This window comes from Loxodonta africana, chromosome 10 (assembly GCF_030014295.1).
Source record: "Loxodonta africana isolate mLoxAfr1 chromosome 10, mLoxAfr1.hap2, whole genome shotgun sequence".
Taxonomy (NCBI): Eukaryota; Metazoa; Chordata; class Mammalia; order Proboscidea; family Elephantidae; genus Loxodonta; species Loxodonta africana.
This window is the reverse complement of record NC_087351.1, coordinates 89,574,035-89,644,471: the sequence shown is the minus strand read 5'-3', so window position 1 is coordinate 89,644,471 and position 70,437 is coordinate 89,574,035. Positions and strand designations below refer to the sequence as shown.

Genomic DNA, 70,437 nt, shown 5'->3' with positions numbered 1-70,437 from the left:
CACCACATGCCTCCCAAACATGACTGAGATCTTCCGCTTCCATCTCTGCCGTCTCCAAACATGCACTCCCTGGAGCTCCACCACCCCCAAATGGTGTGACCTAGGGCACATTACTTAAAACCTCCTGTAAAATCAGAATAGCAGTTGTGCCCACTGCTTGGGATGGTGAGGAAGACATGAGCTTACCACAGGTGAAGTACTCAGTGCTCAGTCATTATGTGGATTTTGTTCTTGATACTATTGTTATCATCACCTACTGGAAACAGGAGGAGCCTGGGAAGCTCTGACCCAAGAGTAGGAGGCTGAAACAGAGAGGGAGAAAGAAGGACTTTTCTCTCCCCATAATGTAAGTCTAGATTTCCTATTATGAGGACCTCCTTCCTGTCCCAGTCCACACCCCTTAACTATTTATGAAGGGGCTACTGTATGCCAGAAGGAGCCCTGGTAGCACAATGGTTAAGCACTCGGCTGCTAACAGAAAGGTTGGTGGCTCAAAGCCACCTAGTGGCTCTGCAGGAAAAAGACCTGGCAATCTGCTTCTGTAAAGGTAACCAAAACCAAACCCATTGCCATCAAATTGGATCATAATGACTCTGTAGGACAGAGTAGAACTGTCCCATGTGGTTTCCAAGGCTGTAAATATTTATGGAAGCAGACTGCCACATCTTTCTCCTGAGGAGTGGCTGGTGGGTTCGAACCACTGACCTTTTGGTTAGCAGCTAAGCACTTTAACCACTGTGCCACCAGGGCTCCTTCCCGTAAAAATTACAGCTATTAAAAACCCTATAGGGTAGTTCTACCCTGTCACATTGGGTTGCTATGAATAGGAATCAACTTGATGGCGCCCAACGACCATATGCCAGATACTGAGAGACCTGGAGACGCATTGTTCCTCCCAGGTCGCCCCTCAGAGCTGGCCTAAGTGTTGGGGAGGAGGCAGCAGCAAAGCTGGCAAAGGGCCCATGTCAGGTTGGAGGGTGCACCAGAGTTTACCGCCAAAGCCCTGGCTCAGCCCCCACTCCCATTGCTGGACAACCAGGGCTCGCGGGGGGCTTTTGGGGGCTGACACCTGGACCTTCCCCACAGGCTGTTTGACCTGGAGCCAGACCTGCTGCCCCTCTTCCAATACAACTGCCGCCAGTTCTCCAGCGTGAATGACTGCCTCTCCTCCCCAGAGTTCCTGGACCACATCCGGAAGGTGAGGGGAAGGCAGGGCAGCTGGGGCCGTGATGGGTGTGACCTCTGGGACCTGGGAGAGTAGAAGGACTTGGAGGAGGAAAGCCCCCCCATCTCCAGAGTATCTACTCCTTCCCCTCTGGGCTGGGCTGGGCTGGGCTGGGCTGGGTTTCCCCCTCTACCCTGTGCTCAGCCAGCTGGTCCCAGCCTGTCATTGCCCTCAGCTTTGTTCCCTGGTTCCCATAGGTGGTGCTGGTGCTAATCCTGGCCATTCATCCACCTATGAAGACCAGGCTGGTGTTAGAGGCTCAGGACTCTCCCAGGGCCCCAGTGTCTCCTTGTCCTGGCGTATAACACTGTCTAGTGGGCTTGTTGAGGGCTTTGAGATCCTCAGAGGAGAGGGGCTTCCTTCATGAGTGTAACATTAGTAGTTTGGCCATCACATATTGAGTGCCTACTGTATACAGGCAGTTACCTTCCATCTCTGATCCTGGGAAACTGAGGGTCCAGGTGGCCTCTCTACCCTCTGGTTGGGACGCCAGGTCTGGGCTGTGGTTGTGAGTGGGTGGGGTTACCCTGGCTTCAGGCCTTGGGTCTCTCTGTTCACTGCTTCCTTGGCCTTGGCAGGTGATGGTCGTGATTGATGCTGCAGTGACCAATGTGGAGGATCTGTCCTCACTGGAGGAGTACCTTGCCGGCCTGGGCAAGAAGCACCGGTTGGTGGGTGTGAAGCTCAGCTCATTCTCGGTGGGTACAGAGGCTCTTCTCCTCTCCAGAGCTTCCAGCCTGAGGCCACTGCTCTCTTCCTGTCCATCGCTATTCAACTGTTCTCTCTCCCTATTCCCATGCCCTCAGATGACCAGGACTGGGGTCCTGCATCTGTTACTTACCTGCTGTGTGACCCTGGTACTGGTTGACCTTTCTGAGCCTCCCTTTTTTTCTTCTCTGAAATGGCTTCCTTTAGAATCACAGGAAGTTAAGGAACCTTTGAAATTAGCTGGTCTGACCTATGTAACAAACCATCCCAAAATATGCTGGCTTAAAACAGCTACTTCTGGTTTCTCATGGCTGGGCTCAGCTGGACAGTTCTTCTGTTCCACCTGGTGTAGCTGTAACCACTCATGTACTACATTCAGCAGGGAGCTCAGCTGGGGCTAGAATGTCCAAGACGGCCTCTTACCCTTCAATAGTCTAGCTGAGCTGCTTTACAGAATGGCAGCTGAGCTCCAAGAGTGAGTGCTCCAAGAGGACAAACCCCAGTGTGTAAGTAGTTATCCAGATTCTGTTTGCATAACACTTGCTAATGTCCCATTGGCCAAAGCAAGTCACAAGGATGAGACCAATGTCAGTGTGGAAGGACTATACTCAAGGGTGTGAATCGCAAGAGGTGTGGTTCACTGACCACAGATCAGTCACCTTGCCAGACAGTAAGCCCCTTGAGGAAGGGACCATGTTTGTCTTGTTCTCTCCATCCCCAACACTAGCACAGTGCCTGGCCCTTAATGGACATTCATTAAATATTTGGAGAGTAAATGAACTTTATTTGATTATGATCAATAATAGCAAATTAGAGCCCTTATTATTGTTGAAGCCTTCCTGTCTGCAGATGCTGTGCTAAGAGCTTTTTATGGATTATCCTGTTTAATCATCCCAACAATTTCATGAGTTGAAATTTTTACTTTTCCTGTTTTACTGAGGAAGCAACAGAGGATCAGAGAGGTTAAATAACTTGTTCAAGGTAACACAGCTCATGAATGGTAGAGTCAGAATTTGAGCTCAAGTCCACTTGGCTTCAGAGCCTGGGCTCTTAACCACCATGACTGCTGCCTTGCAGATGAGGAAACTGAGGCCTGGGGCCAATGACTTGGCTGTGTCTGAGCTGTGGTTCCCACTCATGGGGTGGTTGTGAGGGTGCTATGGAGGGTGGGCACAGTGGGGTATAGGCAGATTCTTACTCAGAAAGTATGGAACACGTGCAGGAGAAAAGAAGGGTTCAGAGCCCTTGCCAGCCCTGGGCCTCAGTTTTCTCACCTGTGGAATGGAGCGATGCTTTCCTGCCTTGGGAATGACAGGGTGCCCTTTGCCTCTGCAGACGGTGGGTGAGTCCCTGCTCTACATGCTGGAGAAGTGCCTGGGTCCCGCCTTCACGCCAGCCACGAAGGCCGCCTGGAGTCAGCTCTACGGGGCTGTGGTGCAGGCCATGAGTCGAGGCTGGGACGGCGAGTAAGAGGCAGCCCTGCCCGGAGGCCCCCATCTTGACAGATGTCAGTGTGCCTGTCTGTTAGTCTGTGTCCGTTGTAGCCTGGGTTCCCCCAGGCCTCCTTGCATTTCGGCCCTTGTCCCTTTAGCTCTCCTGGAGAGGTGATGGAACAGGGCTGGGATCTCAGGCCCCTCCTACCTGTCAACTGCTGACACTGGTGGGTTTTCCTTCAGGAAGGGGCTTCTGGATTACCCCTCGCTACCACTAGCCTCTTCCCTGCCTGCCTTCTCTTCCTCTGGGCACCCCTTCTCCCCACGCCGACAAGGAGGAGCAGAGCTTTGGTGGGAGAAGTGGCATGGGGCAAGGAAGGAATGGGACTTTGAGAGAATGGGACTCTTCTGTCTGTCCACCCCTTCTCAGGTGAGCCTGGGCCAAGTTGGGGGTGGATGGCTGAGCTTCTAGCACCTTCTTGTCTTGCTTCTCTGTGCTTGTTAGTGCTTTTCTATCCCAGGGTATTGATTTTTCATAAACAAAAAAGAACAGCTTTAACCTTAATGGTGGACTTACAGGCAGCGGGAGCAGGTAATCAGGAGAATTGCTGAGAGAGGGGAGGTGACCTGAATCTGTGATGGGGCTGATCTAGGTCTTAGGGGGCCTCTCAGATGACATCTGCCTGAGGTTTTTTTTTCTTTCGCAGTGTTTTTCTGTCCCTCAATCAGCACTTCTGGTAGAAACTCTCTTATTATTGCTCTGTAGGACCCTAGCCAGAGCCCCTGGGTGATGGGAACAGTTAATGCGCTCGGCTGCTAACCGAAAGGTTAGAGATTCATGTTCACCCAGGGGTGCCTCGGAAGAAAGGCCTGGTGATCTACTTCTGAAACATCAGCCATTGAAAACCCTATGGAGCACAGTTCTGCTCTGACACACACTGGGTCATTATGAGTCAGAATCACCTTGATGGCAACTAGTTTTACTGGTTAGGGCCCCAACTAACCAGCAAGGGGAAAGGTGGGGAAGGGGAAGGGAGGGGGAGGAGTGACTTCATTCTGGTGGTTTTTCTCACCCACCCCCACTCCTGCTTGGGCAGAGTCTTGTCTCCCCTGACCCTCTACCCACATGACTGTCAGCCCACAGCTCCCCATATTTATATCTGGTGTGTGCCTGTACTTGGGCGGGTGGTAGAACAGAAAGCTACAGGAGATGCCCTCTGCCTTCCCCCGCACCATCTGCACTTTTACCTTTGCTCTGTGCTGTGGTTATGTAAACTTATGAGGAATAAACTTGGTGTGTGTGCCTCTCTGACCCTCTGGGACCGATCATTTGTTGGGTGCTGGCTTCTGCTATGTGAAGCTACAGGACAGTGGATCTCAGGGTGGGGTGGGAAGATGGGGTCAGGAAGAGCCAAGGCAAGAGTCAGAGGACTAGGGAATGCCAGAAGCCAGTGACAGGGATGGAGCTAGGGGTCCGTAGCAGAAACTGGCTGGCAGGTCACCAAACCCAGCTCCACTTCCTCTTGGACACACAGCTGGACTACATTTCCCAGCTTCACTTGCAATTAAGAGGCCTGGTGCTTGAGTTCTGGCCAATAGGGTATGTGGAAGTGTTTGCTCCTTCTAGGCCTGGCCCACCAAAACTCCTGCCCGCTCCTCCACGCTCTGTCACCCTTCCGCCAATTTGATGCAGACCTTAAGTGGCCTTGAGGGCCACGTGTTACATGTGGCAGTGCCACAGGTAAAGGAGCCTGGGTCCCTGAATCACTGCTTGGAGGAGAGTACCCACTTAGCGGATCACACATTTTGAATTTTACAAGAGACATACTTCTATTGTGTTTGTGCCATTATACATTTGAGGGCTTGTTTGTTACAACCTCTAGCTTCACCCGCACTAATCCAGAGACTAAAGCTGTTCATTGGTCATGGGTCTGGGAGCCCATGGGCTAGCCGACAAAATAAGCTGAGGAATTAGGAATGAGCCAGGGGCGGAGACAGCAGTATTGGTCACTAACGACTTGTGTCTCAAGGAAACATTCTAGATCTTCCTTGGAGGGGGAGGAAAATGGGTTAATCTGGGGTGCACATTGGAACTGAAGAGCAGTCATGAGTGTCTGTGTGTCTGTGGAGTCAGGAGGAGACAGGGTAGAGAAACAGCTAGTGGAACGGGGAGGGGGAGAAACATTAAAAGGTGGAATCATTTGAGCAGGCTTGTTGGGGTCAAGCCAGGTCCCTGGGTGGTGCAACCACTTTGCGCTCATCTACTACCCTAAAGGTTGGTGGTTTGAACCCACCAGTGGCACAGGAGAAAGGCCTGGCAATCTGCTTCCATAAAGATTAAGAGAAAAAAAACCCATTGCCATTAAGTCGATTTTGACTCATGGTGACCCTGTAGGATGGAGTAGAATTGCCCCATAGGGTTTCCAAGGAGTGGCTTGTGGATTTGAACTGCCAAACTGTTGGTTAGCAGACGTAGATCTTAACCTCTGTCCCACTGGGGCAGTGGATTACAGACAAGAAAATCCCATGAACAGTTCTACTGTGTAACACGTGAGGTCCCCATGAGCTGGAATGGACTTGACAGCAATGGGTTGGGTTTGGTTTGGTTTTGGGGTGAGCCCCTCCACACGCTCCTGGCTTCTGAGGTGTGGAGCCCAGGAGCTGGGCTGTGAATGGTGGAGGGGCTGCACCTGGGCCAGCTGTCCTTGCCCCAGCCTTACTTTTCTCAGCCAAGACCAGATATAGCCGGCGCCAGCAGGGCCTCCCTTAGCTCCGGTTGGGGGCTCATTTTTGTTAAGCGGGGTGGCCAGGCCTGCCAGGTGTGCAGCAGTCAACACTGGGCCTGGAACACATTAGGGTTGCTTTTCCACTGTGGCAGCAAAAGCATTTTCTCAAGAGCCACAGGCTCCAGTGAGACAGGACCTCATCTCAGTGTGATCTAATGAGGGCTCTGGCTCAGTGACCATGCCCTGCCTATGGGTCCCAGTGTTTGAAGCCCACTCAGTCAAACACCCTCCTCGGTCCACATCTTGGGTCATCCCAAGCATGGATCGTATCACCTCTCTGGAAGGCTACACCTTTCTCTTGTGATTGTGTGTGTGCACGCATGCGTGTGGGCATATGCGTGTGTATGCATATGCATGAGTGTGTGCGAGGTATTCTCTCCCCCTCCTCTATTCAAGGACTTGACCTTGTAATCCTTCCTCCCTCCCCTGCATCCCTCCCACAACACCCCCATCACCCATCAACCCGAGCCCTTCCCTGAACGCCCCTTCCTTCTCCAGCCACCGCCCTTTCTGTACTTACCTTGATAACAAAACCCTTCAAGAGTGGTCTTTGTCGCCATTTTTATTTACTCACTTCCCATGAGAGACTGGGAAAGTTATTCCGAACAGACTGTCATCCCCAGCCCTAATCTGTTAAAGTCAAGGTCACCAACGAGCTCCATCTTGCCAAATTTAGAAGCCTGGCTTAGTTCTCATTCTGCTCTTCTGCTCAGCAGCATTTGAAAGGGTTGACCATTCCTTCCTTTATTTTTGAACTTTTTATGATGGAAAAACTTTAACATACACACAAATCAAGAGACTAGTATACTGAACCTCCACGTACCCCCTCACCCAGCATCAACCGGTAGCAACTCAAGATTCCCCTGCCTGGCCCGCCTTTGGCTGGAAAATCTTAAAGGAAATTGAAGACTTCATGTCCTTTCACCTGTAAATGCTTCCACATGCATTTCTAGCTGATAGACTTTTATTCATATATAAACTCATGTCATCGTCACACCTAACAGATTAACAGTATCCCCTCAACAACACTGAATCCCCAGTCATATCCAAATGTCTCAAAAATGTCCTTCTATAGCTCGTTTGTTAAATGAGGATGCAAACAAGAGCCACGTGTTGCATTTTTTACTCTATACCAGCCCCTCTCTTTTCCTCCATGCATTGAATCGGGGAAGGAACTAGATCCTCTGTCTGATGGCGTGCACAGCATTTTGGACTTAGCTGCTGCTTCTCTGTGGTATCTTTTAACTTTCTCCTCTATGCTTGGTATTCACTGTAAAGAGGTGACTCAGGAGAAAGGCCTGGCCATCTACTTCTGAAAACTCAACCACTGAAAACCCTATGAGGCATAGTTCTACTCTGATACACATGGGGGCACTGCGTGTCTGATTCGACTCCATGGCAACTGGCGGTGGTGGTGGTTGGGGCTGGGGGCTCACGCCTTCCTTTTTGAGTCTCTTTCTTCCGTTGACTTCAAGACACCAGGCTCTCCTGGTCTTCCTCTTACCTCTCTGCAGCTACTTCTCAGTATCCCTTGTGGATCCTCTTTCTAATCTCTACATGTTGGGACAGTCCTCGGGATTTCTTGCATACTTAGGCACCGCCTCCTTGCCTAGGCACCTCCTCCTCACCTAAAACAAAACCAAGCCCACTGCCGTCTAGTCATTCCAACTCATAGTAAATACCCTGTAGGTTGGAGTAGAATGGCCACATATGGTTTCCAAGGATGTAAATCTTTAGGGAAGCAGATCGCCACATCCTTCCTCCTACAGAGCGGCTGGTGGCTTGGAACCTCCCACCCTTCTGTTAGCTGCCAACCTAGGCACCTCCTTCTCACCTAGCCACCTCCTGCTTACCTGTGCTCACTCTGCTCTCTCCAGTAGAGGTCTCAGCCAGTCCTACACTTTAAACACCATCCATATGCTGATGTCTCTAAAATTTACATCTGCAGTCTAACTCCCCTGCATCCAGCCACCTACTTGGACATCTATTCGGCGTCTCAAATTCAACACGCCCAAGATGGAACTCCTGCAGTTTCCTCTGGCCCTGCTTCTTCCCAGCGTTCTCCACTTTGGGGACGGCTTTGCTGTTTACTGAGTTGTTCAGGCTTTTTCATAGACCCTACATCTAACGCATAAGTATAAATAAGTCCTAGGACCCTATTTGGAATCCAACTTCTCTCACCTCATTCATTGCCCTGTTCTGGCCCTAACTACCGTATTCTCTCTCCCGGACACCTGCAAGAGTCCCTACTGTGTCCTCTGCTTCTGCCTTGTCCCACCCAGTGGCTACAGTGATTGCTTAAATACAAAGTGGGTCATGTCACGCTGCTGCTCAGAATCTCCGTAGCTTACATCTCACTAGAGTGAAACCCACATCTTACCCACCAAAGTGCCTGTCACGCTCTCAGACCTGCTTCTTTCCACCCTCCCCAGCCACTCTGCTCCAGCCACCCTGGCCTCTGAGCTGTTCCTCAGGCCTGCATTTGTCCAGCGCCCCTCATGCAGCCTCCACTTGCTCACATGCCTCATCCCCACAGGGGTCGTCTTCTGGATCCTCCAGGGAGAGGTGGTCCAGGATCCTCTGGTGCAAAACAGCACCTCCCCGCTTCCAGCCTCTCCCCTTCCCCTTCCTCTTTTTTTTTTTTTTCCCAAAGCACTATCCCTACTAACAGCCCAGTCTACACATTTGTTTACTGTACTTATAATCTTCTATTGCAATAGAGGGGGCATTGGTGGTTCAGTGGTAGGCCTCTCACCTTCCGTGCAGGGGACCTGGGTTTGATTCCTGGCCAATGCATCTAAAGTACAGCCACCACCCATCTGTCAGTGGAGACTTGTACGTTGCTATGATGCTGAAGGTTTCAGTGAAGCTTCCAGAGTAAGACAGACTATGAAGAAAGGACTGGCGATCTACTTCTGAAAATCAGCCAGTGAAGGCCCTATGGATCACAATAGTCTGGTCCCCAACCAATTATGGAGAATCTGCAGGACCAGGCAGCATTGTGTTCTGTTGTGTGTGTGGTAGCCAGGAGTCAGGACCAACTCCAGGGTAACTAGCAATAACACTTGAGGGTGGAGGGAGATTCAGCAAACCCTTGCAGAGGCTGACAAGGTAGCCAGAAGTGACCCCGAGCCCTAGTGTGTGTCTCTACAGCCCAAACAGTAGTTGTTCTCATTGCAAAGTAAGGTGATTACAATAGAAGTTGTACTTGTGCTGGGTAATAATCACTTAGAAGCCTGAAGGCAAATGTTGGTTTGGGCCTGTCTTGGTTATCTAGGGCTGCTGTAACAGAAGTACCACAAGCGGATGGCTTTAACAAAGAGAAATTTATTCTGTCATAGTCTAGGAGGCTAGAAGTCTGAATTCAGGGTGCTAGCTCTCTCTATTGGTTCTGGGGGAAGGTCCTTGTCATCAATCTTCCCCCGGTCTAGGAGCTTCTCAGTGCAGGGACCTCGGGTCCAAAGGACGCCCTCCCTTCCTGGTTCTTCATCCTTGGTGGCATGAGGTCCCCCTGTCTCTCTGCTCGCTTTTCTCTTTCATATCCAAAAAGATTAACTCAAAAAACAACCTAACCTTGTAGATTGAGTCCTGCCTCATTAACATAACTTCCTCTAATCCTGCCTCATTAACGTAGAGGTAGGATTTACAACACGTGAGAAAATCACATCAGAGGACAAAATGATGGACAGTCACACAATTCTGGGAATCATGGCCTAGCCAAGTTGACACATATTTTGGGAGACACAATTCAATCCGTAACAAGGCCTAACTACAGATTACATAACACGCGCCTGACATTCAAGCTCCCCTGAGGCCCAGGGGCAGAGAGGTTTCCCAGCCTGTGGATTTGGAATCTCCCTGAGGCGGGAGACAGGTGAGATGCTGAGGCGAGCTTTCTCCCTATCCCAAGGACAAGGTTGTACCTGAGGGTGTGACTGTTTTCCTTACTAGAGCCATGGTTCTTAACTCTCTGCACACTCGAGTCACCTGGGGGACTTACAGAGATGGCTGGGCCTCACCCCAGAAATTTGGGTTTAATTGTTCAGGGATGGGGCCTGGACTTTGGGTTTAAAAGCTCCTTCTAGGAGATTCTTGGAAGAAGTACAGCCAGAATGCTCCTTAGAAGCAAGGATGGCAAGACTTTGTCTCACATACTTTGGACGTGTTATCAGGAGGGATCAGTTCTTGGAGGAGGCCATCATGCTTGGTAAAGTAGAGGGTGAGTGGAAAAGAGGAAGACCCTCAACCAGATGGATTGACACAGTGGCTGCAACAGTGGGCTCAAGCGTAACAATGCTGGTGAGGATGTTGCAGGATCAGGTGGTGTTTCATTCTGTTGTACGTAGGATTGCTATGAGTCGGCACCTAACAACAACAACAGCAGGAGATTCCCATTTGCAGCCAGGATGGAGAGCCCAGCATTGGAGGCTTCAGAGATGCTGGGTTGCTTGTTGTCAAGGCTGAGGGACCCTCAGTTTTCACCAGTCTGTTGAGAAAACCTGCGAAGTGTCTTCCCATAAACTAGGCTCCCCCACCCCTCCCTGGAGCCCTCCTCAGAGGGGACTTAGAAACCCAGCGTCTGGCCAGCTTGCAAGTTCTTTCAGGACAGACCTGAGCTGCCCCTAGCATGACAGCTCCACAGGTGGCTGGAGCCTGCCCTGGAGGGCAAAGCTTTCCTGCTTCCTCCTCAGCCCTGCAGGGCCCACACAGCATTTGGGTCAGATGTTCCCTGGCCCTCTTGGGCAGAGCCCAGTGGAGCTGACAACCTGAGCCACCCTGGCACCAAGGCCTCTCTCTTGGTTTGTCCCCAGCCCCACTCCTAGCCCAGGTGTATCCATCTTCTAGACCTCCAGTGGTCCCTGAAATTCCCCGGCCTGCTGAGTACAGAGGGGATTGACTAGCCCCATCCTCCTTAGGTCGTACGAGCGGTTAAGTACTCAACTACTAGCCTAAAGGTTTGGTGGTTCAAACCCACCCAGAGACACCTCAGAAGACAGGCTTGGTGATCTGCTTTGAAAGCCCTGTGGAGTGCGGTTCTACTCTGCACATGTGGGATCGCCATGAGTCAGAATAGACTTGAGGGCACCTAACAATAGCTCCTCCCTTGAGGACTTCTTTCTCTGTCTTTGTGTCTTTCTCAACAAAGCACTCTCCATGGTCTGATGAACCAAGGAATTGCCTAGGGCTGTGCTCGGGGGACACCAGAGGCTGCGGGCCTCCAGGAGAAGACCCTGAGAGGAGCTGCTGTGGCAGGAGCTCATAGGTCAGAGGAAAAGGCCTGCTGTTCTTACAGCAGCCACCAGCCCACCAGATCCTGGGCCTCGGGGTACAGGTCCCTCCCGCCCACTCAGGGTGGCTTTCAAAACTTCCCTACCATCCCCAAGTAGCCCTGTGGATTTCATGACTTTACTTGGAAATAAAGGCACCCTGGTGGTTAAGCACTCAGCTGCCAGCCAGAAGGTTGGCAATTCGAACTCACCCAGTGGCTTATGTAGGAGAAAGAACTGGCGACTTGCTCTGATAAAGATTACAGCCTAGGAAATCCCACGGGACAGTTCTGCTCTGTCACATGGGGCTGCTGTGAGTTGAAATTGACTTGATGGCACTCAACAATACAGTAATTATTCTGGTGGAAGAGGAGTCAAGAGGGTATGCCCCAGCCCCACGGCCAGGCTCATGCTATCTAGGCAACCTCTCCTTGGGATGCTTACTGTTGAGACCCCTGGTTCACCTTAACTCCATGCCCCACTTTGTGGGAGGCAGCAACTGGCTTAGGGAGACCATTTGGAGCCTCAGTTTCCCCATCTGAGAAAGGGGTCATAAACCGAGACTCCCCCTCGGAGTTAAAGTGAGCTAGCTGGAACGACAAGGGAAAACCCTGTAACCTGGAGTGTGTGCTGAGGGTGGGGAGAAGGGGCAGGAGGTTCCTGAGCTGGGATGGCTTCAGGCCTGGAAGTCAGACTTCTTGAGTTGAACCCAGCCAAGAAAGTCTGGAGGAGGGGAGGGAAAAGAGGAGGGTGAGGCTCTGCTGTGGCCTGGTGTTGGGACTCATTTTCTCTCCCGCTCTTGGTTCTAACAACTGGTGGAAGCTATGGAGCCCCGTTTTCAGGGCTGCCCTGGCGTGACAGCTGAGAGCACAGGCTAGGAGGGCCCAGCTCCTACCCTCCAGGGGTGAGAGGTAGAGGGTGGTAGCGGGTGGTGAAGAAGGGAGGGAGGGAACAGCATCTGCTGACTGTCTGCAGTTGGACCCTGCATCTCCCCAGGGAGGATCTGCGACGCCTGTCCTTTTTCTCTCTCCTGCTGTTCAGCCAGGAACCTGTGGCTTCAGGGCACCAGGCAACCCTCCCAAGGTTTGCTGCATCAAATCAGAAAAGTCCTGGAAAGACCAACACTGCTGGTTCTGCTGTCACGCCTCTCGAATCTGACCTTGTCTCTCTGTCCTCCCATCCCTTCCTGAGCTCAGGCCTCTTAGCCCCTACCTACCATCCTTGCCTGCATGCCTGACCCACAATGCAGGCCGCGTGGCCCAGCACATACATCCGACCATGCTAACTCTGGCCTCCCACCTTAGACCTCCCAGTGGCTTTCCATTCTTAGGATGAAGTCCGACCTCCCACACATGGCCTCGAAGGCCCTGTAGGTCTGCCTGTTCCCCGTCCAGCACGGCCTTGGGCCAGGCCCCCTGGGAACTGACAGACGCCACACCTAACTGCATCCTGGGGCACTGGAAACAGATGGAGTTTGCAGATGGCCCCTCTCTCCCCACAGCCCTGGGAGCCCGGCTGGTGGGCAGATTCCGGCGTCTGCTATGTCCTTCCTAAAATACCCTGTCTGCCCAGCCTCCAATCCTGGTGTGGCACTGCCCTGTTGCCTGGGCTTCTGGTGGTGGCTTCCTTAGACCAGCGCTCAGCAGTGGCGCTTGTTATAGTTGACAGAGTTTCCAAAGCCTGTTCACATCTGGGATCTGCTGTAACACCCCTACCTGCACCAAGACACAGCAGGAAGCTTTGAACTTGTGCCCACCGAGGGATTTTAGAAGCTCAAGAAGGTCCAGTAAGGGGAGAGGTGGTGAGCAGCCCCAAGATTGTCCTCCCCTGGCCTCATAGGGGGTGGCAGAGGAGGAAGGCCCCCACCCCCCCCACCCCCACCCCAGCTTGATAAGGCAGAGCCATTGACCTCAGGTCCTCCTACCCCTATTTCTGCATGAAAGACCTAAGGGGACCTGCCCAGGGTCATGCAGCTGGCATGAGGAATGGCTGGAACCCAGAACTGTCAACCCAGAGACACACTTCCCAGGGCAGGGAATTTTTGTCTCCCATTTGCCACAACTACCTGCAGGATAGCAGAGACATGACTACCCACCACCACCAGCTGCTGTGAGTCAGTTTTGACTCACGGTGACCCCCATATGTGTCACAGTAGAACTGTGCTCTGTAGGGTTTTCAGTGACTGATTTTTCAGAAGTAGATCACCAGGCCTTTCTTTCAAGGCACCTCTGCGTGGACTCGAACCTCCGCCCTTTTGGTTAGCAGCTGAACATGTTAATGGTTTGTACCAGAGACTCTGAGACATAACTAAAACCAAAGAACCCATTGCTGTCAAGTTGATTCCAACTTATAGTGACCCTATAGGACAGAGTAGCACCACCCCATAGGGTTTCCAAGAAGCACCTGGTGGATTCGAACTGCCAACCTTTTCATTAGCGGCCGTAGCTCTTAACCACTATGGCCACCCTTTGCTAAAAGGTGTTTCTCATCTCCTCCCAGCTGCCCACCATTCCTCCGATGTACAACCTCTTCTCAATTGCCCACCCCCCACCCATGTAGGCCTGAGCTGTGCCTTTTGATTTCTGGGGGCCTTCCACCTGAAATCTGTGTCTGTTCAAGTGTAGCTGCTTTTCTAGGCCAACTGCCTGCTCACAGAGCCCACTCTCACCCAGAGAGTCTGCCCTGACGGCTTCTTGGGCAGCACAAGGACCAGAAAGTTCTACTGCTCAGAACAACAGAAAGAATGAGCCAGATCCCCCCAGCAGAACAGGCAGCACCTGTCAGGCCTTCCTCTGTGGGGATGGGTGCCAGAGAAGGCCTCACAGTTGAGGGGATCCCAGAGGGGGCAGCTCTGGCCCAAAGGCCAAAAGCTGGGAAGCAAGGCGGGGTGCTCTAGCTTGGAGGGTCCAGGGAGGCTCAGCCCTTAGGAGCTCAACAGGCTCTGGCTCCTTCCATGTGGTCCGGTGTGGAAAGAGGCCAGCAGAGGCTGGGACGACTTATTTATTCAAGGCACGGTCATAGTATTAATAACAAGAAGGTTCGGCATTCTGGCACATTCTTTTAGTGGTGATGGCCAAGGGAAGTCCACACCCCCATGGGAACCCAGAGGACACAATGCTGCTGATAGGCACTTTGCTTCCACAGGCAGCTGAGGAACGGGCAGGCAGGCGAGTGGCTGCTCTATCCTGGGGAAGGGGCTCCAGGCAGGCCCCTGGGGGAGCAGGGCCCCTCAGTGGCTCTAGGCAATCCCAGGTCCCCAGAGGCAGCTCCCTCCAGAGAGAGCCTGGAGGTTTCTGGTGGGCTGACTGGGGTGCAGGGAACTGGGAAGTGGGGCCAGTCGGGTAGGGGTTCAGGAGGTGCCCTGGGAGGGTGATAGGTGGTGGCAGGTCAGAGGGAAAGTGTCTGGGGATGACCGGATGTAGTGTGCAGGGGAGGAGCTAAAGAGTGGGCCAGCAATGACCACGGGATGCAGGAGGGTGCCTTGCTGGTTGCCCCGGATCTCCAGGAGAGAAGTGAGTGGGCTCAGGAGCTTTCTCAACATTCACACCACCTTCTCTCACGACGATGCCACTTGCCCCAAATTCAGAGGGGGACGGCTCCTGCCATCCTGCCATGTTGTCTGTTGGGACCCTTTCTGAATCCAGCTTCCACAGGCGTCAGGGGGAAGGGGCAGCAGCTGAAGCAGCAGCAACAGTCCAGTAGGGGCTGCAGAGACTGGGGGCAAGCACCAGCAAGCAGTGCCCAGGGAGGAGAGCCCCCTCCCCCAAGCTCCTGGCAGGACCCCCTCCCCTGAAACAAATACACACTGTGGGGGTTGTCCAGGGCCTGGAGCTGGCCATCTGCCCCCAGTTCTCTGCTTCAGAAAGGATCCTTGCTTCTTGGTGGTTGGTGAAATTCTAGGGGGAAGGGGCTCTGTGGGGTCTGGGTTTGTAATAATCCTACTCCTAGATAGACATGGGGTGGGAAAGACTGCCTCCTTGCCAGCCGACACAAGCCCTCTGGAATGATCCCCCATGCCAGGCTGGGCCAAGCCTGGAGTACGGCAATGTCTGTCCCTTGAGCACTATTTCTAGCCTGGGGTGAAGCTCTGGGCTGCAATGTGGGCAAAGGTGGTACAGGGATGAGGCCCAGGTGATCAGAATTTGGGGCATCCATGTGCCTGGGATGTGGTGGGAACCTCCTGAGTGAGGTGAGCCTGGGGTACCGCCTTCAACAAGGTGGCTGTGGGGACATCGACCTTGAAGAAGGAAGCCCAAGAAGGCTCTGGAGCATGCAGATGCTGTCCCAGCTTGGCTTGTGCTGGTTTACTGCGGCCCAGCTGGCCCTTCTCCATGTCCGCCCCAGCCGGGCTGCGGGGTGGTCTTGGTGGGTGCTTGTCCCAAAAGACGGAGGCCTGTAGCCCCTCGGCTGCGGCAAAGGTGCTGGGTGTCACGGGGATTGTTCCTGCTCAGGATTCAGCTCCTCCAGGCCCTGGGGTGGTGACCCAGAAACGGCTTCTCCAAGGAGATGCTTCCAACAGTGATGCTTCCCTCAAGGCAGGGCTGGCTGTGGTGGCGCCACTGCTGGAAGCACCTGCACAGTGCCTGAGCCAGGGCCATCCTGCAGGCCACTCGAGTCATCTTCAGTCCGGGGCACAGGCAGCCCGGAGAGGGGAGGAAGGGGCCTACTTGGGGGGGGGGGGATGGGAATGGCCAGTGCCTTCAGCTGGACTTGGAAGCATGGAATTCTCACCCTAAGCTGCCACCCACCTTGGTCACGCTGGGGGAGCCAAGGCACTCAGATGGGTATGAGGCAGAAGCTCTTAGTGGCCACGGACTTGACCTTGGGGATCCTCTTATTAAGCCCTGGGGCCTAGTGGAGGTATATGTAGTTTCCCACCACCCAGAGCTTTGGGAGGAGACCACCCCAGTCTGTGAATTTTGCCTCTGCCCCTCCCCATCAGGTATTAACCAGGCAGAGCTGGCAAAGGTTTCCTTCATTCAAAAGCACACCAGACTCGTTAGCAAGCCCCTGGGCGACCATGCCCCGGCTACTCTTACAAGAATGGAAAGGAGAAAGCTCTTCCTCCTCCTGGAGAAATTGACAAGGGGCAGAGGAATAGGAAGGGGCTCAGGTCTACGGTCTCAGCTGCCCCTTGTACCGGTGGTGTGGGCCTTCCCTTACAGATCCCCATGCAGGGAAGCCTGTCCCAAGGTGGTGATCTAAGGTCTTGTGACTCTCTGAAGATGAGGCCAGTGCACATACCTTGGCCTCCACAGACTGCAGAAGAAGGAGGGGGCCGGGGGAGGGGGCACAGAGGAGCAGCAGCAGAAGCTCCTTGGAAGGGCAGCTGGTAGAGGGGTGACGAAGACCTCGGAGAACCTTCGGCAGACTTTTTTCTGGCTCCTCCCTTACACACACTTTCTCCATCTTGACCCTACCCCTGGGGCAGGGAACCCCAACATTCAGTCTCTGTGTCCAAAGCTTCAGCTGCCTCTCCCAGGACATGGTGGTTGCCAGTGTCCTACATCCCACCCCAGGGTCTATCTGCACTGCCCAGGTCCTCCCGTTATAGCAGGTCAGCAGTTCAGGGCCTCCACATCATGGGGCCCACGGCCAGGATGGTAGACATCTCCACTGAGGGCTTCCCAAAGTCTGCAGGAGGTAGTGGGGGGATCCAGGCCGCCCTCTTGCCTCCCCCTGCCAGGCCCTCCCCTGGCCGCCACTCCCTCTTGGAGTTGCCAGGTGGAAGCCTCGGGTCCTGGTCAGTGGTACTGGCTCTGGCCCTCCAGTTCCAGCCCATCCTGGAACTGAGCCGAGTCCAGCTCCCTTGCAAAACCCCTCAGACCACTCTCCTCTTCTCCCTCTGGCTGGCTGTTCATGGTGCCGTAGGTATGCCGGGCTGGAGAGGTGGCTGGAGTCAGATTCATCTCTGGCTCTTGTAGCACAGTGGCCACATACATCTGTTTGGGGCCGAGAGGGGAGATGGGGGCACAGTTACATTGGGAGGGATGCCCTGGGCATGCCCTTTCCCCTCAGATCCTACCCCCAACCCTCTGCCCCCTCCAAGTTATGGATCCTCCCTTCTTCTCCAGCAGCACAAGTCCTGTCCATCCCCCCTACCCGCCCAGCAGCTCTTGATCCTTTAGAGAATATCTACAAGCTCCCAGCGCTACTTAGTGGCAGGTCTCCTGACTTCTAGTCCACTGTTCCTTCAGAACGTGTTCTACTTATTCTTCATCCACAGTCAGGTTGAACGCAGGGGGAGTGATGGGCAGCTCCCCTAGGCTGGGTCCTGGAGATGCCCCATCCCTGAGCTAGTGCACTTTCTAATACAGCTTCAGAGACACGTTCAGACTTGCGGTACACCACTGGTGTGCTGTGAGTTAAGATTTGAAATTCAAGACTGTTCCATGAAGTCTTGGACATGTGGTCTGTCAAACAGGAATGCCTGTCAAACAGTAGGGCAGCACAGTAGAAAAACCACAGGAATTACTAGGGAGTAAAGCTGTTTGTCACCTTTTGAAGCAGGCTTTAAACCAACTCCTTACTTTGAAAATAACTAATTAAGGGTCAGAATTGAACCTTTCCTGTAGGAATTTTATCTCAGTGAAACCAAACAGCCCCAGTTGATGAGGGACCAATTTTCCTACAGAAAAACACTGGAGAACTGGACATTTGCACGGCACCAAAGTAAAACCCATAGATGACCTTCTGGTCAAAAGGGGGGAATGTTAACTGAACAATGAAGGATCCAGCTGTCATCACCCTAATCAGGGGTCACTTTAGCATCATTAATGGGAAAAGAAATGGGAACAGACTGGATATTATGTATCTCCTGGTACGATGCACAGCACTATCTGTAACATGCTTTAGCCCCCAGTGTTGAATCTATCAAGCTTTGAATCTAATTTCTGGTTTTCAGGAAATACAGGAGATAGTAGAACCTGCTATAAGACATCATAAGAAAACAGCCAGAAAAATCTAGATGGTGTTACATTTGGAAGGACTACTGGCTTGGTCTCTAACAAGTCACAAAAAAGGGCCTGTGCTAGTATAAAAGGGATATAAGAACCAGATGCACTGGGTTAATCTACACAGGTATCAGACTGGCTATTTCTGGAACAACTGGGGATATCTGAATATAGACTGGATATTAGAAGAGATGAAAATGTATTTATATGGAAAGATGAAGATAGCTAAAAAAGTGGGTTATAAAACAGTATGTACAGTATCATTTTGTTTTAGTAAACCATTGTGTGTGTATATACCTATCTACCTATCTATATGGAAGAACATACACTGAACTATCAGTGGGTGACGGGATGGTGGGAATATGGATTTATTTATTTTTGCTTATCTGTTTTCCCCCATAATTTTCTATAATGTACATATATCATTTTTGTATTACTGAAAGATTTAAAAATCAGTTTCTATATGTGTGTTTGTATGTGTGCACATACATATATAAACCAAAAACAAAACCAAACCTGTTACCATAGAGTCGATTTCAACTCATAGCAACCCTATATATATATGTATATATTGGTGTAATGGTTAAGAGCTGTGGCTAATAACCACAAGGTCAGCAGTTCGAATCCACCAACCACTCCTTGGAAACCCTATGGGGCAGTTCTAGTCTGTCCTATAGGGTTGCTATGAGTCGTAACAGATGCGATGGCAACACGTTTGGTTATATATATATATATATATATATATATATATATATATACACATATATATATATGAAGCCCTGGTGGCAACAGGTTTATGGGTTTATATACATATATACTTTTTTTTTTTTTAAGCATAGCCTTTAGAGTCTGACAGACCTGCCTGGATCAAACTTTGTTCTGCCACTTGCCCTGCGATTTAGTGCTCTGAGGTCTAAAGTAATTAATTTTTATTCACTTTTTTAGCCTTTCTCACCTGTCAGATGGGGATAAAAGCCCCTACTGTGTGTATTTATCGTAAAGAGTAAGAGAGAATTATGATATCAAGCTCAGAAGAAGATTTCAACAGAGGACTGCTAACAACATTTGAGAAGGTCCTGTTAGAAAGGCCCCAGGGAAGGTGTTATGTGCCGAGCGACCTTCCTGCTTGGAGACCTCTGTAATCTCTTGGTCACCGATGCTCCTTTTCCCCTGACACCTCTCAGGGACCACTGGTCTCTAGATACAGGGTTTTTTCCAAGTGAAGCAAACCTATAGTTCTGATTATCCTTGTGTCTGTGTACCGTGGGCAGGCAGCTCCACAACTCTCGTTGAATATTTACTTCTGACACTTCTACCCAACTCTGGCCGTGACTAGAGCCTTGTCTGCCACTGGCCTGGATGCCCACTCCGCATGTGCACCACTCTGAAAACCGTCTTCAGCTCCTGAAACGCTCCAGAGTCTCTTCTGAGCCTTTGCACAGGCTGATCCTCTTCCTGGAGTGCTCTTCCCCATACCCTCCTTCACCTGGGCAAGCCCTCCTCCCGTTCCTGGAGTCAGATTAGATGTTCCCTCCTCTGGGAAGCCTTCCCTGAGCGCCCGGGGCTGGTTGGCACCCTTCTTCAGTGCATGGGGCACAGATTGACCCAGCACCCAGCTCAGTGCGTGGTGTCCATTCCCCAGCCTGCTCAGCCCCCTCCACTCCGAGGCGGCCTCTTCATGCACTGCTGGCTCCCTCACGCTGTGCCCCAGGCCTTACCCTGCAATGCAGACCTCCAATAGCGCCCTGCAGCTCTGTCTGCGCACGGCCTGGCACTCGTGCCCTTGGCAGCCTTCAGTCCTGAGGCCGAGCCCCAGCACGACCCTGTGTCTGTCTACACGACTGAGCTCGATAAGCCCTTGGTCATCGTCTCTGAGTATGTCTCGAAAGGGATGGTTCTTCTGTTTGCCCGGCTCTTCAGCCAGGGCCACGGCAGCATTTTGACCTGGGCCAAGTCCTGCTGTGTCAGAGGGGGGAGCCTGGAGGGGTCCCCCATCTCCACCCCAATATCCAGGATGGGCACACACAACTGCTGAAGTAGCCCACTCTCACAGGCGCCCCCCTCCTGACCTGTCCCCAGGGCGAAGGCAGTGACTCACAAGGGAGGTGGGTGTAGAGGAGGTGCTGCTTGGCTCCATGTCAAACACGGTCTCAATCTCTTCCTCAGGCTGCAGTGAGGAGAGAGGTGGTGGGTCACAGAAGGGGGATGCCTGCCCTCTGCCCCCTCCCCATATCCAGAGGAGCCTGGACCCTGCACCTGGGCCTCTCACCAGGCAGGAAATGACTACCCTTCCTTCCCCTCCTTTGCTCCATCCTCTCTCTCCCAACCCTCCACCCCTGGAAGTGGGGATTACAGCACAGTGATTGGACAGGGCTAACACTGCATGGGAGACAGGCCTGCAGCCTGTTATTTGGAGGAGATGTCAGAGAGGGGGACAGCTGTCTTCTGGACTTCTCCAGCCCATGAGGTGTGGTTCTGGGGGCCAGTGCCTGGGCTGGTGCAAGGCCACACTCCTGCATGCACGCTCACCCAGTAATCAGAAGGGCGGGAATCTTTACTCTCTGTATTGCTACAGGTCCCAGGTCAGGAGGGCATCCTAGAGCCGTGTCCCCAGGGCCAGGGAGAACCAGTGGAGGAAAGGCTGGCCGGCCACTCACCTCACTGTCAGATACCCTCCGAAGCCTCCCCAGAAGAGTGCCAAGGAAGGCAATGATCATGGAAAGGATAAGGGTCGAGAGGGAGAAGAAGGTGATGCTGTGCAATGAACCTGCCAAGGAGAAGGAGAGGCTGTGGGCCTGGTGCTTGAGGGGCCAGGCTGTGGGCAGGGCTCTGCCAGCTGAGGTGCCCCCTGGCTGCCAGAGGCCTGGGGACCAGCTCAGCCTGGGGCAGAGAGACACTTGCCCCATTCTCCTTCCAGTTCTTAGAACACCAGCCCTCTGTTCTATTGGATCAGTTCAAGAATTTCGCATTTTGTGGATTCCATGAAAAAATTTGTTTTTGTTCATTGACTTGTTGGTGCTGTTAGTTGCTATCGGTTCCAACTCATGGCGACCTGTGTGTGCAGAGAACGGCTCCATGGGTTTTCAAGGCTGGGACCTTTCGGAAGCAGATCACCAAGCCTTTCTTCCGAGGCACCTCTGAGTGGGTTGAAACCACCAACCTTTCAGCTAGCAGTTGAGTATTTTTGCACAACCCAGGGGCTCCTTTAATTGACTTAAGTACCCACTTAAGTGCCCGTTAAACATATTCTTCTTGACCTGCCAGTTACCTCCAACACCATGGTCCCTGGGAAGTACCTCTGAGGTCCCTCCCCTATTTATGTCACTGTCCCCAAACCCAATCTTTCCCTGCAAGCCCTTTCAAAGTGAGAGCACTCAGTTACCTGCGCTCCTGACACCGAAGAGCAACCGAGGACTACAGAGTTAGATTTCTTTTGGGAATATTTGGTAACTTTTTTATGCTTTACAGTCAAAGATGACTGCATAATGACGCTTACTGCAATGCTTTTAAAATAGTAAAAAAAAAAAAAAATGCTAAACAACCTCAATATCCAGCAATGGAGAGCGGACCAAAACTGACAGAACTAATGCAGCCATTTAGAGGTATGCGCTCCAGCGATATTTGAACAACACAGGAAATTGTTCAGAACATAATGTTCAGGGGAAAAACTTAGCATACAAGATTGAATGTCATAAAATTTACAATTTTGTAAAGTAACAATAAACCAAAAATCTTCTTCCCGGAAATACATGCATAGATTAAGGGCTGGGAGCAACATCCATCAAGCTTTGGATGAGATGATGGACAATTTAGAGTTTAGTCTTTATATATATATTTTATTTTTGCTAAGAAACATGTAGCCCTTTATACTTAGGAAAGGGCATTATGGAAAAAATGAGCCTGCTAGGTGGCAGGGGAAAGGTGAGAGGGTTAAGAAATTGGGGGTAACAACAAAGGCAAAATCAACAGAAATAACAGAGGGGATGGTTTACAGACACCATGGTGACAAAGGGAACGCTGGCAAGAAAAACACAATACAGACTTTCCTGTGTCCACTCCACTAAGAGGTTCAGGTTAAGTGGCCCTGAGGGAAAGACAGTGTCAGTGGGGCATGGGGGGCGGGGGCAGGAAGCAGCCTGGAGGAGAGGCTCAGAGAGGGGCAGGGTGAGCTTCTTCTGCAACTAGCAGGGGCTGGCAGAGACCACTGCCCTAGCAGCACGGGTGCCCCATTGGGGAGATTGCTGAGGCATGCCCAGTCTGTAAGGCTGTCTCCGAGCTGGCCTGGGCAGCAGTGTCTGAGACACAAATGGCAGGGTCAGCAGCCTTTCCACCACCTGTAAGACCCTTGTAGGATGCCAGAAGGAGTGTCATGGGAATTGAGCCCCCAAATAACTAGTAGTGTTATTTCCTGCCAGCCTAGCATTAGAATGAAGGAGTATGATGGTTCTTGCTCTGAGTGTTGTAAACCAAACTCTGTACAATTTGGACTGTGAGGTCCAACCTCCCCTTAGCCTCAAAGCTCTGCTGAGACTCTAACTTGTGTCCTTTAGGCCTAGAGAAGGTCCTGGGCCTGGCAAAGCTCCTCCCCTGGGCTCTTTCTGCTCTAACTGAGTTGGCGTAGAGGTATTCACAGAGCAGTGGGGGACAGACAGAGGGGAGATTGCAGGACAGACTTGGCACCCACCTAGTCGTAGAATGGAGAAGAAAAGCATCCAGAATAGACCCAAGAGTGGTGCAAAGATGGCCTGGTAGACAGCAGCCATGTGGATCTGCTCGTTGAGCTTGGTGGGTGCGTAGGAGTAGTACATGTTGTAGCGGTCTGTTAAGTGCTTCATGCACAGGTAGAGCAGCCCTGGGGGCCAGAGGACAAGGGCACACTCAGCGGCTACTTCAACAGTCAGGACCTGTGTGACTCAAGGCCCCCACAGGTCTGAGAAGCCAGATTCAGGACTCTGAGAGTAGCAAGGCCAGGCTGTGGGAGCCCTGTGGGGCTGACCTCTGGGACCAGCAGTTTCCCTTGAGCCTCCATATTCTGCCAGCTTGATGAAGAGTGCTTCATTCATTCATTCAACAGACATTTTATGCAAACAGCCATCCAACCTCATAACCCTTTCCTGGCCCTGGATTGGACATCTCCGCACCCTGCTGGTTGTCCCAGGTCTCCTCATGCTCCAGGAGTTCGCCCTATGTTGTGGGGCTTAATCCCTCCTCCCAGTCTGAGGTGGTGTAGCCTAATGGGTGTGCCTCAGGGGTGACTCACCAAAAGGGACAATGATAGGGCAGGTGATACTGTATGCCATCACCACACTGAAGACGTTCAACATCCATGCGTACTCTCGCCCAAACTGGAAGTCTAAGGCCTGGTTCTGGGGTGGAAGGCAAGGGATTACCCTGAGGTTTCCTGGGCTCCTTGGCTGCTTCTGTAGCTCCTTATCAGCCCCTGGGAGCTGGTCAGCAGCTCAGGCCTCCAGGCAGCCTCCCTCTCAAACCGGGAGTCCAAGAAACACCCATCCAACCACACCATGCCTCCAACCTTGGGTTTCTTGGTGCTTCCAGCAGACTACCACAAACCCCATTCCTGACATCCTCCCAAGAGAAACTGTAAGAGCTGTGCTCAGGGGAGTCCTCACCTTCCTGATGTGGACTCTCTCTGGCTCCGACCTGGAGAAGAAGAGGCGGGTGCTGTACAGGAAGAGTGAACCCAGGCGCAAAAGCTCCATGCCTGTGCCAATCAAAGCTGCCGTGATTACGTAGTTGACAAAGAAGGCACCATTGTCTGGCAAGAACACACACCTGGGCAGTGTGGGAAGGCGGATGGGGAAGGGGGAGATGTTGGAAGGGAGGAAGAGAGAAAAAGGGAAAAGTAATGGAAGGAGTAGGGATTGGGGGTGAGGGAGACAGAGATGAGAGGAATAAAATTTTATATTTATACCTATCCCCAGCCCCTATTTAAGATAATAAGCAGCTCTTTTGAGCAGGGATGGGATGGTCTACATAAGGTGTGGGCATTTGAAATACATGCACTGGCGTGATCAGAAGTAGGGGTGTTTGACCCTGGGTCCAAAGATCTGGAGTGTCCAAGGGTAGAATTCTGGGGGTCCATAACCTTGGATGGGAAAAAAATTTACATTTTTGTTTTCACTACGGTCTAACTCAATTTTACCACTTCCTTCAATTAAGAATGCAGGCAACACTGAGACCAGAAGAACTAGATGGTGCCTGGCTACCGCCAATGACCGCCTAGAGAGTCCCTGACAGAGCAGGAGAAAAGTGGGGTGCAGAATTCAAATTCTAGTAAAAAGATCAGACTTAGTGGTCTGACTGAGACTGCAGGAACCCCAGAAGACATAGCCCCTGGACTCTCTGTTAACCCCGAATTAAAACCATTCACGAAGCCAACTCTTCAAAGATTAAACTGGACTATAAGACATAAAACGATACTCATGAAGAGTGTGTTTCTCAGTTCAAGTAGATACATGAGACTAAATGGGCAGCTCCTGTTCTGAGGTGAGATGGGAAGTCAGAAGGGATAGGAACTGGTTGAATGGACACAGGAAATCTGCGGTGGAAAGGAGCAATGCGCTGTCACATTATAGGGAGCGCAGCCAGGGTCACATAACAATGTGTGTATAAATTTTTGTATGAGAAACAAACTGTACTGTTAGGTAAACTTTTACCTAAAGCACAATAAAAAAAAAAAGGATGGGGGCAATAAACCTCAATAATGCTAGTCGTAGTTGTGACTTTGTCACCAATAGGAATCAGATATTTTCATATCACATTACAGTTATTGCTCATATTTTACAATATTGTTTATATTCATTATGACTTCAAAATTATGGCAGTTATTAGATCTGCTGCTGGCTTATACATGATTGGAATTTTCCATTTCAACTGAAACTGACATTTCCTGATGTGGCTGGCCAACTTCAACCAGGAGTCATACAGCCATCTACTGGGCAATGGGCCTGTTCGTACACTGGCAGCCCAGGCACCTCTGTCGCCTTCCAGTGTCCTATCTCGGTACAATTCTCTGTCAGCTTCCTTGAACAGAGAAATCCGTGAGCATCTGGATATATTTCAGAACTCTATCAAAAGCTATTCCTTCCTGATGACATCAAAGTTGAGTCATGGATTTACAATTCTTTCCTTTTTGATATAATCTGTATTGAAGCTACTGACCTAGCCAAAGATGAACTCATTGATATTAGAGAAGGAAAAAAAAAAAGTACTGCAATTATAGTTTAACTGCAGAAACCTTGGAGAATCCTGCTCCTCGCCTTATACAACAAGCTATGAAGGCTTACAAGGAGCCATGCTGGTGCAATGGTTAAGTACTCGGTTGCTAACTGAAAGGCTGGTGGTTCAAACCCACTCAGCAGCTCCATGGGAGAAAGGCCTGGCGATCTGCTCCCGTAAAGACTATAGCCCATGGTGAAGGGTAGGACAGTACACAATACTGGGAAAGCCAGTATAGCTTGTACAAGGCAAGGTCATGGAAGCTTCACAGACACATCCGGACTCCCCAAGGGACCAAATTACTGGGCTGTGGGGACCATGGTCTCGGGGAAAATCTAGCTCAATTGACATAACATAGTTTATAAAGAAAATGTTCTACATTCTACTTTGGTGAGTAGCATCTGGGGTCTTAAAAGCCTGTGAGCGGCCATCTAAGATACTCCACTGGTCTCACCCCTTTGCGAGCAAGGGAGAATGAAGAAAACTAAAGACACAAGGGAAAGATTAGTCCAAAGGACTAATAGACAACAACTACCATGGCCTCCACCAGACTGAGTCCAGTACAACTAGGTGGTGCCTGGCTACCACCACTGACTACTCTGACAGGGATCACAATACAGGGTCCAGACAGAGCTGCAGAAAAATGTAGAACAAAATTCTAACTCACAAAAAAAAAAGACCAGACTTACTAGCCTGACAAAGACTGGAGAAACCCCGAGAGTACAGCTGCAGATACGCTTTTAGCTCAGTAATGAAGACACTCCTGAGGTTCACCATTTAGCCAAAGATTAGACATGCCCATAGAACAAAATGAGACTAAAGGAGCACACTAGCCCAGGGGCAAGGACTAGAAGGCAGGAAGGACAGGAAAGCTGGTAATAGGGAACAAAAGGTAGAGAAGGGAGAGTGTGGACATGTCTTGGGGTTGTTAACCAATGTCATAAATCAATATGTGTGCTGTTTAATGAGAAGCTAGTTTGTTCTGTAAACCTTCATCTAAAGTACAATAAAAAAAAAAAATGACATCTAGAAAAAAGATCACGGCCTAGAAAACCCTATGCTGCATGGGGTCGCTATGAGCTGAAAGTGACTCAGCAGCACCTAGTAACATTATGGAGGCTTGCATGTCATTTGCAACGTTATATGTTAGAAAACTGGGATTTTCAACACTTTTAACCATAAAAACAAAAAATAAAAATTGGCTGGATATCCACCATGACCTTTGTGTTACCTTGTCAAAGACGACCATTCCCTGTGACTTAATGCTCTCATTCACGCAAAGTAACATCAGCCTTCACACTGATGTCTTTAAAGCAATACAACTTAGCCTTAGTTTGCTTATGTCTAAAATGAACTGTCTTGTTATTAAATGTGTTAATAATGATTATGTCACAAATTTGATTTTTAAAATATTTTGATAGCTATATTTCAGTATAATTGGTTTCCTTTGAAATTCATGGATTTTGTATATTTAAAGACATCACTCAAAGGACATATAAAACTGATGAAATCTGAAAAAGGCCTGTGGATTGTCCCAATGTTGCTTTCCTGGTTTTGATATTGAATCATAATTATGCAAGATGTGACTACCGGAGGAAACTGGATGAAGGGTACACAGAACCTCCCTAGACTTTTTTTTCCAACTTCCTGTGAATCTATAATTACTTCAAAAACAACAGTCAGAGAAAGGGTCCATAGGTTTTACCATATGGCTAAAGAGGTCACCAGCAGAACAAATAAAGGTGCTAGACTCAGGGGAGGTGCGGCCCTAGTGTCACACACAGAAGTCTGGGTGTACATTTGGGATAACCCTAGAATGTGTATGCTAGTACTCACTGGAACCGGATAGATGCCTGGTCCAGGTAATAGATGTCAAAGAGCCAGTGGAAAAATACATCCAAGCTAGAAGCAAAAACAAGAGTAGGCCCTTTAGTTAGCAAACTTATATGAGTTAAAGAACTAGGATTCTATTCCTCTTTGCCTGGTTTCTCTCCCTCCCTGCTCAATGCCCAAAGGCTCTTACATCCTAATATTCTAGCTGGCCAGTCCACACTGCCCCTCTTCCTTAATGCTGGGCCACCCCTGCCCCTAACCCTTTGACCCTTCAGCTCAAGGCCACCTCCTCCAGCAAACCTTCACCAGCCATTTCTCCCATAGTGCTTTCTCCCTCTTCTGAAATTCTACTGCGTGTTGGCTGTGTTCTTCCCACCTTGGGCTATCAGGCATGCCTTGTCTCCCCAGCAGGATGATAAGCTCTTTGAGGGCAGCGTTCACATGATACCTGGCTCACACTAGGCCCATGACAGGCACTGGACTGTTATTTGAGGAATGGATTTGCAGCAACCACTGGTAGGTCTATAGTGTCTGAAAGAGGAGGTTCCAACTCTAGGGTGAGCCTGCCTGAGAGAGGAGGGATAATTGGAGATGAGGTACCTGGTCAGTCCCATAGAGGGCAGAATGACCACCATGAACACCAGAAAGATATAACACTTGTACACTATGATCAGATTCTGACTCGATCTAGAAGGAAGCAAAGAGAGATATTGATCAGTGAGGGAGACGTGGTAAGAATCAAAAGCCTAACTACATAACAAGGAGAGAGACAGCTATCTAGTCTAGAAAGTCATGCATACCAATTTGATCTCCAGGGAGCACTGTGAGCTGTGCTGTGTCTGGGAACAGCAGGTGAGAATACGATCCACTAGTGACTTCTGCTCTGGACACAGGGATGGAGGGCACACGTATACCATATATTAGACATCCCTGAGTTAAAGGGACATTACTAATGATACTCAGAATCCCTGCAGAGTTTCAATAATCAACATAAGTCTTGTTCTTAGCCAGAAGAAAGACTAGTTATGATTTCTGTTAGGACAAACATTCGGCCTTATTGCTTGGTAGGATGGTAGGAATTTATGGTGTCCTGATAGTTTCGAATGTTGGTTCCGTGTGGCCCAAATGCATCTGCAGTCAGATTGAACTTGCGGGTCCCTTTACTATGGCCATGCCAGCCTACTTGACGTTCCAAAACAAGTCCTGCTCTCTCCTTCTCATCCTGTGTGCTCAGCTGGAATGCCCTTCCTGGCACTGCCTAGCTCGTGCTCGCAGTGCCATCCCCTCAGTGCCAGTGATGTAGCCTAAGGAAGGCGTGGTTTTGGCCCCACACCCTTTATGTGGTGGTCCTATCTCAGCATCTGTGAGGCCAGAATCCCAGAGACAACCCAGCCCCTTGATCCAAAGAGAAAATGCCCTGTTGGTCCATTTCTGAGGCCAAATTCAAGGCCAAGTGCTAGGCTAGTGTGGGTGGTGCAGGGGAAGGGCTGGGAAAAAGGGCAGGGCTGGGAGAGAAGGTCCTAGCTCACCTGGTCCAGTGTGCCTCAAGGAAGGCAGAGAAGTAGACCATCAGAGGCATTATCACTGTGAAGCTCCACAACAACAGGGAGGGGAAGAACTGGGTCACTATCGGGCTCTGTAGGGACAGAGGGGAGGGGGCAGGAGAGACATCAACGCAAGAAGAGCCCCTTCCCCTTCCAGGCTACCCCTGGCTCTTCCTACACCCCAAGCCTCTTCTCCCTGGCTTCCCATTGCCTGAGGCTGCTTAGTGGACTTAGCCTTCCTCTTGTGCCTTCCTGGCCAGGGGTCTGGCTGGCTGGGTGCAGGCTGAGCTGACACACAAGGCCAGGCAGGGTCCCAAGAAGCTCAGAGCCAGCTGCTGTCAGGTCTCACACCTCATGGAGGTAACACTGCCCTTTTCTCATGTAGTACGAATAGTGGAGGAGGGGCAGATGGTGAAGGAAGAGCACTCAGGGAGCGCCATGATGCTCCCAGCAGGCATGCTGCCTGGGGCCTATCATGAAGGTGACAAAGGGGAGCAAGAGCAAGCAGCAGAAGTGGTGTGCCTCCAGGTGTGCTTGTGTGTGCATGAATGTATGCATGTATGAGCATGTGTGAGTGTATGTGTGTGTGACAGCATGTACGTGAACATATGTACATGTGTGTCCATGTATGTGTATACTTATGAGTGAATGTGCGAGTGTGTGGATGTTGCAGGGAATAAGGATGTGAATACTACGGAAGGAGGAGACTTTTAGGCTCCTTATAGCGGCCTTGAAGCTATGTCATTCTTGTTAGTTGTGGAAGAGCCAGTTTTTACTCATGGCAACCCCATGCGTGCAGAGTAGAACTGTTCCATAGTGTTTTGAAGGCTGTCAACTTTTGGAAGGCTATCTTCTGAGGTGCCTCTGGGTGGATTCGAACTGCCAACTTTTCAGCGAGTAGTCCAGCACTTAACCATTTGCGCCACCCAGGGATTATAGATTTTGGAAATGGGCCAGGGCTTCCTCTGAACTCCCCTGAAAGTAAAAGGTACCCTCTCAATTCCTGGGATGGGTCCTACAGGGCTGAGAGCTGCCGGCCTGGAGTGGAGATGTCTGGAGGGAAGTGAAGACAGGTGAGGGGCTCCTGCTTTTCTTGGAGGGTGGGATTGGGGCTTCCTCACCCTTCCCCATCCTTTATTTTACCACTCAAACCAGAGACCCCAAGCCCCAGAGAACTTGGGGGGAACAGAGGTCACATTTACCACGCCCTGTCCAGCTTGGTTCTCATACCTCTTGGTGGCCTAGGGTGACCCTATCTCCAAAAACCTCTAAGCCCACTTGAGTGGACCACCCCATCCTCCCAAAATTCCCCCTACAACATCCTGCAGCTCCCACTCTTCCCTTCCTCTCCAGCCCCAGTGCCTAAGATGGGGATGACCCAGATTCATCCACTTCAGGACAGAGGAAACTCTACCCCACCATTTACACCACTGCCACTTCTACTACGTTGGCAGTGTGCGAGCAGGGCTCTGTGGCCCCATCCCAGTGGACCCCACATCCCATCCTCGCCTGAGTTCTTCCTTGATCTCCCTGGGGCCCCCAGGCCTGGCCTGAGCAGAGGAGGCACCTTCAGGTTCTCGATGGGGCGGGTGACATTGTACATGTCGATGGTGTTGATGATGATAGCAGGTGTGGTGAGGAAGAAGAAGAGGAAGAAGAGGAAGGTGTTGATTGCAATAAAGCGGGCCCACCAAAAGAAGCGCCGGACGGACAGATGTTTCCTGGGAAGGGAGAGAGGAGGAAGGTGCACTTAGGACCCTGGGTCTCAGCCCTTAGAGCCAGCCCATGTGCATGCAGCTGTCTCCCAGGTTGCCCAGGTCTAATTCAGCCCCCTGGGCCCAGACCTGCATGTAAAGGACCCCTGCATCATACCGCCAGTCACATTATTTGGAAGGGCTCTGAATATATTACATAGGTGAGGAAAAAACGGATCTGAGTTCTCGCTGAAGGAGAAACCTTTTCCCCAAGGCTGGGGGCCTTCCACACTTGTGGTGAGGGTGAATTTGGGGTGGGCAGAGGCTGTGGGCAGAGGACATACGGCCTGGGGGGACCTGTATTTGGATGACACTGGGCTCAGTCCCCGTGGAGTCTCTGCTGGTCAATGACATGGGGAGAGAGGGTCCCTCTTCCTGTCCCCTGTCTTGTTGCCTTCTTCCAGTTCAGAGGACTCAAAGGAGAGGGAAAGGGCCGAAGGGGCTTACCAAATAATGTCTTTGGGGTGTGGGGCAAGGGTGACCCTCCAGTGATAGGACTTGACGATGGTGGTCACTGAGGACTGGTGAGGGCGCACGCCACACTGGACATACTTGTAATCCTCCAAAATGCTGCAGAGAAGGGAGAGGATGGGAAGACAGAGGTCTGGGAGTGAGGAAGGCAGGATAAGGAAGGTCTCGTGCCGGGGTCCCAGGGCACCATGACCATCCCACAGGCAGGAGTGTGTCAGCTTCCTGAGGATTCTTGAGGCCCTGGGTATATCTCTCAGGACCTTAGAGGTGGGCAGTTCCTAAGGCCTAGCAGCTGCAGGAAAGGGGGCATTTGAGGGTGTCTTGATTGCCCAGGAAGGGGAGAGGTACCACAGGCTTCTCAGCTGTTTCAGTAACCCTTTGAGACTAATAGGGGAAGCAGGGGAGGCACTAATTTTAGCCTCACCTTAACATCAATAGCTACCAGTTACTGAGATCTTCCTGTGTGCCTGGCACTGTGCTAATTGGTGATTAATACCAATTGCACAGATAAATAATTGAGATGCCTAAGGGTTTTAACGGGTAAAGACACAACCAATGAGGGACAGGTGTGGCACTGCAGTCCTGTCTTTGGCCTCCTAACTCATACCTCTGCTATAGTTAAACCTCAGCTTCTATCTATCAAATGACAGTGTCTCATTGTCTCAGTAAATGAACAATATGGTCTTACGTAGGTGTATTGCTTTATATATAACACACACTAAATAGAACACGTATCACTTCTCAGCCCTCTGGGGTATGGATAAGGGAAGATATGAGTAATCAAATTTGACAGACAAGAAATTTGAGAGTATAAGTGACTTGCAGAATTGCACACAATTGTTTGTACTAAAATCTAGGCTGTTCCATTTTCCCTTTGAAGAGTTGGAGCAGGCAAGGACAAAGTGTTGTGTCTAACCAGGCTCCCCTAGGGAGGGGAGGCCCCACAATTCTCAAGAGACTGATGTTGCTGTGCCATGTATTTGACCCAGTCCTAAGGATCTTTCTAGAATATTCCAGAGTGAATTTGACTTGACACTCTCCCTGATAAGGTGGGGCTGCTAGAGGCTGGGGCAGAGAAGAGAAGAGGCTATAAGACCGAATTAAGAGGCAGGAGAGGAGAAAGGTCAAGCAGGGCTTCTCTACCTGACTCCATCACTTGTGGTAGGGAGAGGGAAGTGAGGTGTCTGCATTGAGGGAGGAAATGGATAATGTTCTTGTCCAGGTCCTGGAAAGGAGCCAAGAGTTCAAAGGTCACTCTGACCACTCTGTGCTAACAAAGCAAAGACATATAGCAGTGAGGATCCCTGGCCCTGGGCCTCCCTGGGGATAAGCTGAGCCCTTGCAGCCAGGTGAAACGAATGTGGCAATGCTCTGGAAAGCAAGATGGCAGCTGCCTGTGAGGAGCATGGAGGGGGCCAAGGGGAGGTTGGGATGTGGCAAACTGGAGGGAGGTTCCCCTCCCTCCTCCCATTGGCTAGAATGGAATGAAAGAGGATAGAGTCAGAGAAGCAGAGTCCTGCTCTCAGGGTTGGGGCTGTGCATAGCCAGCCACTGGCCCTAGCACTCACTGTTTTGTCATCCTGGCGTCCTGGAAGGTGACAAAGATCAGGTCCAGACGCTTCAGCCGAACGCGGTTGAGCTCGGCGTTGAACTCATCAGTCAGCTGCTCCTCCAGCTCACTATAATACTGCTCTGCGTCTACCTGGGGCGAGACGCAGCCCTCAGAGCTGGGGAGGCCAGGCCCCCAGAAGGCCTCACCTGCACACGAGGTCCCTCTGTACTCAGCAGCCCAGGAAAGGGTAGGCCTGAGGTCACTGGCCCATCCTCAGCCCCTCTTAAAGCCTGGCAAAGAGCTCAGGGCCCCAGGTGTGCTCCCTAAAGCAGGAAGAAGCTATGAATCTGCAGTGAGCTACTTGCTCTTCTCTCTAGGGAAACTAAGGCATGGCTGGGGAGGAGGATGCTTTCAGACCTGGGGTGGGCCCTAGGAAGTGATAGAATATATTTCCAGCATTTTCAGGAAAGGGAGATGATTCTTTTTCTGGACTGGCTGGAGCAGTCCTGCCTAAGGCAGAGGTTCAAGTCTTGAGGCTCCTTCCAGCCACAGTGGTTGGGTGATATGATGGAGCCCACTGACTTCAAATGTCCCTGTCCTAGCTTTGAAAGCCTGAGGTCTGGCAGCCTGCTGTGTTCTCTCTGGTCCTCCCATCCAACAATGAAAGAGAGCACTCGTAAGCCTCTCTTGCTGTGCTGGAGGTGACCCCAAGAAAGGCTTTAGCTCCTCTACATGCTCAACAGGGAGGCAGGGCATGGTGGAGAGGAAGGGAAGGGTCTGGCATCACAGCAGAACTGAATAGAGAGAGCCTGGGGCCTACAGGTGCAGGACAAAGCCTGGAGACCCAGTGCCCCAGCCCCTCCTTGGCCATCTCTCCCCACGTTCATGCCAGCTACCTCCTCAAAGCAGGTCCAGCACTTGCAGAAGCACAGGCGGGAGCAGGGGTGAATCTTGATCATCACCTTCCCGCTCTTCTTGGCCTTGGCCGTGTAGTAGAGTCGGCCACGCATGGCATGGCGCCTGTCAGCCAGCAGGTAATGAAAGGAAGGGTCTTCTGGTCAGGGGCCAGCAGAGCTATATCCTCCCCTTCTCCCCTGACCTCAGGCCCCGCTGCAACCTCACCTCTGGTCGTCCAAGTCAATCAGGTCCCTGACGTCATAGCAGAAGTGGACTCTGGTCACTACGCATCCTGGATAGGCCTCACTGCAGCCGCAAACATGGATGCTGAGCCAGCTTCCAGGGCTGGGACGTGCTGCTTTTGCCGTCTGCCCCTTGCCAAGCTCTACAGCCCACAGGGCTGGGCAGCTTAGCTGCCTGTGGTTGCCTATTCTTGGGATGGGAGAATCCATCCCTTGCTCCTCAGGCTGAACTTCAGGGTTTGATTCCTGGTCATCAGAGAGTGGCTGCATCCTTGCCAGATGACCCAGAACAGCCCCAGGGGCAGGGCTCAAACCACCAGAGACCCAGGAAAGAGCTGCTCACCGAGGCATAATCTGCTCAGTGGTGGTTGTCCGTGGGGCTAAGAACTTGGGGTCATAAAAGGTGTCTCAAGATGACTTCCTCTAACTATGGTTCAGGGGCTCCTTGGGGTCAGTAGTTGGAGCAGAGGGCAAGGAAAATTAGCATCACCCACATCACACCCATGCCATGCAGGAACTTCCTGACTTCCAAAACCCTGCCCGACCCCAGTCATCTTCCTCATTCTGAAGGGCCGCACCTGAGCTGGTCCAGGGACAGCCACCACCTGGGGTCTCTCTAGCCTTTCCATCCTGTGTCAGCTCACTACCCACAAGAGGATCCAGGCAGGGCTGCCAGGAGGAGACAATCCATGCCTCAGTCCAGTCCCCACTTACTGGAAATGTCTGATGATGAGTTCGGGATCTTGGATATCCGTGGGGACGTAGGTGATCATTAGTGTCCTTGTGACCTAGGTGGGGAGGGCAAATAGAGAACAAAAACTGAGCACAAGAATCCTGGATAGTTGGGTCTATTGAGCAGGATGGCAGGGCTCAGGTGGCTGCAGTCCAGTGCCCCTGTGCAATCAGCCTTCTACTCACAGCAGGCTGCTGGACACTTGGTGCCTCCTTATTGAGCAGGCCAGGTACCACCTTCCCTGCCCTGTGGTGCTCCAGGTGAATTGGGCAGCCTGAGGTCAGCAGGCCATGGGAAGCTTCAGCAGGCACACTGTGCATGTGCTATTTCCTGGGCCCCAGCTGTGGGCCCACTGCCATAGATAGCTGAGGGCCCACTGCCATGGATAGCTGTGGGCCCACTGCCATGGATAGCTGTGGGCCCACTGCCATGGATAGCTGTGGGCCCACTGCCATGGATAGCTGTGGGCCCACTGCCATGGATAGCTGTGGTCAAGGGAAGGAGGGCTGCAGACAGGGCTGGGGTGGAGGTCAAAGCTCCAAGACTGGGAAGAGCTGCTCACTCGCTGCCCATACGGCCCCACCAAGAATTTCTGGTCTCCCTGCAACTTTTAAGAGTTGTTCCCACTATTCTACGGTAAAACCCCACATCGCCAGGGAAATCCCTAAGATTAGACTGGGGTGGGGAAAGAAAGTGGGAGGCGAGCAGGACTCTGGGGAGGGACTAGGGAAGCTCTCCTGAACTTAGCGTTTCCTTCTGGGAGTGGGAGCTGTCTCCTGAGCCATCACCCTCAAGGGGACAGTGTGGCAACCTGCTGCAAGAAGCTGGAGTCCTGGCTGAAGCTTCTGGTGACAATAAGGAGAGCTGAAGCAGCCAAGCCCAGACTGGCCAGAGGTGCCCAAGCCTCCATGCCTGGCAGCCTGAAGCACTCGGGGTGACTTTTCAGGGTATGTAGACTTATATCCTGTAGTGAGTTAAGGTGAATCAGTCCTTTAGGATGGACGGCCAGGGAGGGAGCTGATCTCAGTCCATTGCACCTTTGAAAAGTTGAGGATGGGAGCCAAGGATAAGTACTTCACTCTTCCCTGGCTCCCACTGGAGCACAGACAGCCTCCACTGTCCCTTACGCATGCCCTGTCCCCTTGGTGTTCACCTCTACACACCAAAGGCTGTGGCTTACTTCAAACACCTGAGACTGCCTAAGCACTTTTTCTTGCCCTGGAGAGTATGTTCAGTGCATGTGCAGAACAAACCAGAAATGGCAAAGCATAATGCCCCTGAAAGCAGACCTGAATCAATGACAGACAGAGTTCATGGGCATATACCTCCAATTTCTCACCCCTGATTGGGAAAACTCTTAAGATGTGTGTTCGAAGCCCTGGTTCTACACTGATCCCCAGAGTTCCCTGGTGGGATGCAGTGCCATTGCCCACAGGGGTAAATGGCTCACAATGCTCCCTTTTGCTGGTTGCCTTCTCTTTCCTGTCTCACTTCCCCATTCCCCTACTGGTCTTTTCTGAGATTACCTCCCAGATAAACTGTGTGGTTTTTGAAGGCTGCGGAGTCGATTCCGACTCATTGTGACACAGTAGAACTGTCCCAGGCTTTTCTTGGCTATAATCTTTACGGAAACAGATCACCAGGTCCTTCTCCTGCGGAGCTGCCAGGTGGGTTCATACTTCTGACCTTTCAGCTAGCAGCCGAGCTCTTAACCACTGAACCACCAGACCTCCTTCCAGATAAACTAGTTCTATTCAGATCCTTGTCTCAGAGATTGCTTTGGGGGGAACCCAAACCAAGACAGTGGAGACACGTAAAGAGCAAGACATGGAGTCTCTGACCTCAGAGAGATTGCAAAAGGGGCTAGTCAAAATATTTAGCCAGCAGTTCAGCAGAGGGTACTGAGCAGTCAGGAAGGATGCCTGCAGGCCCCCCACTGGGCCAGGTTTTTGCTAACACTTAGAGTTTCTGAGAAGGTCCAGGGGCTTCGGGAGAGGGGCTGGGGCATTAGGGGTGCCAGGGGCACTTGGGCTAGAGCTGTTTATCAACCGATTTGGAAGCACCAGGTGTGCTCAATGATAGCCCACCAGGGCTATAGGGAGAGGGCTTGCCCCTGCTCAGGTGAGATCTTCCCCACCTGAGGTACACAGGTGTGCAGGATGCGCCAAGCTGGGCCATCTCTGAAGGATGAAAGCGGGGTGGCCCAGCTGGGGTGGCGGCTCCAGCTCAGGGGGAGTAGCACTGGTGGCTCTTTCACTTACTCACCTTTTGGTTCTTCTTGGGCACGAACCCCAAGCAGTGGCGAGCCATGAAGAGGAGGTTGGTGATGAAGTAGATGAAGGAGAGGAGGCTGTGCAGCCACAGGAGCTTGCTCCTGGAGGAACGAGAAGCAGAGGGGGGCTCAGCCTCTGCAGGGGGTTGCAGGGTCCACAGAGCCCACTGGGCACAAAATCTCCGTGTGGCCACCCATTGGGAGTCCAGACCCTCAGGCACTTTGGAAGGGGATGGCAGTGGTGAGAAGAAGGGGGTGTCTCACTCCAGCTAATAACGGCTAACATGTATCGTGTACTTCCTATGTGCCAACAGCCAGGACGGGGCCAAGTGCTTCACATACCTTTTCCATTAGACTCATAGCCACGTGAGGGTGGGACTGGGATTATCTTCATTTCCCCATAAGGAAATAACAGCCAGAGTCAGTGGCATCACTTGCGGGGGGCGGGGGGGTGAGGGAATGTAGGTCACATCAGGGTGACATTGTCAGAAGTGGCGACACCAAAATGGGTGTCTAAAATTTCTCTGCAGTGTGAGCTACTGGCACGTGAGATGCTGGCACAGCTGGGCCAGGTGCTAGGGCAGGAGGACGTGGCCGATGGGTGTCGGGGACCTGGGGCAGCTCACAGGCTGTGTGCTGCTGGGCTGAGGCTGGGGATCCCTGGGGGCCTGGCCGGATTCTGTACGGTCTGGTACAGGAGGCAGTACATGCGGCAGGGGGTGGGGAGGCTGACATCATGAGTTACCGCACTGGGTGATACCAACCCTAGTGACACCACTGGCCAGAGCGAGTAGGCAATGTGCCTGAGGGAACTCATAGGAGTGGCAGAGCTGGGAGGGAAGCCCAGGATCTGCTGAAGCACTTAGATTCCTCACTGCTATGTCATACTCAGGCCAGGCAGAAGGGCCCCCGGGAGCCCCTTACTGAGGAGGAGCCTGAGGTCATATGCAGGCCTGGCAGGAAAGAAGGTCTGAGCAGTGCCTTCCAGGGGACAGGAACAGTGGTCACACTAGTGCCATGTGTGCCATCCTGCTTCCAGCTCACTTGACATGGGCCCCAGGCCTCTGGCCAGGATTCTGCTCAGAAATGGGGCCTGCCTTATTCGGTGTGGTTTCAGGAGAGAAAAGCCACCTTGCTTTAAAATAGCTCCTCCACCCCGGTCACAGTGCCTGACTTTTCACATACACTCCCTGTCTAGCTAGCTAGATGCCTTGATCCTCGGAGGGGGCAAGATTACATAATTGCTAAGGGATTTTCTAGCTCACTGCTGGTATGGATTTATGGGTCTTGAAAGTTTTGCTGCTCTATTAAAGTTTGTTTCTTGCTGGGGAGGTGTAGACAGTTTAAACCTGGGAGGAAGCTGGTAGCTCTGCTCTGGTGTTGGCAGCACTAGGCGTTGGGATGGGGAGTGGCAGGACTGGGAGCTGGCTGAAAGGGGATTAAGAAGATGCTATGGCCCCATTCTGCTGATTTTGGAATTTTGCCTGAGGCCAGCCCACCTTGAGGATGGGTTGTAAAAGTGCAGGAGACAGAGGGCATGGAGAGAGGAGAGGTAGGGCAGTCATGTGAGCCCCCGCCCGCTGAACTGCTTCTTTAGCTTTGTCAGGAAGTCAACCAAGCCTGGCCAGACACCGAGTGAGCCCATTTTCTCAGCGCATGGCACAATAGGGCCACATTTTTCTCAGTACAGATTGAATTGCCCACCAGTCGGGCTGGCTGACGTTCAAATCTATAGGCTCGTGGACTGTGAGGGCTGAAGGGGTTTAGTGATCACATCCAACAGTTCCTCCCCCACCACAGACAGGGATGGAAGCTCTGAGAGGGGAGGTGCATTGTCCCAGATCCAGGCCAGTTAATGGCAGAGATGGGCATGAACCCAAGTCCTAGGACTCCTCCGTCCTTCTGCTGTGGGAATCAGACAGGGGAATGTCAGGTCCAGGCTTCACTCATGGACATATAAGGTTGGCTTGAACCTACTGGTGTGTGAGGAAATCGTACCTTAAGCCTCTACTCGGTATAAGATCTTTGCCTTTTAGGAGCTGGACATACTAAGCAAATAGGACCACCTTCCCCAGTCTTCAAGGGAGGTTGGTTTGGGTAAGTCCACCCATTACAGAGATGGGGACACTGAGGCACCAAGGGTCCTTCCCCATCAAAAGAATGTGGCTTTTGACATCCCACTCAGGACCTGGAATCCTCGGGAAACCAGGCCTCTCTCATCAGGAAAGCGGTGCTCACATGATGGACGGACTTGCTGGTCCTTCTTTCCCCACCAACACCCCCAGGCAGTAGAGTGGGAGGTAAGAAGATCAGGTACCTACTCTGTGGAGATATTGACAATGGTGGTCCGACCAAAGTGACTATTCCACTCTGAAAGAGAAGAAAGTGGATGGCCTTGAGCTTGGCTCCTTGGGAGCTGTGGAGCACCAGGATTCAAGGTTCCAGAAGGAACGCCTGGGGTCTAGAGATGCTTGCCTACATCCTGCTCTTCCTTCCAGTTCCCCAGAGCTTACCCCACCTTCAACAGAAACAGCAGTGACCCCCTCTGCTCCCTGGTACTGCTGACTGGGGCTCCATGGCCGTAAAGGGGGCTGAGTCTCATGCAGCACCTCCAGTGCCTGATGGCACATAGCAGACACCCAGCAAATGCTTGTTGAAGGAACCGGGATGTCCCACTAGCGCAGAAAGACAAACTGGCAACAGTGTTACCATTGACAACAATCACAAGAGCCCAAACCTCTGGAAAAGGTGAATGCCTCCATGGAGCAAAGTCTTCCTGGCTAAGTACATTGGTTTGCTGGTTTCGACACCTCTGGGTTTTACGGAATGTGTCTGAAAAGCCTACGTTATATTATCATTTTCAACACACTAGCTCTTAGGATGAGAATCTGGAAAGACATGACTCAGAAGTTATTTACTCTGGAAGTGGGGTTGTATAGCACAGACATCCCATATGCTACACTGAATTCATTAAGGGCTACCTCTGGCTACGGAGAAACAGGTAGAAACCTGAGGAAAACTGGTTGCCACCTGGGAGAATAAGGTGCTATTCTACACAACCTTGTTAGGTAGATTACATACAGCTCTGTCTCTCTTCATAATGCTGAGTGAGATACTGGCTGCAATTCACTGAGCACCTATTATGTCTCAGGCACTGTACTAGGCACTGACATGCATCATCTCCCAATCCCTATCACACTCGAGGAAATGAGGCATGGAGAGGTTGATCAGCCGAATACAATATTAAATAACACACCAGATAGGGCAAAGGTGTTTTCTGGGAAGCAGATGTGGGCGAAAGTTGTGGAGCCAAGATTCACAGCCTGGTTTTTCTGTCTTCAAAGTAAGCCCCCACCCCTGACGTGATTTGTCAATAGGATTTACCCTTTCATGACGAGTGTGGTTAGAAGTCCTCCGAGACAAATTCTGCACTTATGGTGCTGTGTCCATCAGAGTGAGTACGGGAGAAACCCAGTTCAGGGATCTTGGCAGTGGGTCACATGTCATAAAAGGGACTCCATGACCCCCTGGCCAAGTGCAGGTAGGACATGAATTAACATTCTATTTCAGACTGAATCAGTACTATGTGCCTGCTATGTGACGGGCTTTGGGTCAAGCACCTTCAACTATGTGACAAAGTTGGTACCATCTCTATTCTCCATATAAGAGAACTGATGCATGGCTTGCCTAATGTCACACAACTATTAACTGCCCCCAAACCCCAAGCCAAACCCATTGCTGTCAAGTCAATTCCAAGTCATGGTGAGCCCAGGTGTGTCAGAGTAGGACTGAGCCCCATAGAGTTTTCTGGACTATCATCTTTACGAAAGCATGGAAGCAGATGCCAGGCCTTTCTTCCTCAGTGCCTCTGGGTGGGTTTGAACCACCAACCTTTAGGTTAGTAGTTGAGTGCAAACCATTTGCACCACCTAGAGACCTTCACTTACTGCCAGAGGTGAGACTAAAATCCAGATTTCTAGACCCAAAGACCCAAACTCTGTCTCACCTACCAGGCTGCCCCTTAGGTCTAGTCACCCAGACCCCAGGGTCCTGCTGAGCTCTGCCTACCCAGAACAGTTCCAGCATAGTTGATGGGCAAAATGACCCCCAAGGAGGGGATGCAGAGGATAAGCACGAAGACGATGAGGTGGTACTGGAACATGATGTAGATGCGGGCATCGTCCCCACACTTGTTAATCAGCTCCTCATTCCTGGAAGAGACATACAAGGAAGACATTTCTCAGGAGCCAGGGTGGACACAGGTTAAATTCATGGAGGTGCAGGAAAAAGAAGGAAGGTTACCAGTGCATCCCTCCCCACAAGTTTTAATTAAAAAAAAAGTTATCACCCATCACGTCAAGGCCTCTGTTACGCCTGAAATGTATTTAACTGAATTTTACAGGCATCTCAAAGATAGAGGCCATGTTACAGAGAAACATTTAGCAAGCCAGAAGCACTCTTGCAATCAAACATTCTTTGTTTTTTTAAATTAATTTTTCAAGCATTTTCGAGGGCTTGCTTGGTGTAGGCACTGGCCAAGGCATGAATGCTATCAAGATGCATTCTATTAAAAAAAAACTAGGGCGTATTGAAATTTCTTGAATTAAATACCTGAAAACCACAATGAGATACACTCCACAGCGCTAGACTGGCTAAATTATACAAAGTCAGACAATACCAAGTGCAGTGGCATCACTAGACTTGGTGTCACCCAGTACAGTAACTCATGGTGTCACCCCCCCCATGCCAATTACCACAAATTGTAGCTAAAACAGCAGAGAATTTGACAAAATCAAGGACTATAAAAACACTGGCCGCAACGAAAACAACAGCGTGTGCCTGTAGCAGGTGCAAACAAAACCACGCGATTTGAAGTGCCACGGTAACTGGGTAATGACGACAGCTCGGACCAAGTGCATTAGAAGGTTCAAAAAGTAAATCAGCATAGAGTTTTAGCCTTGTAGGTATATTGGTACATGTAAGCTGGGCTTACCAAAAATTTTTCTGTTGTTACAACTATCAGGATATTTTTGGGGGGGTTCTTTTTTCATTGTACTTTAGGTGAACATTTACAGAGCAAATTAGTTTCTCATTAAACAATACACATATTGTTTTGTGACACTGGTTGCCCGCCCCACGACATGTCTATACTCTCCCCCTCTCGACCTTGGGTTCCCTGTTATCAGCTTTCCCGTCCCCTCCCGCCTTCTCGTCCCTGCTTCTGAGCTGGTGTGCCCATTTAGTCTCATTTTGTTTTAAGGGCATGTCTAATCTATGGCTGAAGGGTGAATCTCAGGAGTGACTTTGGTACTGAGTTAAAAGGGTGTCCGGAGGCCATACTCTCGAGGTTTCTCCAGTCTCTGTCAGACCAAGTCTGGTCTTTTTTGTGTGAGTTAGAACTTTGTTCTACATTTTTCTCTAGCTCTGTCCGGGACTCTTTACTGTGATCCCTGTCAGAGCAGTCGGTGGGGGTAGCTGGGCACCATCTAGTTGCACTGGACTCAGTCTGGTGGAGGCTGTGGTAGTTGTGATCCATTAGTCCTTTGGACTAATCTTTCCCTTGTGTCTTTGGCTTTCTTCACTCTCCCTTGCTCCAGATGGGGTGGGACCAGTGGAGTATTTTAGATGGCTGCTCATAAGCTTTAAAGATCCCAGACACTACTCACCAAAATAGGATGTAGAACATTTTCTTTATAGACTATGTTATGCCAATTGAGCTAGTTGTCCCCCAAGATCATGGTCCCCAGCCCTCGGCCCAGTAATATGGTCCCTCAGGGAGTTTGGACGTGTCTATGAAGCTTCCGTGACTTTGCCTTGGTCAAGTTGTGCTGACTTCCCCAGAATTGTGTACTGTCTTACCTTTCACCAAAGTTACCACTTATCTATGGTCTAGTTAGTGTTTTTCCCTCCCTACCCCTCCCCTCCCCGTTGTTGTTCTTAAGCACCACAGAGTGGGTTCCGACTCATAGCAACCCTACATATACCCCTCCTTAGTAACCATCAAAGATTGTTTCTTTCTCTGTGTAAACCTTTTCATGAGTTTTTGTAATAGTGGTCTCATGCAGTATTTGTCCTTTTGTGATTGACTTATTATACTCAGCATAATACCCTCCAGATTCATCCATGTTTCGAAGATTTATCATTGTTCTTTATTGTTGTGTAGTATTCCATTGTGTGTATGTACCAGAGTTTGTTTATCCATTCATCTGTTGATGGGCACTTAGGTTGTTTCTTTTTGCTATTGTGAACAATGCTGCAATGAACATGGGTGTGCGTATGACTACTCATGTGATGGCTCTTATTTGTCTAGGATATATTCCTAAGAGTGGAATTCCTGGATGGTATGGTATTTCTATTTCCAGCTTTTAAAGGAAGTGCCATATCGTTTTCCAAAATGGTAGTACCATCTTACATTCCCACCAGTAGTGCATAAGAGTTCCAAGCTCCTTGTAGCCTCTCCAACATTTGTTATTTTCTGTTTTTTTGATTCGTGACAATAATGTCAGGGTGAGATGGCATCTCATTGTAGTTTTGATTTGCATTTCTCTAATGGCTAGTGATCTCGAGCATTTCCTCACATGTCTATTAGCTGTCTGAATGTCTTCTTTGGTGAAGTCTCTTTTTGTATCCTTTGCCCATTTTTTAATTGGATTATTTGTCTTTTTGCTGAAGAGGTGTTGGATTTTCCTATAGATTTTAGAGATTAGACCTTTGTCAGATTGTCATAGCCCAATTTTTTTCTCAGTCTGTAGGTTCTCCTTTTACTTTTTTGATGAAGTCTTTTGATGAGCATAAGTGTTTAATATTTAGAAGATTTATAGGGATATTTTTATAAAAAATAATAAATTTCTGCTGAACACTGCACAAAAATTTTATAGACAGCCATTTCGGCGTCACGTCCTCTGACAGTGTCACCCAGTGCAGTCCATACCCTCCTCATCCTCTAGTGATGCCACTGACCAAGTATTGGTGTGAGTATGGGGCACTGAGAGGTCCCTAACACTTACGGGTGTGTGCGTGGCACAGGATGTTGAATAACAGCAGGCATTACCTACTGAAACTGACTAGAGACACACCCCACAGTCTAGCAATTCCACTCCTAGGTTTATACGTGCACATGTGCAACAAAGACATGCACAAGAATCTCAGAGATACATTATTTGGAACAGCCCTAAACCAGAAACAATGTAAATGTCTATCAACAATAGAATGGACACGTGAATTGTGTATGTGCTTGAGCGCACACACACACTAAACAGTTATAAAAATGAATGACCCATAGCTAAACCTCATAAAACAACGTTGAGTGAGACATGAAACATGCCGGGCACAAAACAAAACAATTCAAGTTCAAAAACAGACAATACAGAACTATATGTAAAAGTCAGGATACTGGTTACCTTTGGGAAGGTGGGAGGGAGCAGAAGGAGAACTTCTGGGGTGTCATGAATGTTCTAATTTTGGATCCAGATTGGGGCTGTGTAGGTTTTGCTTTGTGACAATTGAGCTGTACATTTATTTTTATGCACTTTTCTATATGTGTGCTATGTTAATTTAAAAAAATGAAAAACAACACATGCTTATTTTAGAAACTTTGGAGAGCACAGAAGAATAGGAAGTAATTTGCCCACAATCTCATCAAACCTAAGACAATGACTATGAAGCATTTTGATTAACTTCCTTTAGTTTCTTGCTGTGTTGGTTTTATCTAGTGACTGTGTTATAAATGGCATTTGATGGATTGCTCTTTTGCTTAGCATTTAACCTGAAGTCTTTTCCTACATAGTCTTACATTTTATCTAAATGTCAAAATTTTTCCCGTCCTTCAAGGCCCAACTCAAAACCATGCTTTGCCTTAACCTCCCCCCACCCCTCACTTGGATTAATTTCACTCTCTCCCAAATGCCCTTTGCATGGCAATTATGGCCTCTCCCAAACCGAAACCAAACCCATTGCCATTGAGTGGATTTCCACTCATAGCAACCCTATAGGACCGAGTAGAACTGCCCCATAGGGTTTCCAAGGCTGTAAATCTTTATGGAAGCAGACTGCCTCATCTTTCTCCCATGGAGCCGCTGATGAGTTCGAACCACCAACCTTTCGGTTAGCTGCCAAGTGCCTTAACCATTGCACCATCAGAGCCCCATTATGACTTACATGTGATGAGTCTTGTTAACCTTTGGTTTTCCAACTAGAAACAGGTTTATACGCTGGGACTCTGGCTTCCTTGTCCCTGCTCAGTAAATGTCTTCTATGACATTGCTCTCAGGGGGCTGGATGGACAGCTCAGCCCCCGCCTTCTTTCCTTCCCTGATGACAGATTACCAATGGAGGGGCCTCACTGATAGGAAATTCTGGGGAGAGAGGATACACACACACACACACACAGACACACACACACACGGCTGTGTACACTTACCTCTCATTGACATCTGCAGGTCCAGACACACACAGACATACACAAACAACTGCACACTGAGGTCTGTACCAACACAGTGATCGGAATCTGTTATTTCATACTCACACCCACCCCACAGGGATACAGAGACACCTACTCCATGAAATTTTGTTACCTGTTTTGCATGTACTTTACCCCCACTCAAAGCAGATGCTTTCTTTCTCTGTGTATACCTGTTGACATGTCAGCAGGCAACGGTAAAAATCCACAAAGTCAGTCCCAAACTACCGACAAAACCCAAACCAAAAAAAATCAAACCTTTTGCCATCAAATTGATTCTGACTCCTTGCGGCCTTATAGGACAGAGTAGAACTGTCCCATAGGGTTTTCAAGGAGCAGCTGGTGGATTCGAACTGCTGACCTTTTGGTTAGCAGCCAAGCTCTTAACCACTGTGCCACCAGGGCTCCAAAACCCAGTTGCCATCAAGTCAACTCCAACTCATGGTGACCCCGTGTGTGTCAGAGTAGAAGTGTGCTCCACAGGGTTTTCAATGGCTCATTTTTCAGAAGTAGATCGCCAGGTCTTTCTTACAAGGCACCTCTGGGCGGACTTGAACCACCAACCTTTCAGTTAGCAGCCAAGTGTGGTTGCCATTTGCACTGCTCAGAGGTTCCCAAGGAGACCTGGTGGCAAGTGGTTAAGAGCCTGGCTGCTAACCAGAAGACTGGCAGTTCGAATCCACCAGCCACTCTTTGGAAACTCTATGGGGCAGTTCTACTCTGTCTTATAGGGTCGCTTTGAGTTAGAATTGACTTGATGGCAAGGAGTTTGGTTTGGTTTTGGTTTAGGGACTCCCAAACTACCCCGAGGGGCTCCTTTTCTCCAATATCTGAGATGTGGTCAGCTCGGGAGGGGCCACGCATCCCAGGCTCCCTTCCTGCTTACCTGGGCAAGGGGCTGGCTAACTTGCCGTCATGTCATTGCTCCTATCATTCATGAATTTGGCCAAACCCAGAAACTCATATCCAGCCTGTACTGCCCCCCAGAGTAACAGCTCCAAATGTTCACATACAATATTGGTTATTTTAAAAACACAAAAATAGTAAATGCTTGTCAAAAAGCAAAAAGTATACTTCCCTTGAAACTGCTGACAGGGACTGCCTTTGCGGAGGGGTGTCACGGGGATGGGGTGAGAGACTGGAGGTGGACTTTCATGTTTCTCTCCCTATTTATGCTAGCTTGTACGCACTTAAAAAATTAACAAAGCAAAATCAAAGCAGCAGCCAAGAAATAAATCTCCCCTTCACTCCCCCATGTGTGGCTAAGAGTAAAGAGGCTGATTGCTGAACCACACAAACTAGTCACATCATTTCCTGGGGACAATGATCCATGAATCATGGGAACTGGAACCCAAGGCCATGGAGGGTCTCCCATTGGATGGGTTGGGATCAAACACCAGAGGACACTGATCCTAAGCCTGTGTTGGGATTCCCAAGGCCCCGTCAGGGTGTACTAGGCCCCCTCCCCTCCTGTCAGGTATGGCTCATAGGATGGAGTGGGGTCTTGGTGCAACATAAGAGTGCTCCAACAAAGTCCTTGAGGGCTAACCATCAAGTGGTAGGCGTGGAGGCATGTGAAGGAAGAAGTCCTACCAGCTCTTGCAAACAAGTAGATTAGCAGGCCCAGTCCACCCCAATGCATTTGGGCAACAGTGAGGATGTGCCTAAAGCGGCATCACTGGGCAAGAAAGGGCTCTGGAGGGGGGGTCTGAAGAATGGGCAGGGCAGCATGGTGGGGGTATTCAGGGAGAGCCATGACAGAGGGCTCTGAGGTGGAGGCAGAGCTGTGTGCATGTTTATGCATGTCTGTGCACATATGTGCGCAGGTGTACATGCGTGTGCAGGTGTGGCACCTGTGTATGTGTGTGCCCATGTGCAGTGGGGCACAGAGCTCTGACAAAGAGTGTCTGCCTGGCAGAAGCATCTGGCTGGTGTGCGGGAATCGGGAGAACACAGGTGACTTGGGATCTGTTTCCTCATCAGGCGGGGTGTGGGCACTAAAGTGATCTAGAAGGTGAGGTGGCCAAGGGACCTGCCTTCTCTAATCAGGGACTGGAGCCGAGAGAGGACGTCTGCCCTTGTGCCCAGTAATTTTTCCATCATGATAAATATGATTCATGATGTTTACAGAAATGAGGCAAGTACCATCACAACAAGGACTTCTTTTTTCTGGTGTGGAGTGCATAAAAGCACGGTTGCATGAGAGCAGTGATTCAGCTGTTAACTGTGTCCCTTTCCTGGGGGCTGTGGCAGAGAGAAAACAGGCTGTGGGCTATGCCCTGCCCCTATTTCAGACCCCCGTAACTCCATCGATGCTTTCCTCTGTGGTCCGGGAAAGCCTTCTCTGCCTGGGCTGAGCCCGAAGGGCTACAGTGCTCAGGTCAGCCCAGTTGGCCAGGACTGTTGTTGTTGTTGTTGCGTGCTGTCAAGTCAATTCCGACTCGCAGCAACCCCTTGTGACAGTAGAACTGCCCTATAGAGTGTTTCCTAGGCCATAATTGGCACAGTGGTTAAGCACTACGGCAGCTAACCAAAAGGTTAGCAGTTCAAATCCATCAGTTGCTCTTTGGAAACCTATGGGACAGTTCTACTCTGTCCTGTAGGGTCACTATGAGTCGGAATTGACTTGATGGCAATGGGTTTTGGTAATCTTCATGGGAGCAGATTGCCAGATCTTTTCTCCCTCGGGGTTGCTGGGTGGGTTCGAACCGCCATCTTTCAGTTAGCAGTCAAGTGCTTAACCACTGTACCACCAGAGCTCCTCCAGTCAGGGCTGGAGGCTACTAATTCTGGCAGGAGGACCTTCCCCCGCCCCCAAAGGCAATGCCCTCACAAGCTCAGAAAGCTCAGGTACTTACTTCATGGTTATGCTATTGAAGAACCAGGAACAAAAACCCTGGGGAAAAAGAAGAGGAACAGTGAGAAAATCCAGCCTCAGGCCTGCCTAGCCCAGCTCTGTCAACCCAGGCAGTGTCCAGAAGGCGCTTCCTTCTCAGGTAGCAGGTGGTGGGTAAGAGCTTGGTCCAGGAAGGAAGCGGCTCAGGATGACTGCTGAAGATGTCTCTCCTCAAGCAAGTGGACATTCCTGCCCCCAGCCTTCCTGTTCTGGGAAACGGGGCCTTAGAATGTGGGCCTGGCACTGGAGATAGACAAGGGCCTCCTTCTGGAGTAGACATCCGTTGCTTTTCGGTTGGTCCTTCCTTGCTTCCTTTTGGGGAATGCCCCTCCCCTGATGCATGTGGTCTGGTGAGCTGCCCACCAGTGACCAGCTGACTGGTGGAACATGGGAACATGACTCAAGTGGGCCCGATCACAGTTCTCTTAAGGGGATTGATAAGTATGGGTGTTGGGAGAGAGAAAGACTTTCTCCCTGTGAGCTCCAGCATCTCAGTAAACACATAAAGCATGCAGTAGCTTGGGGCCATCTTTGGTGCCCTGTGCAGAGAGCTAGTCTGAGAAAAAAGCCTGCTCAGAGGAGAGAGGATGAGAGAGGGAGGTCCTGGTGGCATTGAGGGACTTCTTGGATCTAGCTAGTTGTGCCTGAAGCAGCGCCCCCTCTCTTAAATTTTGGAATCCCTTTTTTTTGGGGGGGGGGTGGGTAGTGCAAATGGTTAACACAATCAGTTGCCAACCAAGCTGGTAGTTCAAGTCCACCCAGAGGCACCTTGGAAGAAAGGCCTAGTGATCTACTTCTGAAAAATCAGCCATTGAAAACCCTATGGAGCACAGCTGTACTCTGACACACAAGGGGTTGCCATGACTGGGAATCAACTGGACAGCAATTAGTAAGCTGATAAGCTAAATCACAAATTACCCTTTTGTTGTAAACTAGTTTGAGCTGGGTTTCTCCTCTTGCATCTGAGAGTCCTTTTGAATAAACTTTTCTCTTGGGGTCTTGCTGTCTGGAGTTTCTGGGGGTGGAAGAGAGGCGGCCTCTGAGAGAGTCAGTTTCAGAAGGTTGTGCTGAGGGTAGGCTGGGGCCATGGGCTCTAGAAGCTGCCAGATCTGGTAGCTGGTTAAATTACCGTGGTGCACACTTCCTTCTGGGATCTCAGAGGGTTTAGCAAAATCTTGGGAAGGTTGCAGCCCTTGATTGGCCCCATTTGGTTAAACACACAGCACATCGCACGTCGGTGAATCAGGGCCAGGCCACTTGATGGACAGTTCCCCTGGAACCACATGGATTGGAAATGAGGCATTTCCCAAAATGAGGCAATGAAGAGCCATGAAAAAGAGAAGGAATTCCTCAACCTCTTCAGCACAAGGCCTGCCTTCTAAGTCCCTTCCCTGTGTGTGGGTGACTGACAGTGGGAATGTCCACTCACTTCAGGAGAGACCATTTCCTAGCTAGGTCCAGGGAACTAAAATTAGGACGGGTATGAGTCAGAGGTGTGAACTGCAGCAAGGAAGGGGAATAGTATGGTGGCTGCATATCAGTCAGGGCAATACAAGAGCTAGGCTGAGTGGGCCAGCCACCCCTCCCTGTGTGGAGAGCATCTCCACTGGCTTTTTTAGACAAACAGGGGTGTGTGTTATAAAGCGAGCAAGTAGGTTCTCTGATGACCCCTCATGGTTAGAGCTAGTTGAGAACGTATCTTCATGCACTTCCATCCCTTTCCATGGACAGGTGTGCAGGTGTATGCAACGTACCAGCATGTACACACACTGGAATATACACAGGAGGACAGGATTCCAGCTCTTTGAATGAATGTTTGATCCATGAAAGGGCGGAGATCATAAGTGGAGTGTGGCCCATGTACCCGTGAGATTGCATAGACATAGATACGTTCTCTCGTGCACGCATGTGCACACACACACACACACACCATATACATCGTAGCTCTGAAATGATAAACCATTTAGAAAGCTTAGCAGTTGAGCAGCAGGCCCAAGAGGCAGACACCTCCTATCTTCTCTCTGGCCCTGTAGGAAATGGTCACAGGTTCCCAGGGGCCAGCTCAGGTGACAAGATCACACTGACAGTGGCCAGTCCCCACCCCCACCCACCACGTGTGGGCAATGACTCCTGCCTTGACTTGCTCGTGGGGCCCTGTGGTGAGGCCTGTTGACCACCCACACGCCCGGCCCTGGTGAGGTTCCTGTCCCAGATGGACCACCACAGGGCACCTCAGTGTACTCCCGCTCGTCTAATTTCTATGCTCTTCTGTTTGACCTCAGCATGATTTATCTTCTTAAACATTTTAAAAATAAAATGATCTTTTTGTCATTGTAAAAAAAAAGTGATATTTCTAAAAATAAACCTGAGAACAACCTTGCAAGGTAGGTGTTACTGTCCTCGTTCTACCAATGAAGCCTCCAAGAGATTAAGTAACTCATCTGAGGCCTCTCACTTTGTAAAGGGCAGATCCTGGCAAGTAAAGGGACCTGGGCTCTTGGGGGATTGATAACAGAAATATGGTTATACTCATTCAATACATCCAACAAATATTCATGAGATGTTTCTAGGTGCTGGGATACTGTGATGAGCCAAAGGTCAGTACCTGCTCGCAGTGGGGGAAGCAGACTTACTAGATTGATCATACAGACAAGGAAGCATCACAGGCTGGATTAAGAGCTTTGAGGAAACCGAACAAGTTTTCCATGACCATATAACATGGACCTGGATGGGGTGGTTAGGGCTTCCTGGCAAAGTGGTGTTTGGGATGAAATATGAAGAAAGGGTGAGTGTGTTAACTCAGAGAAGGGTCACTGGAGAAGGGGGAGAGGGAAGAGCATGTGAAGGGCCCTGTGGTGGGAAGGAGGTGGCACTTTAGGGGATCTAAAAGATGGCCAAAGTGGCTGGTGGGGGGAGGGAGTTGCAGCTGGGCAGGTGGACAAGAGGCCAAACCACCAGACCATGCTGAGGCACCTGCAATTTATTTTCAAGAGCATTAGGGAGCCACTGATGGTTCGTGGAAGGGAATGAAAAGTCCTCAACTATGAGGCTCGCTCTGGGGGCAGGTGGAAAATGGATGGGGTAGAGGGCAGGTGTGGACATAAAGAGATCAGTGAAAGGCTACCTCAGTCATCTACGTAAGAGACTGATGGAGGCCTGGACCTGGGGAGGGTGGGGGAGGCGAAGAGAAACAAAACCAGGTTGGTAAAGGCAACCAGGGCTTGGTGACAGACTGACTGTGCTCAGGGGGCTGGCAAGAGCTAGGGAGGTACACCTGGTTGGTTGGTGGGGTAAGTCTGAACCCAGAGATCCAGGATCAGGTGGGGTGAGTATCATGGCATGTTTTAAACACATTGAATCTGGAATGCCTTTACAATATCCATGTGGAGATATTTTGAAGGTTGTTGGATAAATGGAGCTAGAGAGGAAGGTCTTGCTGGAGATATAAATTTAGGGGTTAGCAGTGTAGAGATGGCAATTGAAGCTGTGAGTGTGGATGACATTGCTCAAGAGATGGAGTACAAAGGCAGAGGAGAAGAGCGCTTGAGACTGAGCTGTGGGGACTCCAGGTGTGGTGGAGGTCCTGCAAAGGAGGCTGAAGAGCAGACAGAGAGGCAGAAGCAAAATTCAGGGGGAAGAGGGTGTCACAGAGCAACTACATGTATCTGTTTACAAAGGGAAGATGGTCTACAGGGTCACAAGTTTCTGAGAGATGGGGTAAGGTGAGAACCAAGAAATGTCCATTGGACTTAGCAGCATGACACCACTGATGACCTTGTTTGGGGGGAGCCACGGGGGGGTGGAGCCAAGGGCTGTGGGTGGAGCCTCAAGTGTATGGGTAGAGTACAGGGGCAGGTGGGGGGGCAGGTGGAGAGGAAGGTAGAGCTATGGGGATGGAGCCACTGGAGGGGTGGATCCAGGTTATAGTGAGGAGTGAGAGGGAGGTGAGAAAATGGAGACAGCAAGAGTAGACAACTCCTTCAGGAGTTTAGCTGTGATGGGCCAAAGGAGACTGGGGTTGTGGGGGGTATGGTGGTGCAATGGCAGTTCTCCTCTCTCATTGCACTCTGATCCCCACTCAGCTGCCATCTTACACCCAGACCCTCCTGACTACCACCTGTACGGGAGTGTCTTCCATTGCTGTTTAGGGCCTCTCTTGTGCTTTTTTCTTCATTCATTCATGCATGAAAAATTCATTCCTTTTTCATTTCTGCACTTCTCACCCTCCCACATGCACCACATGGTTGTCTCCGCACCCTGGATGAAAGCACCATAGGTCAGGACTTGGTGAGTTTTCTCACTGCCCAGTGCCCAGTCCCAAGACCAGTGGCTGCAGATGATCCACAGCCAACAGCTGAATGAATGAATAGCTCAGAGGGAGGGGCGGGCCTTGAACAGAAGAGAAGAAGAGGGGGGAGAAGACGGCAGGCTTGGGCAGCAAGAAGTTGAGGGGATCCTTGCCACATGATGTGAATCTTCTATGTGAAGTGCAAGGTGAGTCCTTGGTCAGTGAGAGGGAGAGGCAAGGTTGGGGCTGGGAGGAGGGTTGGAGATTTGAGGAGAGTAGAAAATTCAATTAAAAAAAATCCATCTAAGATACTACAATTAGCTAACACTTACTTGGTACCCTAGGAGGTAGGTACCGTTAATATCTCCATCTTCCAGATGCAGGAACTGAGACTTGGTGAGGCTGAATAATTTGTCCAAGGCCACATTGCCAGAAGTGGTTGCCTGGACTAACTCCCACGCCCCTCATCCCTTTCTGGGCACACCAGGGGTGCCTGCCCGCAGCCAGGACTCCCCCAGCCCACCTGCTCCCCGCACTCACCTTGTCCTTGCGTTCCATCTCCAGAGAAATCTCTGAGGGAGATGTCTTCTCGCTCTGCTCCCCGTAGATCAGTGAAGTCAGGCTGCCAGCCAAGAAAGGACAGAGAAGGTTTCATATGGCTGCCCTGCTCTCTGCCTGGGGCAGGCTCAATGTCTCAGCTGGTTGACTGAGCACATACTGTGGGTGCAAACAGTCATCGCCCCCATTGCCAGGTAGATAGTGCATCTGAGGAGTCCAGCTCTGGGGTCAGAAAATCTGAGACTGGAGAAGAAAGTAGCCTTGTGCCCAGAGATGGCTGCCCTCCAAGTCCCCTTCCTGCAGGCAGAGGCAGAGCTAGGGCACAGGGTGGGCGATAAAATGCCACCTGCTGATGAGACACCTGCTACAGGTTGGGCACTGGTAGGATCATTCCTGGGTGTGGTCACAGCAGCATGTTCCTCTCAGAGAGCAGCTCACCCACCCCAGCCTCCCAGCTCCTCCTCACCTGTCATTGTGCATCAGCAGAGCCAGGCGCCCGTAGTCCCACGCAGCTTTCCGGAGGAAGGAGTAAAGCAAAATGATGACCTACAGGTCAGGAAAAGTGATATAGGGCAGAAGAGTTCATGGATGCCTTCCCCTCCTTCACAAGATGGGGAGATGTAGGGTAGGGGCCACGCCCTTTGCAACTTTCTATTCTCAGTACCCAGAGCTTCCTGGCACAGGGTGGATGCTCAGTTTGTTGAATAAAGGAGCTGATAGCATGTTTAAAGCTATTGGACAAGAACTCCCCTTGGAGACATCAGCTAGGAGAGAGAGAAGCAAGCCCAAAAGCATTAGCCAGATGGACATTTGGACAATGGCACACAGAAGGGAATCCCAGGAATTCTGACTGTCCCTTCAGCCCCTTCTTCCCCTGAGGCCTACACACCTGGGTAGCCCTGGGCGGGACTGGCATTCAGCTGGTTTGCATCACTACAGCTGTTGTCCAAATAGACAACTGGAGCCCCCGATTTATCACTTGTGAAAGTATGACCATGGCCCTAGCTGAGACCTTGCTGTCTGCCCACTGCAGCGACCAGGACTTACCATCCACAAGATGACGTTAAGCAACAGCACAGTGGGGATACCCCCAAAGGGCTGCCCCTGGAGGACAGTGCTCCTAGATTGGAAGCAGTCATGGGCTGACATGTTCTGCACCTTCTCCACCACATTCAGGTTGCCTCCCAAGACAGGTGTCCTAGGGGGTTCCTTGGTGAACAGAGGAGTCTCCAGGTTCGACATGAGGGCTCACCGTCACTTTGAAAAATACAGAACCTGCTGGGGAGTTGAGGGAAAGTCACTTGAGTGTAGCAGCCAGGCAGGGTCTGGATTCCCATCCTACCGTGTGCCCAGGTGCCAGGCTTATAGATGGTTGGCCAGTGAAGGAAGACACAGCCCAGGAAGATGGCATGCAGCCTTGTCCTGTAAGAGAACATGTTGCTCCAGCCCAGGGCATTATGACAGGACAGCGCAGGCACCCTGGGGTAGTTCTTATTGTACCACTTGATCTCTTTAAGAAAAGATTTGTAGAATGCGCATCCAAATGGGTCTTAATAATCCTACGTTTGTGAAGTTTTTCTTGTATATAAATGAACAAAGCTCATTAAGGTGGGTCAGACCATAAAGTGGGAATATTCAGGTTGGAAGACAGGGGAACTGCATCTGCAGGGCACCTATGCAGATGGAGCTCACTGATGACCATCTCAAACATCCTACAATTTTCTGATACAGTTCCCAGAAAAGGCAATAGCTCCTGAGACTATATTAGATTAGAGTGTAGAGTGCCTGGCACATAGCAGTGCCTCAGTAAATGTCACATTGGAACCAGGTAGAGCCGCACCTGCCCAGGGGCCTGAGCTAATCCAGTAAGCCTGAGCATTTTGGGAAGACCCAAATGTAGAGCTCAAGGTGACTGGTATCCATATTCTTCAAGCATAGATAAAAGTGGAAAGCTTGGGTGGAAACTGGAGGGGACGGGTAGCTGCTTGAACTAGGGTTAAGATTAGGGTTAGGGTTAGGTTGCAAGGTTGTTCTGATCCCAAAAGATCATTCATTTTGACTCCAGACTTCACCCCACCCTAGAACTCTTCACTCTAATTCAGGAAAATTAGGCTTATTTACTCATTTAACGAATATTTGGTGAGCAACTACTTTGCGCCACACAGATGCTGGTGATGCATCAGTGAACAAGACAAATAAATCCTTCCCCAGTGGAGCTTCCACTCTAGTGGGGAGAAACAGAGCAGGGATGAGGGTGAGGTCAGCACTGTAAACAGGGTGATTAGGAAAGGCCTCACTGAGAAGGTGATATTTGCCCAAAGACTTGAAGAGAGGAAGCAAACCATACAGTTACAGGGGATATAGCACTTTAGGCAAAGAAATAGGCCCTGAGGTGCAAGCTTCCTAGGATGTTTTGAGAAACAGGAGATAGGCCAGTGTGGCTGGAGTGGGGAGAGTGAAAAGCACTGGGTGGGGGGAGGTAAGTCAAGGAGTGACACAGAATGACTTATGTTTTAAAGGAGTCACCTTTGGCTCTTGTATTGAAGATATGACACAACCTTGCTTGCTGAAAGTGAAGAGGACTTGAATCACCTACTGATGAAGATCAAATACTACAGCCTTCAATATGGATTACACTTCAACATAAAGAAAACAAAAATCCTCACAACTGGACCAATAAGCAACTCCATGATAAACACAGAAAAGATTAAAGTTATCAGGGATTTCATTTTACTTGGATCCACGATCAACGTCCATGGAAGCAGCAGTCAAGAAATTAAACAATGTATTGCATTGGGCAAATCTGCTGCAAAAGACCTCTTTCAGGTGTTAAAAAGCAAAGAGTCACTTTGAGGACTAAGATGCATCTGACCCAAGCCATAGGATTTTCCATCACCTCATATGCATGCAAAGGCTGGACAATGAATAAGAAAGATGAAAGAAAAACTGATGTTTTTGAATTATGGTGTTGATGGAGAATACTGAATATACCATAGACTGCCAGAAGAACAAATAAATCTATCTGGGGAGAAGTACAACCAGAGCGCTCCTTAGAAGGGAAGATGACAAAACTTCATCTTATATACTTTGGACATGTTATCAGGAGGAACAAGTCCCTGGAGAAGGACATCATGCTTGGTAAAGCAGAGGGTCAGCAAAAAAGAGGAAGACCCTCAATGAGATGGATTGACACAGTGTGCCTGCAATGATAGGCTCAAACATAGCAACGATTATGAGGATGGCACAGAATTGAATAGTGTTTCATTCTCTTGTACAAAGAGTTCCTATGAGAGGTAGGTTAGGAAGAAGCTGTAGTCATCCAAGCAGGAGACAATGCTAGCCTGGACCAGGATAGAAGCAGTGGAGGAGATGGAAAGTGGTCAGATTCTGGAAACATTTTGAAGGTGGAGCCAACAAGATTTGGTGACAGACTAGATGGGGAGCGTGAGACAGGAGAGGAATCAGGAGGACTCTAAGGTTTTTGGCTTGAGCAACTGGAAAAATGGAGTTGCTGTTAACTGGATGGGAAAGAGGATGGGAAGTGCAAGTTGAGGGAGGATCAGAAGTTCAGTGTGGGACATTTTAAGTATGAGATAAAAGTGGAGACAGAGAGCAGACAGTTGGATTTATGAGTTTGCCATTGAGAAGAGAGAACCAGACTAGACATATAAATGTGGGCATCACTAGCATATGGATGGCACTTGAGGGCATCAGACTGGATCACCAAGGCAGAGAGTGAACAGAGAGAGCAAAGAGAAGAGAGATCTGAACCTTGGGGTACTCCAAAATGTAGAGGTTGGGCAGATGAAAAGGAAAGAGAAGAGGCTGAGAAGGAGCAGCCAGCGAGGGAAGAGAAAAATCAGGAGTGTGGTGTCCTCCCGGAAGCCAAATAAAATGTTTTAAGGAAAAGGGAGTGATCCATTGCATTGAATGGTTATATAAGATGGAAACCGAGAATTAGCCATGGTTTAAGCAACGTGGAGGTGACTGGTGGCCTGAGTGGAACAGGTTCAAGAGAGAGCAAGAGGAGAGGAAGCAGAAACAGTGGGGATAAACAACCCTTTCAAAGAGGAACTAGAGGTGGAAGTGGTTAAGAGGAGAGAAGTAACAGCACATTGTATGTTGATGAGAATGATCCAGTAGGAAATAAAAATTTGGTGACATAGGAGAGAGGGGGTAATTGCTGGAACAATGTCTTTAGAATGTGAGAAGGGTAGGAATCTAGTGCACAGTGGGGAAGTTGGCCTTAGATGAGAGCTGGACACTTGGTTCAGCTGTGGATACGCACAGGGACTGCTGGCAGGTGAGTAGATGTGGTGATAAGAACTGTGCACATTTTCACTGCTTCTATTTTCTCAGTAAAAGAGGGAACAAAGTTTCAGATGAGCATAGTGGTGGTGCTAGGGAGATAGATGTTGGATGCCTGAGGACAGGAAAAAAAGTATAAATAGAAGCCCAGGGGAGTGAGAGGGTGAATGCATTAGGGGAATGTAGAAGGATTCCTGGGCAGCATGAAGGACGCATTGAAGATGATAGTCTTGAATTTATAATAAGACCAGTCAGACTCATTGTGTATTTTTCTCCAGCAGGTGTAGAGGAGGCAGAGAGATAGATTTAATTGGGTTAAGGATTTTTCCAACCAAGTATGAGAGCGAGGCAAGAAGGTTGGGGGTGTACGCCAGGAAGTAACCTTAATGAATGCCTATGGAATTTCAAGTAAGTAAGGAGAGAAATGAGACATAAGGTGGGTGAGGAAGAGCGAAAAGGTGTTGACAGTCCAGAGTAGTAGAAGAACTGTTGAGTACTAGAGTGTGGAATCTGGACAGGTGGGAGAGGTGGCCAGAGAGTAAGATGTTTGATACTGAAGTTAAGGAAGGGTTGCAGGTATTGGTAGTGATGAGGTTTAGAGCATGACCACAAGAATGAGTGGCTGAGTAGGGTGGAGGACAAGAAGTCAGGAAACAGAATGAAGACAGGATAGTCCTTTAGGGATAGGGAGTTAGAACTAAAACCTTCCAGAAAGGTCAGGAGTGACCTGGGAGGTTGTGGTTGGCAACTGTAACAAAGAGACAGAGCATGACGCCTAGTCTGACACCAGTGAGTCAAAGCCAGGCGCTTTAGAGAGGAGGAAGGAACAAGGGTCTGAAAGTTGCAAAGAGGAGCAAGACAGACATCCTTCCCATCTCCAGGCCAGTGGTGCTGAGAGGGTGATGAGGTGGGCTAGGTCCTTGACAGTCTTGGGTTTCGTTTCTAGTGAGAACGTGAGGAGGCCAAGGATTTGGGGGTGTTTCTGGGTATCACGAGCTCTGTGATACGGAATCCTAGCTCAAACACCCTCTGCTCAAATTTGGGAAAGCTACTTAGGGTCTTCATGCCTTACTTTACGCATCTGTAAAATGGGGATGGTGATAGCAATTAGCACCTACTTCACAGGGCTGTTAAGAGGAATAAGTTGATATTTGTCAATCTTATAGAACAATGCCTGGACACAGGAAGTATCACAAAGACATCTGTAAAACGAAAAATGAATGAGGAATTCTGAGGGGCACAGGAGAATGGTTTCAAGAGTAGAGGAGGGTTAGGAGGTAAGGAGAGAAGGGGATGAGGTAAACGGATTGGAGTGAAGAAGCCTGGGGCCACTTATGCTAACTCACAAAAATAGGGATAAAAGGCACAATGAAATTAGTCCTGGAAAAAGAAAGAGAACACAAAAACTTCCCACACTCCAATCCTCCAGATTGGCTGCTAGCCTAAATGGAGAACCTCTTTTCTCTCATCTCCCTGATTTCTGCTCCCCTCTCTTTCTGCGTAGGCACCCACAGTTTTACTTCCTCCTGCCCCAAGTTGTTAATAACTCATTTAGACTAACATATCAATGACTTATAACAGTTTAGATTTAACATGGTGCATTTTAATGGCAAGCCCTCTCCCAGAGGGTCAGAGTAGTAGCAATGGCATTTCTATGGTTTCTTAGTGAATGGGGCAGGCATTTCAGCCTCTCAGGCTCCAGCTCAGCTACAGCAGGAAGTCACAGTTCTGCTGGCAGCCGCTGGGGAGAGCCTGTGCTAAGGAAGCAGGCGGTGGTGGGCATAGGAAGATGAATCCTCCAGGTCTGAAAGCCTTAGGGAGACTTTTCCTACCTGGGCAATTCCTGCAGTAAGGGTCCAGTTAGGTCTGGAGGCTCCAGCACCACTCAGCTACAGGACTGCTGCAAAAGAACAAATCCAGTAGAGAGATCATAGGATTTAGGGACTCAGGACCCTCTTCACTGGCCCCTTTCTTCACCTTTATACATTATACTCAGAATACACATCCTTGATCAGATATGTGTGTTTGCAAACAGTTTCTCCCAGTTCCTTGCTTTGAAATGTCTTTTCACTTTCTTAATGGTGTATTTTGAAGGGCAAAAGTTTTGAATTTTGATGAAGTCCAACTTACCAAATTTTTCTTTTATGGACTATGCTTTTGGTGTCATATCTAAGGAATCTTTACCTAACCCAAGGCCTTAGAGATCTTCTTCTGAGCTTTTTCTCAAATATCGTACAGCTTTAGCTCTTACATTTAAGCTTATTATTCATTTTGAGTTAATTTTTTTGCATATGGTGTGAGGTAAGGATCTAAGTTAATCTTTTTGCATGTCCACATTCAGTTGTCCCAGCACTGTTTACTGAAACCTCATCTTTCAAATAAGGTGAATAGGACGTGAAAGACTTGGTAAACTGTAAAGTGCTATACAACCATAAGGACTTGGAATTGTTCCTATTGTTTAGCAATATTCCACATAATGAGAGAAAGGGGAGGTGGTTCTCGGCTGTGACGGGCTCTGGGCTTCTATCTGGCTCTGAGAAGGTTTGAGTCCTGGGTGCTGTTTTTCCCCACTCACTCCTACTCATTCATTCTCTCTCATTCCAAAAGCATTTTTCCCTCCCTTCTCTCTCTCCTTCCAACCTTTCTTCCTGCCTTCCTGCCTGCCTGCCTGCCTGCTTGCCTGCCTCAAATAAGAGTTGAGTACCAACCATGGGCCAGGCATCATGCAAGGCCCTGGGTTCTGGCAGACCTGACTCTTGAAGCTCCCAGATTCATTGGGGAGACGCACATCCCACACACTCTGATAGCTCCGGACAATGGAGCCATGGGGAGGGCCTGTCCTCACTTGAGTGGTCAGGAAAGTCTTCAGCAAATAAATGACCTCTAAGCTGAGACATGAAGAAGTTGTAGGAGTTAGTACAGTGCAGTGGGGAAGCATGTTCTGGGCAGAGGGAACCATATTGGCAAAGGCCCAGAGAGAAGATCAAGCATAGCTTTTTGAAGAGGTGAAAACAAATTTTTCTTGCCAGGCCCTATGTAAAACCATGGGGGTACAAACATGAGGCCCCCTTCTTTATCTTTCCTATCTCTCCAACCCACCCCTCACCCCCAGGCTTCCAGACCTGGTCTGGTTTCATCAGTTGCTGCCCTAATCAGCCAGGCCAGCTCTTTGATCCCCCTTTTTTCTTCCAGATGAGCTGGCTATCTCAAGCCCAAGTCCTCTGTGAGAGGACCCCAAATTTCAGGAATGACTCCAGAGTTAGGACAGAGCAGGAAGCCCGGGGGCACGCCAGTCTTAATGGCTAACATTTATAGCATTTACTATAGACTAAGCATTTCCCCTTTAAATATTAGTTTATTTAATCTCACCAGAACCTTAGGAGGTGGGTACTAGAATCATCCCTCTTTAAATAAAAAGAGAAAACTAAGACCCAGAGAGGTTAAATAACTTGTCCCAGGTCACAACACTAGTAAGTGGAAGAGTTGGCCCTTGAACTCAGGCAGTTTGTAACCATCTGCTCTGCTGCCTCCTGGGCTCTTTGAACAGTGCTGGGCAGAGGGGCAGGGGAATAGGCTGACCTCCTCAACCCCTAGTCCAGGAACAGAACCTTTCCCAGTCCCTCAGGGTGGTACAGTGAAAACTACTATGGATGGAGAGATCCCAGGACAGCCGGTCCACCTGTGTGGCCTTGGCCAGGTGCCTTCCCTTCTCTAGGCCACAGTTTACATGCATCCGATGCAAGCCATGCACTGTTTCAGGGCATCAATTGCCTCATATGCATGCGAAAGCTGGACAATGAAAAAAGGAAGAGAGAGCAAGAATTGATGCCTTTGAATTGTGCTCTTAGTGAAGACTGTTGAATATACAGCAGACTGCCAGAAGAACAAACAAAACCGTCTCAGAAGAAATACAACCAGCATGTTCCTTAGAAGTGAAGATGGTGAGACTTTGGCTTGCTTACTTTGGACACGTCATCAGGAAAGACTAATCACTAGAAAAAGATATCATGGTTGGTACAGTAGAGCATTGGTGAAGGTGAGGGAGGCCCTCAGTGAGATGAATTAACATAGTGGCCAAAATAATGGACTCAAACAGAGCAACGATCATAAAGATGGCACAGGACCACGCAACATTCTGCTCTGTTATACATAAAAAAAAAAAAAATACATAAGGTTGGCATAAATTGGAGCCAACTTAACAGCAGAACTAATAACAAGATCGGGGTGTTGGTGTAAGGTCTCTGAGGGCTAGGCTGGACCTACAATTCCAGGTGTCTCAGAGGCTTAGCTGCGGCCACTCAGGCTGCATTTGCCTGCACTGCCCAGGGCCCAGTCTGCTCCATCAGCGCCATGAGTTCTCAGGGCCTGTATTTCGGTTTGGAGAGAATCACTGTTGTCACAAGCCACATCCTAGGAGAAGGTGTTGTGGGTGGGGAGCCACCCCCTCCTCTTCCCCCCAACCCCATCCCCCACACAGAGCACAAAGCCACAGCTCCTACCCTGCCCCTTCTTGCCATCCAGCCTTCTCAGCCTCTTCAATAATTCATCACCTTTTTGTTAACAACAGGAAATATTATCTCCCATGGTTCTGGACTGTAAACAAACAAACTGGATTTCCTGGCCATGGGAGCCGCCTCCCGCCTCCCCTTCCTCTCTGGGTCTCTCCTATACCCCTCCCATACCCTGTGCTCTCAGGATCCCCCCTCTCAGGTTCACCATCTCACTGCTAGGGGCCAGGTAAGCTTTAGAGGACGGAAAGGAGAGAAAAGGGGTGTGACTAGAATGAGGGGTTCTGGTTCATGTCCTTCCCCAACCCCCATGTCAGCTGACCATGAATCTCTCCGTAAGTATCAGTAAGACCTTCCTGCTCTAGACTGCTCTTTGGTCTTTGGTCTCTTCATATCTTCACAAAAGATGGTTTGCCCAATTTCATTTATCAAGAAAGGAGCCTCCAGCAGGCTAAGAGATTTGCCTAAGGCTGGGAAGAGTGATGCATCTGGGATCAGAATTTGGATTTCCCTGTTCAGTGCTCTTCGGGCTTGAATCAGTGACCCCCTCAGCCTGCAGGTGGGGTGGGGGGGGCACAGTGGAATCACGTGGGCAGTGTTTAGAAGCTTCAGATACTCAGGCTCCACTCCAGACCTTAAGAATGAGAATCTCCCATCAATTCCAATGCGCAGCCAAGATAGAGATCATGGGGCTTAAGATTTGCAGACTCTCTCTAAATAAGGACGGAGGATGGGGATACTTTGGGATAAAGGATGGTAGCTCAGTGATGCCTGGATCATGTCTCAAAGGGTAGCTCATGAGGCTGGTCCTTACATCCTCCTTCCATGAGCTCTCCTCATCTCACCTCATTTCGAGTCTCTGTAGAAAGGGGACTGGAACTCTACAGTGGCCCACACCACCTCTTCACTGGAATCCCCAAACTCTTGCATTTCTCCCATTACGCAAGAGGCCACTGGCCTGGCCACTTCTTCATGGACACCATGCTTGACCCCTGCCTGCGTGCCCATGTCTCTCATATCTACTTGTCCCAGCCCCCCACCCCTGACAGCTTGAGCCACTTCCTCCTGGGCTCTGCTGGGACCCTGGTCTCTCAGCATTTACAGGCTCTGGGTCCAGCTCAAATCCTACTCCCTGGAACTTTCCTCCAGATGATCACTCCAGCCTGCACCTCATCCCCCACCCATCACATAGCTGGTCTCTGCTACCACTGCCCGGTACTATCCTCTCATGTCTCCATGCACATGAGCAGCCAGCTCCCCTAAATCCATGGGATCCCTGAAGGCAGAGACCATGTCTCTTTCTTATACTTTCCGAGGTTCCTGCACAGTGACTAGCACACATAGGCTTAGTGAAGGATAGCTGGCCCTTCACCCAGGACCACACTCAGAGACAGGACAGAATGGAATGTGGGTGATTTGCATACATTTGCATAGTGTGCAGAGGGTACCTGAGTCCTTCAATTTTGCCTCCCCAGAGTACATCAATGGCCACCAAGTCTCCCCCTCCCCCAGGTTACAGCATGGTAGACTGGAGGGGACATACAATTTGGGGGTGGGAGATCAGGTGTGACTTACTTATTAACTATACTTAAGCCCTTGGTGCTCAGTTTTCTCTTCTATAAAATGGACATTATTGTCTGTCTTGCCCGCCCCAGGTGGCTATGATGGTTACTTAAAGGAGACAGTGCATGGAGACAGTTTTGTAAACTATGAGTGCCACAAATGTTGATTGTTGCCTTTGCTATGTCCTTCCTAGGATTGAGGCCAGCTTTCTCTCAGGAGCTCCCAAAGTTCTGTTGTTTCCCCCCTCGCCACCCCAGAAGCCCCAGCAGGAGGTGAGTCGACTGTGATTGGTGTTGTTGTTGTGTGCTGTTGAGTTGATTCCAACTGATAGCAACCCTATATGACAGAGTAGAACTTCCCCCATAGGATTTCCTAGGCTGTCATTGTTACAAGAGCAGATCACCAGGACTTTTCTCCCATGGAGCTACTGGGTGGGTTTGAACTGCCAGCCTTTCAGTTAGCAGCCAAGCACTTAACCACTGCACCACCAGGGCTCCCTGGATTGGAGTCACATCTTGCCATTGGGCCCACTATTCAAGCTGGGTAATAATAAGGCAGGCAGTAGCTGGGAGCAGCAGACAACTCTCAGCACCGTGGACAGAACATGCCTGCTGCTTCTCCCTGCCAGGACTCTGCGGGTAGAGCTCTGTGGGCAGGGCTATGTGAGCAGGGATCTATGGGCAGGGCTCTGTGGGCAGGCCCAGGCAGTGCTCACTGGTACCCCTACCACAAGAATAAGAGTAACAGCTAGCATTTACTGAGTGAGTTCTATGTGCTAGTCACTGTGGCAAGTCTTTTAGTGCATCATGTGGGTTAACAAACCTACCAAGTTGCATGTTGGAGCTGGCTGAGGACCCTCGCATCCATTCCCACCTCCTTGTAATGTACCTTCCTATACTGCAGGAGCTGGAAAGCTAAAAGCTACATTTCCAAGACTCTCTTGCAGCTGGGGCTCTGGATGCAAATTAGGTCCCATCAATTAGATGCACTTGAGATGGATTTATAAGTCAAAGGGAGGAGGCTGCCATCTTCCTGATGCTTTGGCTGTGTTCTGCTGACAAGCGGTGTTGAGCAGAGGAAAGAGTACTTTACAGCAGATTTCAGTGCCCGGTCTGGCTCCCAGGGGGAAGGGAGCCGAGAGGCAACTGTAGCAAGGGCAGCAATGACTCCTCCTCCCTGGATTGCAGGCGAGGGGGTGTGACCTTGAACTCAGTGGTCCCAGCAGTGGCCTTCCTGACTGTGACGGGGGTGGGGTGGGGGGTAAGGGCTGGTTTCTCCGCTGGGTCAGTTCTGCTCTGTTCTGAAGACCCAGATTTTAACACTTCCAGTGAATGTGTAAGCATATAATTCCTTGCATTAAACCCCAGTTTGCTTAAGATTCCTAAAACGGCCTTTTGTATCCTGTGCACAGAATAAGGGAAACCCTGGTGGCATAGTGGATAAGTGCTACGGCTGCTAACCAAAGGGTCGGCAGTTCAAATCCACCAGGTGCTCCTTGGAAACTCTATGGGGCAGTTCTACCCTGTCCTATAGGGTCGCTATGAGTCGAAATCGACTTGACGGCACTGGGTTTGGTTTTTTTTTTTTTACACAGAATAGGTGGATTCTACTACAATCGCCATTTTAGGGATGAGGAAGCTCAGGCACAGAGAGGTTACGTGACTTGCCCCAGATCAGGCAGCTAGTAAGCAGTGGAGCTGGGACTTGCACCCAGGACTTGAACTTAACAGCCCCCTCCTAATCACTTTGCTATGTGCCATCCCCAAGGGAGACAGGACCACAGCCCCCAGGCTGGAGACAGAAATGCTGACAAATAATACTGGGAACACACTCCAGGTTCCAGTAGGTGCAGCCCTTGAGGAGGTCTCAGCAGAAGAAAGGGGGAGGAGAAGGACACTGACATTTGTGATGGGCCAGGCATTGTACTGGGCACCTTCTTATTGGTCATCCCACTAAACACCATCTACCCCTCACAGATAGGTATCAGTATACCCATTTTACAGGCATAGAAACTGAGGCTCAGAGAGTAAAGTAAATGGCCTAAAGTCACACAGAGGAGAGAGAAATGCAGGGTTGAAATCTAAGAGTCTGGCTCCACTACATCATATGGCCTCTGAAGGCACAACTGGGGAGAGAGCTGCTTTGCCCACCCCAGGAGGGCTGTATCCTAGATTTGCAGTAAATCTAAGGGACTCTTAGCTGGAGGCAAGGGAAGGCTGCAGGTGGCTGAGGGAGCTGGAGTGTGGTGAGGGGAGAAGGTGGCCATTTGACCCTGGGCTGGAAGCCAGGTGCCAGCTTCCCCACTCCACCTTGTCTTACCTCTGGGAACATTGTGGGGCCCTGCTCCTCCCAGGAAGATTCCTTGTCCGGCCTTCCGGACCCTGAACTCCCATCCAGGAGCCCATGCCTCTCTGCCCATGACCTAAGTCAGCTGGGGCTGGAGGCAGGAGGTAGAGGCAGCTGTGTGGCCATCACAGCCAGCCCAGGCCCCTGAGAGCTGGGCAGTGACTCAGGGAGACTCCAGGAGGGGAAGGGATGTTCCCTGCTTGTGCTAAAAAGACAAAATGGTAAGTGAAAACAGCAGGATACAAAGCTGTTAAAATAGATGATCTCAGTTCTAAAAAAGAATTAAAAAAGAAAATTATAGCTATAGAAAAAAAGACCAGTTATCATTCGGTGATGGAACCAAGTTATCTCAGCTTTCTTAAAAAAAAAAAATTATTTTTCTGAATTTTATAATTATTTAATATAACTATGTATTACTTTTTATAATCAGAAAAAAAAGTATTTAAAAAGGAAGGCTGGATATTTCTAGGCAATCAGCTTTCTTTCTTTCCCCATCAAATCCTTCTCCTTCCTCAAGTGCCCTCGTTCTGACCAGCTCCCACTTAGATAAACCCATCCATGGGTGGGGGGAGTGGCCCTCCGGGGGCTGTGTGACCCAGTGGCTTCCTGTGCAGGCTGCCTGCTCAGAAAGAAGACTCAAGGGCAGACAGAATCTGATACCGCCTCCCTCCCCGCTGGGGCTGGCTGGGCTGAGTGCGGGGAGGAAAAACACTAACTAGACAATAGATAAGTGGTAACTTTGGTGAAGGCTAAGACAGTACACAATACTGGGGAACTCAGCACAACTTGACCGAGGCAAGGTCATGGAAGCTTCACAGATACATCCAAACTCCCTGAAGGACCGAATTACTGGGCTGAGGGCTGGGGACCATGGTCTTGGGAACATCTAGCTCAATTGGTATAACATAGTCTATAAAGAAAATGTTCTACATCCTACTTTGGTGAGTACCATCTAGGGCCTTACAAGTTTGTGAGCAGCCATCTAAGATACTCTACTGGTCCCACCCTGTCTGGAGCAAGGGAGAATAAGGAAAACCAAAGACACAAGGGAAAGATTAACGCAAAGGACAAATGAACCACAACTACCACAGCTTCCACCAGACTGAGTCCAACACAACTAGATGGTACTTGGCTACCACCACTGACTGCTCTGACAGGGATCACAATAGAGGGCCCTGGGTAGAGCTGGAGATAAATTTAGAACAAAATTATAACTCACACAAAAAAGACCAGACTTACTGGTCTGACAGAGACTGGAGAAACCCCAAGAATATAGCCCCCAGACACCCTTTTAACTCAGTACTGAAGTCATTCCTGAGGTTCACCCTTCAGCCAAAGATTAGACAGGCCCATAAAACAAAATGAGACCAAAGGTGCACACCAGCTCAGAGGCAGGGACGAGAAGGTGGGAAGGGACAGGAAAGCTGGTAACGGGGAACCCAAGGTTGAGAAGGGGAGACCGTTGACAGGTCATGGGGATGGCAACCAATGTCACAAATCAACACATGTATTAATAGTTTAGTGAGAAACTAATTTGTTCGGTAAACCTGCATCTGAAGTACAATTAAAAAAAAAAAAAAAGACCAGACTTACAGGTCTGACAGAGACTGGTGGAACCCCTGAGACTGTGGCCCCCAGACACCCTGCTAACTCAAAACTGAAGCCACTCCTGAAGCCCACTTTTCAGACAAAGATGAGACAGGCCTATAAAACAAACAATAACACGTGAGGAATGTGCTTCTTAGTTCAATCAAATATACAAGACCAGATGGGCAACTCCTTCCCAAAAGCAAGAGGAGAAGGCAGAAAGGGACAGTAAAACTGGACGAAGGGACACAGGAACCCAGGGTGAAAGGGAGAGGTTGCTGACATATTGTGGGGATTGCAACCAACATCACAAAACAATCTGTGTATAAATTTTTGAATAAGATACTAACTTGTGCTGTAAACTTTCACCTAAAGCACAATAAAATAATTTAAAAAAAAAGAGCGTTGCCATGGTCCAGGCCCAGCTCAGCTCTGCTTCCTCCAGGCCATCCTCCCCGAGCACCCCTGGGTATCAGTGATCTCGCTCTCCCTCAGCTGCTATGACCCTCACCTAGTCTTTCCTGAGTTCCCTACCGGATGGTGGTGGAATTAGCTGTTGTGGAGTCAGCCCCCGACTCCTGTTGGCCCTGGACTCACACAAACCCCATGCACGACCAGATTGGACCACTGTGATGCTTAGGGTTTTCACTGGCTGATTTTTGGAAGTAGATCACCAAGGCTTCCTTCCTAATCCATCTTGGTCTGCAAGTTCCAGTGAAACCTGTTCAGCATCATAGCAACACAAAAGCCTCCTATGACGGACGGGTGGTGGCTGCTTATGAGATACATTGGCTGGGAATCAAACCCAGGTCTCCCTCATGCAAGGCAAGAATTCTACCACTCAACCACCGCTTTCTCCATTCCCTACTGGGTAGTGCGTGCTGAAGACACTGAGACGTGGCCTTGCCCTCGCCAACCGCATTCTAGAAGAGGCTAAGAGGCAATCATGGCCTACAGGGTGTGAGAAGGGCTACTGCAGCAGCAGGGCTCACAGACGAGGCACACAGAACCCAGTCGGGGATGGGGTGGCCAGGGAGGCTTCTCAGACGAGGTAAGCCTGAGCCATCCTGCAGATTGTGGTGGGGTCAGCTAGGAGAAGGTCCTTCTGCCACTCTTCTTAACTCGGCCAGCAAGGCCTGGCAGGGTCTGGTCCTGCCCACCACTCTAACTTCATCTCACCCCACTCTCCCCTCATTTTCATCCCCCAGCTTCCCAGGTCTTTTTCTCAATTCCTAGAACATGCCACCTCCCCTCCTGCCACAGGGCCTTTGCACATACTAGTCTCTCTGCCTGGAATGCTCCCCGCCGCACTAGTTAACTCATCCTCCCACTAGTTAATCTCAGCTCACTTTTTGTTTCCTCAGGGAAGAACTCCAGGCCAGGTCAAGCCGCCCACATCACATGCTGTCATGTTACACACCCTCAGAGCATCTGGGAAAGCAAACGTAGTGTAGCATTTAAGTATGGGTCTCTAGAGCTAGACTCCCTGGGTTCAAATACTGCCTCTGGTATTTACTAGTTCCATGTCTCTGGGAAAATTTTTTAACCTCCCTGTGCCTCAGTTTCCTTATCTATAAAATGGAGATGTTAATAGCATCTACTTTATTGGATGAATGTGAAGATTAAGTAAACCAATTCAAATGCAACACCCAGAACAGCACCTAGCACATAGTAATAGCTCAATAAATGCTAAGGATTATTTTCCTTGTTAGAACCTAGCACATTTGATGCTTATTTATGGGATGACATGGCAAACGGCTGACGCCCCCAGTGGATGGAAAGTGCCTTGATGACAGAGCCCTGGCTGTGTTTACTCATTATCTTCTCTGCTGCGCTGGGTGGAGCTAAGTGCTTTACAAATATTTGTTGAAGAAAGAAATGATTGGCAGCAGGGCTAGATGGAGTCTCATTTGTCCCCTGTGATCTCAAGCCCAGAGTGTTTGGGCTGGAGTTGTTGTTAGCTGCTGTCAAGTTGCCCCCAGACTCCTGGCAACGCCACGCACAGGGAGATTGGACCATTGTATTCCATAGGATTTTCAATGCCCGATTTACAGAAGGAGATCGAAGGAGATCGCTGGGCCTTTCTTCCTATTCTGTCTTAGTCTGGGAGCTCAGCTGAACCCTGTTCAATGCAGAAGCCTCCACCAACAGACAGGGGGTGGCTGTGCATGAAGTGCTTTGGCCAGGAATCGAACCTGGGTCTCCGGCATGGAAGGCGAGAATTCTACTCCTGAACCATCACTGTCCTCTTTGACTGGAGGGCCCTTATAAATCCTCTAATCTAAGCCCCTCCTCCCATAGGTGAGCGAAGGGAGCTGCTCACTGGCATTTCCCTGGGCTTCCAATCCTCACAGGGCTAGGTGGTCGTAACTTCCACGAAACCTACTGATTGAAGGCATGGCTAACTCTTGGACTGAGGCATCTGTTTCTGTCTTGATTTATACAAAATGTGCCACATCTCATATCTGAGTGTTGTGGAGCGAATATATTCCCATCACAACTGGGGGAAGCTGCAGGCTTCAGTTCAAGCCTGAGTTATGGCCATAATTCCCGTCTCCGTGGCAACAAGTCCCGACTAAGCCTTCAGCCAGCAGAAACCGGACAATGGGCTTGTCGTCAGCAAGTCCCCTTGGGCTGAGACGCCAAGAGATGTCCCAGCATCTTCCCTGATGGATTCCTCTGCAGGAGTCCTGAGTGGGCAGAGAGAAGGGGAAAGGACACTAGAGGAGGAGAGGAGGGAAGGGGAGGGGAGAGGAAGGGAATACAGCTGCAGCAGAGACCCAGCTCAACGTCTGCCTAGCTGGAGCCAGGATGAGGCTGCCAGCAGAGGGTTGCCCAGTGGTGGGCAAAAACAAGCAGGACACTGTTGGGGGCCATCTCACCCACTCCCTTCTGCTGCCACAGAAAGGCCACACGTGGGGGGAGACAGAGAAGCCCCAGGCTCTGCAGCCGGGAGGCTGAGCCCTGTTCCCACTCAGACCCAATCAGCTGCTGCTGACTCATTGCTGCACAGATA

At 50.0% G+C, this 70,437-nt stretch overlaps 2 protein-coding genes across 2 annotated transcripts in view; one reads left to right on the top strand and one right to left on the bottom strand.

Annotated features, from left to right (window-relative positions):
- Nucleotides 1-3,403, top strand: part of NGB (neuroglobin) — a 4,614-nt gene extending 1,211 nt beyond the window's left edge. Inside the window, exons 2-4 of the mRNA XM_003408789.3 lie at nt 1,087-1,198; nt 1,804-1,923; nt 3,269-3,403. Coding sequence (XP_003408837.1) covers nt 1,087-1,198; nt 1,804-1,923; nt 3,269-3,403 — 367 coding nt within the window. The remainder of the gene's footprint in view (nt 1-1,086; nt 1,199-1,803; nt 1,924-3,268) is intronic.
- Nucleotides 3,404-16,248: 12,845 nt separating this feature from the next.
- TMEM63C (transmembrane protein 63C) lies at nt 16,249-54,351 on the bottom strand. Its single transcript, XM_064291858.1, has 22 exons — nt 54,157-54,351; nt 53,576-53,655; nt 53,092-53,173; nt 48,226-48,263; nt 40,978-41,120; nt 39,231-39,279; nt 36,903-37,011; nt 34,619-34,692; nt 33,888-33,968; nt 33,662-33,785; nt 32,782-32,915; nt 31,190-31,312; nt 30,556-30,709; nt 28,974-29,080; nt 28,045-28,131; nt 27,448-27,513; nt 24,003-24,165; nt 23,633-23,738; nt 23,057-23,224; nt 21,030-21,139; nt 20,471-20,539; nt 16,249-17,361 (listed from the first exon to the last, which is right to left on the bottom strand). Exons 1-22 carry the CDS (start codon nt 54,349-54,351, stop codon nt 17,164-17,166), a joined length of 2,460 nt encoding a protein of 819 aa, XP_064147928.1. The 3' UTR covers nt 16,249-17,163.
- Nucleotides 54,352-70,437: the final 16,086 nt, after the last annotated feature.

Bases quoted from the DNA above. Each gene is read 5' to 3' on its own strand.
- TMEM63C (XM_064291858.1), bottom strand. From the start codon at position 54,351: ATGTCGAACCTGGAGACTCCTCTGTTCACCAAGGAACCCCCTAGGACA. The intron at 48,264-53,091 runs GTGAGTGCGGGG...CTTTTTCCCCAG, and splicing joins AGATGGAACGCAAGGACAAG to GGTTTTTGTTCCTGGTTCTT. The intron at 33,786-33,887 runs GTGAGGTTGCAG...GCTGGCTGACAG, and splicing joins ATTGACTTGGACGACCAGAG to GCGCCATGCCATGCGTGGCC.